This window comes from Octopus bimaculoides, chromosome 25, assembly GCF_046866305.1.
Source record: "Octopus bimaculoides isolate indiv1 chromosome 25, ASM4686630v1, whole genome shotgun sequence".
NCBI classification, from domain to species: Eukaryota; Metazoa; Mollusca; class Cephalopoda; order Octopoda; family Octopodidae; genus Octopus; species Octopus bimaculoides.
Window position 1 is genome coordinate 1,237,467 of NC_142952.1, and position 57,500 is coordinate 1,294,966.

Here is a 57,500-nt window from a genome sequence, read left to right on the forward strand (position 1 = left end):
GATATGGACACACTCACCCGGACACACATACATACATACATATCGTTTATCTTTTAATTGTTTCAGTCATGAGACTGTGGCCATGCTGGGGCACCACCTTGAAGAATTTTTAGTTGAAGGAATCAACCCCAGTATTTTTTTAAAAATCCTGGTACTTATTCTGTTGGTAACTTGTTGAACTGCTAAGTCATGGGGCAGTAAACAAATCAACACTGGTTGGTGGGGGAGAAACACACACACATGATGGGCTTCTTTCAGTTTCCGTCTATCAAATTCACTCACAAGGCTTTGGTCAGCCTGAAGCTATAGAAGACACTTGCCCAAGGATATGGTTGGTTTAAATGCTAAAGGGTTAACGACACTAGAATGATGAAAAGCAAAGTTGAAAAACGGGTCTCCATGGGATTCAGTTTTGTCTTGCATTCTTCTAGGATTGGTGAAATAAAGCATTAAGGTTGACGGTTCCTCTCCTACAAATTTGAGGCCTTGTGCCAATGTCAGAACCAAATACCTCCTCTGGCACTTGTCTGATTATGTTGCTATTTTCGTTCTTACTTTCTTATCAATGACATTGTTGTAGGAAATTCTATTTTCGTTTTGGTACCAGTTCAGGAATTTTCAGACATTACAAAATAAGTAAATGAATAAATAAATAATTGATCTTGTTTTAGGCAGAAGGCCTGAAATTTTGGGGGAGGAAACTAGTTGATTAGACCAACCCCCAATGCGCAACTGGTACTTATTTCATCACTCTGTGAAAAGATGAAAGGTGAAGACGATGTTGGTGTCACGTGATCTTTGAAAACAAACACAAAGACACACACACACACGATGGGCTTCTACCTACCAAATTCACTTAACTCACATTGGTTGACCCAGGGCTATAGTAGAAGATACTTGCCTAAGGTGCCACATAGTGGGACTGAACTCCAAACCATGTGGTTGCAAAGTGAGATTCTTAACCACACAGCCATGCAATGCTTCCAGGACCTACACTTACCAAACAGCCATCCACATTAAATTCTTACTGGACTCCTTGTTGCTTAACTTTGGTGATTGAATGGAAACGGGTGCTTTCAATGTGGTTTATTTACATGTAATCTATACTTCTGCTGTAGGTTCAATTCTTACCAGAGTCAACATATATTTATTATTTCACCTAAACAAGCTGTGTGACCAAAGACCAGGTAAAAGAAATTTGCATATATATTTATGTGTAGCCTGTATCTCTTTGCTGTAGGTTCAGAGTCAACATCCAAATAACCATATTTATTACTCAACCTAAACCGCCAAATGATCAGTCACCAGGTAAAAGAAATTTGCATTAGTCTTTATCCAGGTATTATTTACCTAAACATCTACTTATTTAGCAATTAGTAACCTATTCTAGCCAATCTAGCACTTTATCAGTTTTACCTGCTGAACATAAATAATAATTTCAAACAAACAACTAAAGCAATTCTTTCTGCTCCAATACACACCTTACATTAAATACTGGGATGGGATGGATGGCTTTTTCTTCAAGTAGAACTGGCCTTTTTTTCTTTTTTGTCACCACTCAACCATGAAGTTGAAGTGAAACCTGTTTTGTTAGTGAAACTGGAGCAAAAAGCTACATAAGCTTTGCACATTATCAGGAATTTCTAATTACGAACTGCTTGAATCTTCTCAGTTGATTAGTTTTTCTTCTCAAAGTATTATGCATGTATGAAGCTGCATGGCTTGGTGGATAAGGTGTTTCTCTCATAATCACAAGATTGCGGTTTCAGTTCCCAGACACGACGGTGCATTATGCTCTTGAGCAAACCGCTTCATTTTACATTGCTCTAATCCACTTGGCGGGAAATGAGTTACCCGGCAACTGTCAGTGTATTGTCAGCAAACTGGTTGAGGTTTCAAAGCTACGAAAATATTTGTTATTATCATCATTATTATTCTGATGTTCTGAGTTCAAATTCTGCCAAGGTCGACTTTACCTTTCATGTTTTAGGGGTTGATAAAATCAGTACCAGTTGTGTGCTGAGGTAGATATAATCGACTATCCCCCACCACAAAATTTCAGGCCTTGTGCCTATAGTAGAAAGGGTTATTATTATTATTAGTATTCTGAAATTCTGAGTTCAAATGCTGCTGGGGTTGATGTTGCCTTTCATCCTTTTGGGGTTGGTAAAATAAGCACTAGTTGTACGCTAGGATCAATGTAATTGACTATCCCCTCCCCTAAAGATTTAGACTTTGAGCCTATAATAGCAAGGATTATTATTATTATTACTAGTACTACTATTAATATACTGGGTCAAGTTGCCAGTAAACCAAAACCCAGTTTTGGTGCCTTCATTACCTCCCCCTCCCACCAGTTATCTAAAGCTTCTTGAGAGCGTGAATAATAATTTTTATGATTGAAAGGTAAGCAGAAGAAAGACTACAAAATGTCTAACAAACAGCTTGGTAGTTGTCATTGTTTAGCCTCACATCAGCCCTGATCAAACAGTCAGTGTATTACGTACCTACTCACCTGCCCCTCTCACTACCTTACCTACTTACCTACCCACTGGTTTCTTGTGTATTGATTATGGCTGCCTTCAACACAACAACAGTGTTACAAGAATGTGTGCTGCCTGGGGTAACCCTTGAGTCTGGTGCCCCACCTCCAGCTCCCAACCCTATACAAGCTTATATAGCAGACCCGCTCAACTCCCAAGACTATACAAAAGGCCCAAATGTGCCTACCTCCCTAAGTTATACAGGCTTATACAACAGACCAGAAGTGCCCACCTCCTAAGACAATACGGAAAACACAAGGCTATATAGACTATACAGACGACCCAAAAGTGATCACCCCCACTCATCATAAAAGTGTCACCCAGAGCAGACCTCCCGCCACTATACTTCTGTTCCCACATGACACTAAGAGATTTGTCTTTTTCTCTGATAACCAAAAACTTTCATTTATTTCGAGGTCTCCTGATTCCTGGTTTTGCTTTGACATTTGGAATTTCCTTTCCATTCTAGTCTTTCAGAAACTCATCTGAAAGGACCTAGTCACTGGTGCACAGAGATTTCCGCAGACAAGCAGTCTTCAGGCTTCTGTTACTCTTTATCTGTTCTTGTTTGAGTCATTGAACTGAAGCCATGCTGGAGCACCACTTTGGAAGGTTTTAGTCAAACCAACTGACCACAGTCATCATCATCATCATCATCATCATCGTTTAACGTCCGCTTTCCATGCTAGCATGGGTTGGACGATTTGACTGAGGACTGGTGAAACCGGATGGCAACACCAGGCTCCAGTCTGATTTGGCAGAGTTTCTACAGCTGGATGCCCTTCCTAACGCCAACCACTCAGAGAGTGTAGTGGGTGCTTTTACGTGTCACCCGCACGAAAACGGCCACGCTCGAAATGGTGTCTTTTATGTGCCACCCGCACAAGCCAGTCCAGGGGCACTGGCAACGATCTCGCTCGAAAATCCTACAGGAGCCAGTCAGGCGGTACTGGCAACGGCCACGCTCAAAATGGTGCATCTCATGTGCCACCCGCACAAGAACCAGTCCAGGGGCACTGGCAACGATCTTACTTGGCTTGCCGGGTCTTCTCACGCACAGCCCATTTCCAAAGGTCTCGGTCCGTAGTCATCGCCTCGGTGAGGCCCAATGTACGAAGGTCTTGCCTCACCACCTCAGCCCAGGTCTTCCTGGGCCTACCTCTTCCACGGGTTCCCTCAACTGTTAGGGTGTGGCACTTTTTCACGCAGCTATCCTCCTCCATTCTCACCACATGTCCATACCAGCGCAATCGTCTCTCTTGCACGCCACAACTGATGCTTCTAATGTTCAGCTTTTCTCTCAAGATACTTACACTCTGACGGGTATTCACATTGACATTACACATCCAACGGAGCATACTGGCTTCATTCCTTGCGAGCTTACGTATGTCCTCAGCAGTTACAGCCCATGTTTCACTGCCATGTAGCATGGTTGTTCGTACGCATGCGTCATACAGTCTGCCTTTTACTCTGAGTGAGAGTCCCTTTGTCGCCAGCAGGGGTAAGAGCTCTCTAAACTTTGCCCAGGCTATTCTTATTTTAGCAGCTACACTTTCAGCGCACCCACCCCCACTACTAACTTGGTCGCCCAGATAGCGGAAGCTATCGACTACCTCTAGTTTTTCACCCTGGAATGAGATAGAAGTTGTTTCCTGTTTGTTTGCAGTCTTTATTGCACCTGAACATCTGCCACAAACAAAAACTAACTTGCTAGTTAACCTGCCTTTGATGTTGCTGCACCTCTTATGTGTCCATAGCTTGCACCGGGTACATCTTATAGAGTTACTACCTACTCCTTTTCTACATACTGAGCAGGGCCATCTACCTGAAGGGGTTTGTGTTTTATCTACCTTCCTACTTATTAGGATTTTGGTTTTAGCTAGGTTGACTCTAAGGCCCTTCAATTCTAGACCTTGCTTCCACACCTGAAACTTCTCCTCTAGTTCTGATAGTGACTCCGCAATTAGGGCAAGGTCATCAGCATAGAGGAGCTCCCAGGGGCAACCTGTCTTGAACTCCTCTGTGATTGCCTGGAGGACTATGGTAAATAATAGGGGGCTGAGGACGGAACCTTGGTGGACCCCTACCTCTACCCGGAATTCATTGCTGTACTCATTTCCAACCCTCACCTTACTGGCCGCATCTCTGTACATGGCTCGCACAGCTCTCACTAGCCATTCTTCTATCCCAAGTTTCCTCATTGACCACCAGATAAGGGATCGGGGGACCCTGTCAAAGGCTTTCTCCATGTCAACGAAAGCCAGGTACAGAGGTTTATCCTTGGCTAGGTATTTCTCTTGCAACTGTCTCACTAGAAATAAGGCATCAGTAGTGCTTTTACCTGGCACGAACCCAAACTGCATCTCATCTAAATTGATTCGCTCCCTAATTAGTTGGGCTATGACCCTCTCTGTAACTTTCATAACCTGATCTAACAGCTTGATGCCTCTGTAATTATTTGTATCTAAAGCGTCCCCTTTACCTTTGTAGCAGTTGACTATGATGCTGCTACACCAGTCATAGGGTATGACTCCTTCGTGTATCACCTGGTTCGTAATACGGGTGACTAGGCTATAGCCAACACTGCCAGATATTTTGAGCATCTCTGCAGTGATTCCTGATGGGCCGGGGGCTTTCCCGGTCTTCATACTCTTAATTGCTTTATCTACCCTGGTACTATCAACTCGGATAGCTGGTCCCTCTATTGGGTCGACATAAGGCAGGCTCTCTTTCTCCCATTCATTCTCTTTATTAAGCAATCTATCGTAGTGGCATCTCCAGACCTCTTTCTTTGCATCCTCATTTAATGCAAGCGTACCATCATCCATGCGAACACATTTCTCTCCTACAACATCACTATTCTCTCTCCTACACTGTCTTGCAACCCGAAATACCTCGAGTCTTTGGTCCTCACGGCGCAGAACATTGGCAAATCTTTCCTTATCTGCTTCCCCTCTGGCTAAATAAACCTGTCGCCTAGCCTCCCTTCTGGCACATTGGTACAATTCCCTGCTACCACCGTTCTTCCAGTCCTTCCAAGCTTGTTTCTTTTGTCTAATAGCCCTGTCTACCTCCTTGTTCCACCACCACGTTACTCTGGGTTGGGAGGGGACCTTACACCACCCACAAATCTGGTCGGTGGCTTTCAACAGGTTGTCCCGCAGAAATCTCCAATTGTCTTCCACGTTGTATGATGCTATATCCCCTTCTATTTCGTTAAATGCTTCAAGTAACTTGTCTCTAAGTCTCTGTCCGTTTGCAGGGTCTTTAAGCTTCCACACCCTTCTTCTCCAAGCCTGTCTAATTTTGGGCACCCATTTTGCCTTGATCCCAAAGTCGCTAACTACTAATCTATGTTGTGGGGTACATTCTTCGCCAGGGTAGGTTTTGGCATTTATAAGCCGCCCTCTTTCCCTATTTCTGGCGAGGATGTAGTCGATTTGGCTAGAGTGTCTGCCGGAGCGGTAGGTGACTAGGTGACTGGCAGGTTTCCTGAAGTTGGTATTGCAGACCATAAGATTGGTTGCATCACAGAACTCCAGCAGTCTGGTTCCCTCCTCGTTGCGGGAACCGAAGCCATAGCCTCCATGTATGCCATGGAAGCCCCCAGCACGACGTCCGACATGACCGTTGAAGTCTCCAGCCACAAAGAGAAGGTCCCTGTCACTCGTCGACGAGGTAGTTTGCAAGAGGGTGTCATAGAATTGGTCTTTCAGACCATCTGGTAGCCCAGGTTGAGGTGCATAGGCTGAGATGACAGTAGCTAATCTATGATGAAGCACTAGTCTGATCTTAAGTACTCTGTCACTTACTCTAACGACCTCGATTACCTTATCCACCCATTTCTCCGCTAGAAGTATTCCTACGCCCCCGACCCCGTCAGTGTTCCCTGCCCAGAAAATCTTGTACCTGTGTTCTTTGCCTGTGAGGAACCTTGCAGAACCTCCTCTCCATCTTACTTCCTGGATGCAGCACATATCTACGCATCTCCGTTCAAGCATCTCAACAATTTCACCAGATCTACCTTTCAGCGTGCCGACGTTGAGAGTGCCAATCCTAACAGTATGGGTGTTGGGGGTGTGGGCCTGTAGCCTGGGAAGGGGAAAAGCAGTGTCGTGTACCTGAAAAGAAAACTTGCAATTGGAAGAATTCATAAGCAAAACATTACCTACAACCTGCAAACATTTCTCAACCTTAATGCGCTACCCAAAGGTAGGGGAGAGGATGGCCAAGGCCACTAGATGGGTTCCGGGAGACAGCCGAGGTTGACAGGATGACAAAGGGATGAACTTCCGGTGGAGGGGGCGGGATGACAGAGGAATGAACTTCCGGTGGAGGGATGACAGAGGAATGAACTTCCGGTGGAGGGGGTGGGATGACAGAGGAATGAACTTCCGGTGGAGGGGGTGGGATGACAGAGGAATGAACTTCCGGTGGAGGGGGCGGGATGACAGAGGAATGAACTTCCGGTGGAGGGGGCGGGATGACAGAGAAATGAACTTCCGGTGGAGGGGGTGGGATGGCAGAGGAATGAACTTCCGGTGGAGGGGGTGGGATGACAGAGGAATGAACTTCCGGTGGAGGGGGTGGGATGACAGAGGAATGATTGAAGTTTTTTTTTTTAAGTGTTGTAAATTTAAAACAGACCCTAAATGAATAATTAAAGGAGCTGGTGGATGATTTGCTGACAGGGTGACGACAACATGTCACTGCTTTTCAAAGCACAAATGTAAGCATACAGACACATATATTCGTTTCTATTCTAGGCACAAGGCCTGAAATTTTCAGGGATGGGGCCAGTCAATTAGATCGACCCCAGTACACAACTGGTACTTAATTCATTGACGCCTGAAAGGACAAAAGGCAAAGTTGACTTTGGCGGAATTTGAACTCAGAACGTTAAGACAGTTGAAATACTGCAAAGCATTTCTGCCAGCTCACCACCTAACCCAATATATATAAGGCGGCGATCTAGCAGAACTGTTAGCATGCCGGGTAAAATGGTCAGTGGCATTTCGTCTGTCTTTATGTTCTGAGTTCAAATTCCACCAAGGTCCACTTTGCCTTTCATCCTTTCGGGGTTGATAAATAAAGTATCAGTTGCATACTGGAGTGGATCTAATCGACTGGCCCCTTCCCCCAAAATTTCAGGCCTTGTGCCCAGAGTAGAAAAGAACATTATATATATATATATATATATATATATATATATATATATATATATATAAATATATATAGATGGGTGTGCCTAAGTATGTCAATGTAGCCTTTTATAACAAAACATTTAACAAGTAATGAAATACCAGAGGACTGAAACAAGTGCTGGCATTGATATGATCTGCTAAAGCCTTAAAAAGTGTTGCCCTAGTATGGCCATGCACCAATGATTGCAAAGAGTAAAAGAATACAAGAATGCAAAGCTTCACATTTGATGACAGCTGAATGGTGTGTTAATGATACACCAAAATATTTGACACCAAGTTTACATGTACTTCTCTATATTAGCAGATAATTAGTGCTTTGGTAATTTGGATTAATTGTCTGTGAAGGCAGAAGTGTGGCTGTGCCTTTGAGAAGCTTGCTTCCCAACCATGTGGTTTCAGGTTCAAGCCTACCGTATAGCAGCTTGAGCAAGTGCAATTTTTTTTCTTCTACAGCTGTGGGCTGACCAAAACTTTGTGAGTGGATTTGGTAGATGGAAACTGAGTAGACCATGTCTTGCACACACACACACACACACACACACCTTCAGCATTAGTTACTTCAGAAATAAAACTTTATATATATATATATATAAATAAAACTGTCTGTCGAAGATGAAGACAACTGCAAGATTTTTTTTTATTTACTTTGAAAAAAACCCCCCAAAACCTAGAAAACCCATCGGTATCAACGCTTGGTTTCGTATAATCTCTTTGTGTAATACTAAGAGTTTGTATATAAAATAAGTTTAAAAGATAACTTATAGTAAAAGGAATAAGAATTACAATAATACACAAGAACATACAAAGAACACAGCAGTATATGTGTGTAAGAAATCTTTAATGAAAATGTATTAAAAAAAACAAAAAAAATGAAAACAATCTTTCAAACAAACAAAATGCATCTTGAATAAAAAATATGGTCGACTTCTATAAGTTAAAGGGGAGATAACTGTTCAACCCAGACGTTTCAGTCACAACAAGGCAAGATAGCATTAATTACAGTTAATTATCTCCTAATTAGTTTTTTTCATTTTTATTTAAAAAGAATTTTTTTAATGCTAAACTGGGAGATAAAATACAATTTTAGCGATAGGATCCGGACCCGTGGGTTTCGAGCCAGACGTTTAGCATCGTATTTACTGGCCATGGTGCTTCTCTAACAAGAGGGGTGGGAAGAACATGTTAGTGCGTTTTATTTGGCTTTACACACACATACACACGGATACACATACATGTGTGTATAATCATACATACAATATATGCGTGTATGTATGCATATAGATGTAGGTATGTACATATATGTATGGATATATGCATGTTTATATATTATTTATATTATATATATATATATATATATATATATATATACATACACACATACACACAGTATGCATGCATATACATACACATATACTGATGCATATACACATGTGTATGTGTGTGTGTATATATATATATGCACACACACACACAATATATATATATATATAATGATACACACACACACAATGATTATTTAATATATATTGACTAGAAACATGGTGAATTTTTGTAGACAGGTGATGGTAGTCAATTAAATCGACTCAGGTGAGTTGATGTTCAGACATCCTTTACAGCATTCTTCCTGGAAGTGATAAATGCAAAGTAAAGCCCTGGAGAGATTTTGGACCCCAAAAACATTGAGATTCTCTCCACTGTCTTGGGCCAGGTTTAGAACACACCCACACACACACACACACAAAGTTTATTAGCAACAGTTTATATTTGTCAGTCTGAAGAAGAGAGGAGTGGGGGTCACGCTCTACAATGCTCCTTTTTGGCCTCTCTCCTTAAAAGTTTTTATCAGTCTGTAAAAGAAGGGAGGGGGGGGGGTCAAACTCTATAGCTCCCTTTTTGGCCCCCTCAACTGTTTTTATCAGTCTAAAGAAGAGGAGAGTGTCAAACTCTATATAACCACTTTTTTAGCTCTTCTCCTTAATTACTTTGATCTGTGGGAAAAAGAGATGAGACTGTTAAACTGTAGAGTCCCCGTCTTGGCTCTCCCCCTTAATGGAAGCTAGTGATGATTAGCTAGAATTGTTGCAGGTTATTGGCTGAAGGGAAAATATGGATATGGCAGATTCCAAGGGGGACAATGCAGTTCTGGAAGTGGAAAAAAACTGGGTGAGCATTTAGAATGCTTTTTGGTAAGGTGATGGGAAGACAAAATGAAATTCTATAAGTAGAGGGTATAGAATTGGCAATGTTCAGCGGAGCATAGCATATTGGAGTAGTGATGGTAGAAGAGACAGGAAGGCATACAGCCTGGAAATGGACCAGTGCTGATTGCAAAGTATGGAAGTTTGATGGCCTGTTCTTTGATCTTTGTAAAGTCTAAAAAGTGTGTGTGTGTGTGCGTGTGGTGAATGTACAATAAGTATATAATGTTTGGAGCAATACCCTCTAATCACTACTCAGAGTGTAGGGTATATATGTAAAGCAGTGCACTCTCCTCCATATGCTGTGTATATGGGGTATGTGAAATAACATTTGGAGCAGTGCTCAAAGTGTAGACAGTACGTGTATGTGCAGCGATCTGATAACAACTGTAGCTCTAATATTCTATTGTATGGAAAATTTATTATTTTCAAGTTACAAGTTGAATCCTCTGCTGAGACAGGGAGATAATGTTATCACCTTAGCATACCTGCTCAGGTATTTTTCACTATTTATCTTTCCAAATAGCTGTAGTAGAGTTAAAGGAATGGGGGTGAAAATGTATGAGTTATGAACTGTCAAAATAATTTTCTTTTTTTTTAATGATATAAAAGCTATTATTGCTATTATTCTACCACTCATTTCTGTTTATATGTATATATTATGTTATATTTGTATAATGATAGTTTTTACTAGGTTAATATTTACATGATGACAAATGCCTCAACGAGACAAAGTCCAAGGTATTTGATATGTAGATCCAGATTGAATAAGATTAAGGAGATCAGATTTATCTCCCTTTTGATAGCATGCCAGTCTATTGCAGATGTCCCCAACACGAATAGACAAAAAAAAAAAAAAAAAAAAAAACCACATAGACGAATCCAGTTGACATTTAAACCCAGACACCTTCACCAGACAATACACTATTGTCTTCGGTTTGAACCACGTCCTCAGGTGAAGACCTACATCCAGCAACATCTTTTGACCCAGAGGTGCTTTGACGAGCAAATTGATGTTGCTTCTCCAATAACTTTAAAACAACTGCAAAAATAAAGTTAAAAGAGAAAAAAAAAAAAAAATTGAACAACAAAGAATTAATTAAAACACCAAAAATATAGATGAATCATTAATATAGAATAATTATTTTAATTAGAGCTTGGAAATAACTATATATATATACTTGTATGGTGGCTGTCACTTCTTTACAAAAGAAAGGTGGCTTTCTCTTCAATTACTAAATCCGATCATGAAATCTCATATGACCAGCAAGTCCAGCTTTGGATAAACAGACTCTACAAGAGGTATTAGGAACATTTTCAGGCAGAAAAGTATCTAAGATTGAAGTCAAGCCCTGTTTACAAAGCACTGAGTTCAAGATATATATATATATATATATATATGTAGTGAGATTTCACAAGAAAACAGAAGATGAACATGGGTGTGTAAACAACAAACAGATGTATTAGTTTAATGTTCGGGAAGTGAGAAAGTCCTTTATGTTTCGAGCCTATGCTCTTTGACAGATATTTGTTTTATTAGCATTTTGATAAAATGGGTTATGGAGACATTTTCTGCACCATTTTGCCATCCAATGACCAAACTCTTAGGATTAGGATAATGTTTTCCAGCTGATATATTTTTATCCATTCCCCGTGGATTAGAAACGACAGCACTCAGGTTTCAAGTACTTAATCGACTTGTATATCACTAAATGTCAAAGTATCCAAAATTAATAATTAATCAATTTTTAAATATTCAGATAATTAACTATCATTTGGATTTTTGAATACTTAGAAAGTAGGTTAATAATGTTTTTAATATTTACACGGCTGTAAGGGTAAGACGCTCACTTTGCAACCATGTGGCTTCAGGTTCAGTCTCTAGGTATGGCATCTTGGGCAATAGATAGTTGGCAAAGGTGCCGTGCAGTGGAATTGAACCAGCAACTTGCACTTATGTTAATATTACATCAACCCCAAAGGGATAAACAGCAAAGTCAACCATGGCTGAATTTGAACTCAGAACATAAAGACGGATGAAATGCTGTTAAGCATTTTTCCTGGCATGCTAACGATTCTGCCAGCTCGTCGCCTAATTTTAAATTTAACATTAAGATTATTAACATTAATTTACTATATTTTCATGAGATGATAAAGCCACCTTTCTCATAAATCTGTTTAAGCCATCTACAATAACATGGAAATCAGAAAATACTAGAGTTTTCTAAAGTGGCTAAATGGAATATAAAGAAACATTTAATTTAGCCATTTAAGCTACTGCAATTAAATGAGAAATCATTAAGAATAGAAGAGGTAAAGTAGTTTGATTATAAAAGGAAAAAAAAAAAATGGAATAGAATAAGCAATAGACAGAAAACATAAATATTGATGTATTTTCAGACAAAAATTCTATTGCGTACAAAAATAAATGATAAAATAGAAAAAAGCCATTGTTTGAAGTATAAAAAAATAAAACAGCCAAGAAATAATGAAATTTAGTTAAGACTTAAGCTAAACAACAACAACAACAACAACAATAGCAACAACATCATTTTAGCAGATAATACTAAAAATGTGGACACAACAGGAATGAGATTGTTGTATTTATTAGAATACGTGTCAGTAAAAGTAAGAGACGTATTTCTGTGTAGCAAAAATTTCTGGTATTAATATATTATTAATAATATGGGAATGGCAATGCTAACCACAATAGTAGCAATGTAGCAACACTGACTGGGGGGGAAAAAAAAGGGGGGAAACGACAAGAAGCAAGCTGCACAGCAAAGGCCAAAAGAGAGAGAGAGAGCCAACACACCTGAACCATCTGTGCAGAGGAACTGACTATGGTAGAAGCTAAGTGGGTGGTGAGAATGGTCTTATTTTTTATTTTTTTGGTCAGTCAACTGTGCAGAACCTACCTATTTCCATGGGTAGGACCTGTAGAAAATGAGGTAATCGCATTAGAAAGTGGTCTTTGATACAAACTTGTTGTTTTTCTTTTTCTTTAGTGATCTAAATTCAAACATTCCATGAAAATTGTGGTAATTTATGTTAATTTATGTTTCAAACATCAGATTAATAATTCTTTCTATTAGTACAAGGCCTGAAATTTTTTTTTTTTGGGGGGGGGTGTAAAGTCAATGACATCAACCTCTACTTGACTGGTACTTGATTTTATCAACCCCAAAATGATGAAAGGCTAAGTAGACCTTGGCAGAATTTGAACTCAGAACGTAAAGCCAGAAAACCTGCAGCTAAGCATTTTGTCTGGTGTCCTAATGACTCCACCAGTTTGCTGCCTTCAGAATAACGGTTCAAAGTTTGGCAAACAAATGTTGTTCCTCAAACTTAGAGTTATTAATATCAACATTGTTATATTGCTGAAGACTGAGTCTTTGGGATTGTGTGTACCTTATTCTGATAATAACATGATTTTTGTTACCACTTCAAATCAACTATGGTGAAAACAGAGTGGAAACGGTTCAGATCCAACATCGTCATCACCATCGTTGTTGTCGTCATCACCATTATTCTCACTCTGATCACCACTGTTACCATGACAATCAGATTTGTTTACCAACTGACAACTCTTATTTATAAAATATCTTTCCCTATTGCAATGAGTGATGATGATGACGATGATGATGATGAGAGTGATGATTATGATGGTGATGATTATGATGGTGATAGTGATAATGCTAAGAGAAATGATGATGATGATGATGAGAGCAGAGGTGATGACACTTATGGTGATAATGATAACCCATTCCAGCATGGACAATGGACGTTAAATGATGATGATGATGATGGTGATGGTGATGGTAAAGGTGATAAACGACCATGTACAGAAAAGGTAGAGAAAATAAACCAATGTCTAGCTTACAGCCCTCACCTGTTCCAGTGTTTGCCGTTTTGTTTGTGCTGACAACCGAACTTTTCTCCAGATCGTTCAGGTTCAAATCCTTCACTCGCTCCATCAGTTCATTTTCTTTATGTTCTTTCTCTTTGAATTCCTTCTCAACTTGGTTCACCTGTTCAGTCAACTCATCCAACATTTTCTCCCGTTCCCCATCTTCAGCCGTTTCCTCTTCGATCTTCTTCTGTATCGTATTAATCTCCTCATTGCACTTGTTCACCTCGGATTCCAGTTGTTTGTTTAGATCAGCTATTTTGCTATTAACCTTCTGCAACTGATCCTCCATATTATGAAGTTCCTGTCTGTGGTTGGCCAATTCCGACTTCAACGCTTCCTCATTGCGGAGTTCCTGGTCCACAACACCTTGCCAGTCCTCATTCTCAATCTCACTCAATTCCTCTGTGTAACTGTCGGACAAACTTTCAAAAGCTGCAATTTCTTTTCTGTTTTCAAGTAATTCTTCAGCTGAGACAATTTCTGTGAAATGAAGAGAAATAAAGAAACGCCATATTAGTAAATCGCTTTTTTTGGGGGGGGGGAAATAAATGAATATAAAATAAACTTAGTGTCATTCTAATAAGGTGCCACAACAAATTCTCAAGGTACAAGAAGGTGAGCAAAAGGAGAGAGAGGATAGAGAGAGTGTGAGGGGAGAGTAGCAAATAGGTAAGGATGGGAGTGAGTGACAAACAAGGGTGGGGGCGCTGTTGAAGGAAATGCCAGCAGGAAGAGGGGGTGGGTAGGGTGAGAGGTAGAAGAATGACTCAGGAATGAGAGAACGGATCAGAATGATGAGCAGTGGAGAGGGAGGGATGGGGATATATAAGGGGCCAGAGTAGGTGGGTTATGATGGTAGGGGAGGGGATTGAGAATGATTGATGATAAGAGAAGGGTCAAGAATGGAGTATAGCAGAGGAGGGAGATGATAATGAGAAATGGAAGTGGGTCCAAGGAGAAGGGGAGGAGGGAGGTAACGAGAAGGGGAGGAGATGTAATATGCTCTCAGGTGGTTACAGCAGCCAGGTTGTACCATAGATAGGTGAATGACAGGTGTAAGGGAATGAGAATTGGGGGAAATGTTTAGCAAGAGGGAAAGAGATGAGGGAGAAACAGGGCCCTGCACGTACAAGAATGCCAGGATTTTTCAATTCCCTTTTTCCCTTCTATATATAAATATATATGTCTGTGTGTTTGTCCCCCACCACTGCTTGACAACTGGTGTTGGGGTGTTTACATCCCTGTAACTTAGTGGTCTGGCAAAAGAGCCTGACAGAATAGGTATCAGGTTTAAAAAAAAAAAAATTAAGTCATGGGACCGATTCATTCGACTAAAATTCTTCAAGGTAGTGCCCCAGCAAAGCCGCAGTCTAATGAGTGAAAGAAGATAAACTAATTAATTCGTAATCCCCATTAGATGTCTCTGATGTAGGTATGAGATTTACTCGTTGATAAAAGGTCATTAAAGAGTGAGCTTTAGTGTTTTGGTTTGTCAAACGAACAGAATCAAATGCCTGACATTCCACGACCACAGGTATTCACTGATAGGTGGACTGTCCTGCTGGTCTCAAAGGGTAGAATGATAATGGGTCGTAACCTTTCGTATCTTTTGTAAAAGGGCATCAGAAGACTAAAGTTGGCAAGGAACTAAGCCGGGAGTTTTCGTCAACACCCCCTCCTCTGCTAATGTAGGAACACCCACAAGTGGGATGTATCAGAAACAGGCAGAAGTATAGTTGGTGGACAGCCCAGGTATTTGGTTTTATTTCTGAAACATGCATGCATGTGTGCACCTGTACTGCACGTGTACACACGATTACATAAGCATGTGTGCACATGCACAAATGTACACACACACACACGGTTTTATATGCAAACCAACATAATCACAGATAGTTTTATGTTACTTTATGATTAGAAAAAGTTGGCCAATACATTCATATACACACACATTCCTGACTTACGCAGATCCTCGCCAACACACACATCTCTCACCGACACTCCCTTACAACACATACACACCATCACACACATACTCTCACCAACACACATGCACACACTGAAACACACAAACACACACACACTCACTATAGAGGCTGTATCTCTGAGAGAACTTTTGGGGTTAACTAACAGCTTCATTTAATCGACACGTGCGAACACACACACACACACACACACAGAGAATACTATAACACGCAAGCTTGCATTTTGTGTTGCACCTGCTTCAGTATTAACAATTCACAAACATGAATTAACATTAAAATATAATCACAGAGTATCTACATTTCAATGGCAAGGGTCCACTACTAAACTCCAGAAATCTGAATGAGCTGTCGTGAATTAAGGATTCCGAGACCCTGTTTATGGGAAACAGATTTTGGAATTAAGCTGCAAATCAAGCTTTGCAGGAGGTCACTTGGATTAAATCAGTAATGTCAGTCATTCTTTCCCATAATCTAATATTTCTGTCAAGCTCTCCACACAAGAGCCTGAGAAATTAAGCTAATGAGGCAGGCCTATTAATGAGGTTTCTACAGGTGTGTGCTTGTCTTTCATTCATTCTCAATTCACTCTCTCTCTCTCTCTCCCCCTCTCTCTCATACACACACACACACACACACTGTACTATTGCTGTTGATGTCTGAATTCAGCCTTGACAGAGTAGATCTATAGTCAAAACCATTCCAACTGTGACCATCCCATCATGTTTTCAGGGATAGTATATCTAGGAATCCCCGATGTGCTCATTTAGGGTGGAATTTGAGGGAGATTTGGTTGTTATTTTAAGTAAGCAGAATAAATACATAGATGCAGACACACACATATATATATATATATACAATGGGCTTCTTTCAGTTTCTGTCTACCAAATCCACTCACAAGTCTTTGGTTGGCCCAAGGCTATAGTAGAAGACACTTTCCCCCACTTGTACAGTAGGACTGAACTGAATATCACATGGTTGGGAAGCAAACTACTTAACCACACAGCCATGCCTAAAAATTAAACCAAATATCTAATTACAATAAAAATATAAAACAGAAGCACATACCTTGTTCTAAATCCTTAATTAAGGTCTTTTTTAATTCAATTTCATTATGCTGTTGATCAATCAATTGATACAAAATCTGAGGATCCCGATCTCTGGTCAGTTGGTCAACATAGTTTTGTCCCTGTATCCTGTAATACTCTGCCGTTTTGCTCGGCATTGGAGACACGGCTGAAAAGGGGTAATTTTTCTCAAGATCATATTCTTCGATGTCTGATAGAATCCTGTTATCATGCAAAATAGTTTTGTTGGTGCTAGAATGGAAGGAACTTAACACTTTACTCTTATCCTCGTCAATGTCTGGATTATCCTTAAACTCATTATAAGTTGATTTCTCAGACAAGACTTTGTCAACATCGTTATGAACACTTTTAAACGTCTGTAGATGACTGTGAGAATTACTGTCATTATTATTATTATTATTATTAGGCTTGGTATTTCTGCTGTAATAATTGTTGTTCATAGACGAATCCCCAACATTGCCAGTTCTATTTTGGGAATTTGGTCCCGGAACATTATTGTGCGATATTCTGTTTGGTAAGTCCTGATTTGTAGATAGAGACAAATGGCTGTAACTCTGTATAGGAGACACAGTGCCAATAGTTCGAACTGGTTGTTTCTCATTAATAGGTTTTAGTGGAAGATTTCGAGGTTTTGGTTGAGGTTTAATGGAAGATATGGGTTTCTGTATATATGGATGTTGGTTTTGAAATAATTTTTGTTGTTGTTGTTGTTGTGATTGTTGGTGGTGGTGGTGTTGTTGTTGTCGTGTATAGGGTTGATTTGAATGTGATGGTTCTGGTCGATTCTGCTGATATGGTGATGAAGAATTAACGCGATATTGTGGCTGCTTTGGGACTTGGTTATTATAATGATGATGATGTGATTGGGAAGAAGTTTGTGAAGATGCTATGGAGGACTCATTTGTGGTGCTGAGAGGAAGGCTGCGCCGTGTATGTGAGCGAGAGGGTTTCGGTTTCTCTTGGGAACTGTACATAGCTCCACTGAAAGTTAACGACCTCTTCACACTGTAATCTTGAGCTTGAGATGATATTGGGGACAAATTCTGTGCCCTCACGGCATCATTGGACGAAGCACCAGATTTATCAAGACATTCGTTAGGTTTTTTAGTTGCAGCAGTTGCAGGTACAGTATCCGTTTGCTGCAAGATAAACTGCACGTCTGATGCATACTGGCCCCATTTCTGCAGAACTAGAAATGGTTTCTCCCAAGGTGGTAAAGAACGTTCCTGATTGCGCCATTTCTCCAACAGAGAGAAACGACCTGCCCGGCCGATGGCGCGTGCAAGTGCAATGACGATATCCTGGCATGTTGTTTCCTCGCTCACCCCACATACCACCCGGACGAAACCGTCGACAATTACTTTCAGTTCCATTTCTCGCTTGTGTCACCAAAACGTAGAATCAGAAATCTGTGAGACTTTCACCATATTTCACCTGCAGAAGACCAAAAAAAAAAAAAAAAGAAAAACAAAACAAAAAGGTAAAATCAGTAATTTGTAAAAAAACAAAACAAAAACAAAGGTTAAATCAAATAAAAACAACGTTTATAAATATAATGAAAATACACAAACACATAGAAAACGACCCCTGTTGCAGCTGCAATATTGGAAGCTCTATAAAAAGGGATCCTGGAAAGGGGGGTTGCTCTCTCTCTGATTAAGCCATCTCCTACCATCTAATTGCTAGACAAATACCTTGTCTGTTTAAATCTGTCGTTAATCTTATCACTAAAAAGAAAATATACAAATATACAGAACAACCTCCTGTTGCAGCTGCCCACCACAACAGCATTTCTTGGAGGCCCTAAAAATAAGGGGTCTTTGGTATAGTCCCTATCATTGATTTAAGCCATTGATGTAAAAGAAGGAAAGAGAGAGAGATCCCCCAGCATCCAATTGCCAAACACTCACCTTTGTCTGTGTAAATCAATCCACTACTGTTAATCTCGTCACTGAAACGACTAAATTAACATCAAAAATATACAAAAGAGCTGCTACTTAATTATAAACCAATCAATCAAATTGTTTCAAGCTGAATGAGAAGTAAGGGTCTTATCAGTCCAGGCCAGATATAGTGGTGATGGTGGTGGAGGAGGCTGAGGGTGGAATATTAAAATGAGATGAGATAAGGAGGATGATAGGAAATAAAGCAGGTGAAAGCTGTCATTGTTGATGAGCTCCAGGCTAATTTTTATTGCACGACACAAACCTATCATCAAAAGTATTCCAGTCGTGACCTTCCCATTTTTTTTCTTTTTAAAGGTATATAAGACAGCATTATCAGATGTATCCTTCCTTAGTGAAAAAGATTGGAGAAGGGGGATTTCTGATTTGAGGGAAATTTGACTGTTATTTCTAGCATGCTGACCATCTATGTGAGTCAACTCTCTCATCAGTTCGTGATAACATAATTAACCATTCAGTAACAACACAAGACGGTGAGGCAACTTTTACGTGCTTACCAATTCTGATAGAAATTGCAGCTAAATTGCCTTCAAACCACACCTAACTGTCTTGAGAAAAGGAAGGAAATGTTGGATAATGTGCCTTTCATCCTTTCAGGGTCGATTAAATAAGTACCAGTTACGCACTGGGGTTGATGAAATTGACTTTAATCCCTTTGTCTGTCCTTGTTCGTCCCTTCTACGTTTAGCCCCCTGTGGGCAATAAATAAATAAATATGTGCTGTACTTGAGTGGGGTGGTGTTTCATGCGACTGAGTAAACACCACTAAAAGCACCGAAAGACTTGATGGAATTGGATGAAGTCTATGACCTCAAAATTAGAGGCAATCTACTGACAGGTCTTCTGAGTTTCCAGCAGACAGTTCTTTCATGAATCCAAAGCTATGACAGAAAACAGCTAGCATGCTGTGCAATGGAATTGAACTAGTAACGTTACTATGAAACAAACTTCTTAATCACAAAGCTATCTCTTAACCATATAACCATATCTTAACCACAGCTATGTCTTAACTTTACAATCAAGCCATGTGGTTGCAAAGCTGGCCTCTGCTTATGGTACCTTGTTTCTTTTTTTTTTTTTTTACATCAACCCTGAAAGTATGAAAAGCAAAGAAACCTCACAAGGATTTGAACCCAGAGAAGACAGAGAGTCAGAGCAAATATTGTGAAGCATTTTATCTAGATGCTCTAATGATTTGCTAATTCAAAAAGCCTTTGATATAGCGGCCCAGGGTTTATTTAAGGTTAAATAAACAAACGAACAACAAGAAGACAAATAGATTAATGAGGGCAGCTGTTCGTGTGTGCAACAGATGATGAGTAAGAAGCGAAACCAGGGAAATAAGTTTTAAGTGAGACATGGCTGACTTCTGCTGCTTCTGTAGCTTGACTGAGGAACAAAAGGCGGAGGAAATGATATTCAAGTGTAAGTCCTTTATTAACTGTGAGTGGTTCTTGTTACTTCGGCTCATGTAGCCAGTGGTGCCTTTATTTATGGGATTAGTTTATTTCTACCTTCAGGGCACCACCGAATAAACAAACTGGCTTTTGAAGCAATAGACAACACCACCGTTGCTATTGTTCATATGTTCTCCGATGAACAAACAACCAAGCTTAAAAAAGAGAAAAGAAAAAATATTCCCAGAAAATAATTCAGTTGTTTTAATGTCAACAGATGAAAGATTTAATTGTCAGAGTATTAAGTAACTGTATGAAGCCAATGGGAAAACCACTCTTCAGAAGCTCCCATTGCTATGACCTACTGACCCTTAACTTGGCCTGGGATCCCTTCCTTATACAAATCATTGTCATACGAAGATTTCTCAAGCTGTTGGTTTATTTACTGTTTCTATTGTCAAGCTGCTGCTGCTGTTATATTGTTCATAAAATACTTCTTGGAAGAATTAGGTGACCCTTGCCTTACCAGTCACAATAATGTGGAATAATTCTGTTTCAATACCCACCTGCCTCAGACCACTCCCGGCTCTCCAATACAAGCTTCCTGGTTTAACCCTTTTGCATTTAAACCGGCCATATTCAGCCCAGATATTTTGACTGTTTTACGCTTAAACTGGTTTCCCATGCTGGCATGGATTGGACATTTTGTCAGGAGCTGGCGAACCTGGAAAGCTGCTCTGGCTCCAATTGTCTGTTTTGGCATTGTTTCTGTGGCTGGATGCCCTTCCTAATGTCAACTACATTACAGAGTGTACCAGGTGCTTTTTATGTGGCACCAGCATGGGTGTGGTTTGTGTGCCACTGGCAAGGGATAATACAGAAGCAGATACATAAATAGCTTTCTTTGAGATTTGTCCAAGAGATGTTAGAAACAGTTGGCATTAATATTTCATCAGGAGGCATCAGTAACTTATTAAATGTCTCATTGTGTTCTGTCTCTGATAAGCGAGATAACCAGCAAGAGGTTTATGTAAATTATTAACCCGTGTAACATGCAAAAAAAACAAAAAAAACAAAACTTTGTTCCTCTTGAGCCGATATAAGTGGGCAGTGAGTAGGTTTGATACGAAGAATTAAATTTCACACACACACATGCGCGCGCGTGGTGGAATTTGAACTCAGAACATCAAGATAGCCTGGCATGCTACTGGTTCTGTCAACTCATGGCCTCAGAGAATCAACATAATAATGTTGACTTATAAAGACTCCTCAGAGTTCGTCGAAACTTTCAAGTTTGTTGTTTTCTTTTTAGAAGAGAAACAGTATTTGAAAGAGTTTTTTTTTGTCAAAAGAAAGGCATAAGAAGGTTAATATGTTAAAAAGCAAGGCAGAGTGAGAGTTTATTGTTTTGTGATGTCTCAGATACACTCATATCTAATATGTAAAAATCACACAATATACAGATTTGTATAGTGAAGTCAAGAAGTGTAACCAGACACTATAAAAACACATTTAATACTTTAACAATGGGTAATACCACATTTCGAATTTCAAAGCATATATATACATTACATAGTTATGTATCATTCTACATATATATATGTGTGTGTGTGTTTATTTTTGGCTATAAATAAAGACTTAATACATATAGTAGAGTGCATTTGGAAACTTTGATTCTGCTCAGAGTTCCTCCTCACCTGCAGTCATCCAGGTGGTGACGACTTCAATACAGGTGTGTGTGTGTGTGTGTGTTTGTGTTTATGTACATAGTTTGAACATACAGTTTTCACAAATGAATTGTACTAACCCAGCCCAGTACCCGAGAAGTGATCCTGCAAAAACCCCAAAAAAAATTTTCAGGTTCATTTCTGCTATGTGACACCTTTGACAAGTTTCTTCAACCATGGCCCCAAGCTAATCAATGCCTTGTGAGAAAATTTGGAAGGTGGAAACTGTGAGGAAGTCCTTCATGTATGTATATATATACACACACACACACACACACATAGCTGTCTCACCATATTTTCTTCCATAACTGCCGACTCTGAAAAGGCCATCACCAACTCTCACCTGTTTCCAGATAAGGTAGCATTTCCCAATGGTCAGATTATGTTTTGCACAGAAGACTGGAAACATAACATTGCTTATGTAATAAAGATGCTTATTTATAACCATCCCATGGAGCCAAGACAAAGGCACACAGACACACACCTCATCTTTTGCCTCTTGTTTCAGTCATCAGACTGTGGTCCTATCTGAAGCGGCCATCCTTAGACTTTCTGGCTGGATTCCCAAACATGACCAACAGTTACTATGGATATTAAATCCAACCCTCTCTTTCATTGTCTAACCATAGGTTTCCTGCCAATTGGCTCCGCTTCAAGAATTCGTCTTGTGACATACTAAATCACATGTCTGTTGTACCTCCCAAACAGAGAAAAAAAGAAAAATACTACAATAAAAATTGGGAAGCAATATAGTCTATAGTGTAGGAAGTGGTGGTGGAGATAAATGAAAAGAAAGAAAGAGAGAAAACCACAAACAACAAATCTGTGAAAATGAAGCTAGAGAAAGTGGGAAGCCTGAGATGCCTTACTAATGTATACGGTTCATTGTCTGTGGCTTTGAAACATGGTGGGCGAAGCTAAGACATACAATGGTTGGCGGGGTGGTAGTTATGCTGACTATTGTTTCAAGGTGATTATTCCATTTAAAAGTGCAAAAAGTTACACTAGTGAGGTAAGCTGGTCGTGAAAAATTGTACACGTTTTCACTTTTGTATATAATATATGGATGCGAATCCACTCACAAGGCTTTGGTTGGTCTGGGGCTATAGTAGAAGACACTTGCCCAAGGTGCTACGCAGTGAGACTGAACCCAGAACCATGTGGTTGGTAAGCAAGCTACTTACCACACACACACAAGTATCGTTATCTTTTAATGTCCATGTCCCATGCTGGCACGAATGTGATGGCTTGACAGGATCTGAAAATTGGATCATGCTTCAAGGCCTCCTTTAACAAGGTCCCTATAGTTTGATGCCAACCATTTTATAGAATGTACTTGGCTGCTTTTTTTGTGGTAGTAGAAGTAGTGAGGTTACCATGCAGCCCCACAAGACTGATTCCTCTTCACTGAGAAGGACTCACAGCATTAATAACGATGGCATCTTGCTTTTGACCGTTTACTTCTTTTCAGTCATTGGATTGCAGCCATGCTGGAGCACCAGCTTGAAAGGCTTTCAGTTGAACAAAGTGACATTAGTACTTACTTTTTAGGCATGGCACTTATTCATATCGGTTTCTTGCCAAATTGCTGAGTTACGGGGATGTAAACAAACCAACACTGGTTGTCAAGCAAGAGAGAGGACAGACACTGACACAAAGATTTGAACACCAGTGCCTTGCTTTTGCTTGCCTCTAACAGGAAGAGTCCACTCTAAAATATAAGCATTTAAAAAGGTTGAAAGTCAGATGACATAACCACTGACTCAAGGATTCCTTCCTTTCTTCCCCTCCCACCCACCAATCACAGTGGAACTACAAATATGTCATGGGTACGGCACCGCTACTCTTCCTCTGACTAACCAACAATGATATATATATATATTAGTCAAACCAAATATATATATATATATATATATATAGCCTAATCGAATAATCGAACATTAAAAATAACTATAACAAAACAACAAAAAGACCTGCACATGGAATGTATTAGTTTGACGTCACGCACACACATCTACACATGAAATATAAGGACATTTCCTTCCTTATAACAACTCTGTTTATTTTTCTACATTACCTTTGTGTTATATTATTTACACACACACACAATTATATTGCTTCAGTAACACACATACTAAAACTGGAACAGTACAGAAACAAGCATAGCCCCTGTGCAAGAATCACACACAAACACAGATTCTCCCAGATCTTACCAGTTCAGTTACACCTTTTAACAAACTATATACAAATTATATATTTTATTTTATTTCTCTCCTGACACTATTCTCTTTAACAGATTGTTTTACAAATGTCAACGCCCACAGCCACATACAATCAAGGTGAGTACCCAGGTACATATCTACAAATAATAAATGCATAAAATTGAAATTCATGGCAGCATAATTTAAAGCCTGTTCAGAAACTAACAACAAAAGCCTTTAACAAACAATGACATACATCAACAAACAGTCTTGTCGTTGTTGTTGTTGTCGTTACAAACACATTTAACTGTTGAGGTTTTGTAAACTGACTAAACTGATTGACTAATCAGTAAAACTGTCAACTAGGAGTCATATTTCAACCAGAGGGTCATGGGAAGAATGTGGGAGGAATATGAGGGAAAAGAACGTCCAGTTTTTATTTAGAAAGGTGCAGGTGTGACTGTGTAGTTGAGGAGCTTGCTTAACAACCATGTTGTCTTGGGTTCAGTCCCACTGTGTGGTATTTTGGGAAAATGTTTTTTTACTATAGCCCTGGGCCAACCAGTGCCTTGTGAATGGATTTGGTGGACAGAAACTGAAAGAAGCCCATTGTGTGTGTGTGTGTGCATATACAGTAATCCCTTGACTATTGTGGATGTTATGTTCCAAAAGCCCCTGCGATAGGTGAAAATCCACAAAGTAGAAACATTACTGTATATTTAAAAAAATTATTTTTATAATTTGTATATATTTATTTATTTATTAATAATAGAATATAAGGATAAAAATCATTAATCAAGTGGTGAGCATGTTATCAAAATTTATATCAGCACTTTGAGCTTGCCGGAGACAGGTCATTTTCGCTCTTGCTTCCTGAATATAATTATAATTTGTGTGTGTGTGTGTGTGTGTATATATATATATATATATATAATTGTATATATATATATATATATTTTATTATTTTTATAATTTGTATATATTTATTCTATTATAAATGAACTGTGATATGGCATGGGATTACTGTGTGTGTGTCAAACCATCCAACCCATGCCAGCATGGACAACGGATATCAAATGATGGTGATGGCCTCTCCTGCCAAGGACGGCAGATGAGGGTCCTGCAATTTCTTGCTGAAGCTGCTGCTCAGGTGATTTGTTTCTAGCGATCAAATGCTCGTGCAGTACATAAGCTCACTTCCTCCAAATCAACATTGCTTGTACGAGGGCACAGTGTGCCACACATCAGGTGTCAAAGTGGTCACAGAGCAACATGAAATAAGGTCCTTTGTTCAAGAACACAATGTGCTGCTGGTTCGGGAATCGAAACCACAATCTTGCGATCACAAGACCAACACCCTAACGCTAGGCCACACACCTTCACATAGGGACATGTAAACGAGAAATAACTGACAAACAATTATATAACCCAATTAGGTGATATTTTTAATTATTTGTTGAACCCCACCAACAATGTAATTGCTTTATTATAAAGAAACCACTTTAATAACTGCCTGGGACTGCTATACTAAAACGTCATAAATGAAAACCTCAATCAAAATCTCATGAAAACACAAACGATAACGAGTTTTTAGTTGGTTAACACAATGTATAACATAACATAATATATATGTGTATATGTATATATTTAGGCACTTTACTGATAGTAGCAAAAGACCTGCTGGCGATAACACTGAGAACAATAAACAAACAATTTGGACATAAATCTATTCTTTTCCATATACATAATAATCTTGTTTCAGCAAGACCAGATTCAAAACACTCTCAGCCACATAATTATTACCGTTCTCTCCCCCCCCTCTCTCTCTTCATGTACCATACCTGTTTTACAGGTGTTGGTGGTTATGAACCTGAAAATCAAAGCCCAAAGATTCATGATTTTTCTTGCGAAAGACACAGCAGTGGTTCCTCATTGTCTTTGCTTGACTTATTTATAACCAATGCCTTGTGAGTGAATTTGGTAGATGGAAACTGTGAGGAAGTCTGTCGTATATATACATATATATGTGTGTGTGTCTTTGTGTTTGTCCTCTGCCACTACTCGGCAACCTGTATTGGTTTGTTTATGTTCCTGTACAGTCGGGCAAAAGAGACCAGAGTTGATTTGTTCGACTAAGCCCTTCAAGGCAGTGCCCCAGCATGACAGGTGGATGAAATGAGCCGACAGAAGAGGGAGACCTCCAACTTATATGGGAATCTGAAACTTTATATGATGTTCAAACATTTATGAATAGCCCCAGAGGCATGAACAAAATTGCATGTTCTTTATATGAACAATAGCAGAGAAGGGTAAATGAAATGGTGTGGTGAGCAGTCCTACATAAAACGAAATGTAAATGAGACCGTGCACATACTTATATAAAGAACATCAAAAGTACGAGATTGTGTGGTGCTTTCTAACTGTATAAAGTAAGACTTCTCAACCATTTGTTATCTATGGATCCTCTTAATTCTCATTTTACTCCAGTCATTTGATGCTTAAAAAATCTTATATTTTTATTAGCAAATATTATTTGGAATTGTATTTCAAAAGATTGTTAAAATATTTGGTGTATTGTAAAGTATAAGCCATTTATTTGCTCATAAAGTAAAAAGAAAAAAAAAAGATCGTATAAGGACCCTCCCCAACAGGGGCTGTGTAGACCCTGGTTGAAAATCAATGGTGTAAAGAGTACTAGGGGTTGCAAATGATGTTAAACTTCGTCTCGTCTGTGTTTTATTTCTCAACTTCTCCTCTAATAATTGTTGTTCAATACATCTAGTACACAGTTTATATACAATTCTAACAACAGTAACACTTTCATATGATCTTCAATTCTATACGCAGCCAGTATATAGTTTATAATAGGTGTATATAAAATAAATAAAGCGAAAGAAAGAAAGCACACTATTAGGTTAGCTTCTGTAGTTTTGACAAAGAAATGTTATATTTATTGAAAGCATTGTTCCGCGCAATATGAAAATAACAGCTGGTTTGAAATAAAGACTAGAGAATGAACGACATACAAAGCAGCTGTGAGCGGTACCAGTAATTAATAGGAGCTCTATAACAATGGTAGTAATCAAGTTAGGTTTTTGAAACAGTCCAATTTAAGACATTATTTACACTGGACAACAAAAGCTGTTTTAAATTTTACAAGTTTCTCTGAGTGGTCTTCGACAGCCAAATCACTTGGGTAAGTAAGAGAACATATTTGTGTGTATAATTGTATTGTGTATCAGTCTCTTTGCTGTAGACCATTACGCTCAGAATTCAAATTCCACATTTGTCTGTTTATAAAATAATGTCCTTGCCTTATTTGGAGGAGGATTGACACAATTCTAAGAATGTTACGACAAAATATTTCACTGTATCCATTTCCCATCGCTTTCCGTTTTCAGTTGCTCTGGCAGGTGATGCAAACTTCCTTATATCTTACCAACAAGCTTGATATGTCTTGTACTTTGAATAAACATTCAAACGAAGGCAAACTGGAGACCGCCTTTGGGGGTTTCTAAAGAATAGAAATTATCTAGTGCGCCCAAAACTGTAATTTCTTCAGTTGTCTAGGTTTTAAGCGCCGTAGTTTTACGATAATGCAGCGCGAAACGGAAAAAAAAAAACTTCCGTATTTTTATACGTGTAATTTCCCGAAAAAAAAAAAAAAACTTAATTTTTTTTTTGCCAAAATCATTGTGTCCATCATTGAAAACTTAGAAAAAAATTTTGAGTTCAAGTTATTGTCGAATAGTGGTCAATATTATTTCCACTTTCAGTTTGTGAAAGGAAACCGAAATATTGGCTAATTATGACCTTCCTGGAAAATATGTCTGAGCCGAAATAATTTAACATAAATACATGCATTCATTTCACTTTTATATTCTAAAGTCCTTGTAAATTGAGGGTGATTAAGCTGCTATTTCTAGCAGATCGAGCGACTACGAAGAGGCACCTTGGTCGACTCTTCTTAGAAGCATAGTTTTAAGAAAACAAACCAAATGATGGCATTATTCAAAATCGAGTTGCAACCATTACATACACACACACACAAACACCGGGACCAACTTCGTGCAAGCATGAAGGCACGTTGGCAAAATGCCGCACCTCTATATGGAAAACCTTCCCCATCATTGTGGTTTTTCACTCAAGAAAACACATCGTAAATAATCCACAAGAACTCGAGCAAACTGAGTCTTCGACTTGTTCCATTTGCTCAAAACGTTTGCAAGGCACCAGCAGGCCTCAAGAGACACATTCGTGTCCATAGAACATGATTACCGCTTTATATTACAGAACCCTCATTTGTCGTTCATGACGAGAGAATCTTATATATATATATATATATATATATATATATATATGTAGGTATGACATCATTTCATCTGCCCAATAAGGCTTGTAAAAAGTTGATAGTTGTCATAGAGACTTTAGTCTCTCTCTCTATCACCTTTCAACAGCATTATATATGAAGAGACATTAGAACAATTAACAACATAATAAAAAAGTTTATTTACGATGATGTTTGGTTTCACAATTCCTGTCATTCAGCTTAGCTGCCGCCGACCAAGTTGTAGTTTGGTAATGGAAGGTTAAGGTCTTCCTTGATGCCTGCCAGAGAACAGTGTAAAAGTGCTTCGTGGAGGAGCGAGGTGTTGCTACGTATAAGGTCTCAGATCAACTGACCGAGAAATTGTAACTAACTTCTTAAGTACGAATTTTACTACGCATGCGCAGAATAGTAGTTCCTCAATGGCGGCTATAATTTCGCGCCACTATAATTCCTCGCCAAACTGCTATTAAATACCAATAAGTATTCCTGACAAATTTGTCGCGTGCCTCTTTCTTTCCTTTGTCCACTCATATATAAGCAATTCTTTTACAAAAATAATGTTTTGACAGTGACTCCGAAAGTTCGGCCTATCCGATGAAGGTTAAGCAGCCAGAAACTTCGAAGTCATTTTCAACGCTATTCTTGTAAAAGAATAATAAATTTGGATTCAACAAAATGTATTGAGGGGTCCTCCAGTTCAATGTAAAATTGCTTTTATTATAACTTGACATAAAAACAAACCTTTATATGTACTTATACACAAAAAACCCATACAATTATACTTTCACTTGTTTTGAAGAACATTCCCCACTCCCCTCATATTACTGCATTATTAATTTATGATATTACTGTAATTCAAATACTTTTTGTCTTAGGATGGTTCTTGTTTTACAGCTAAGAAAACACGGAACAAATGCTTGTTGTCAATTTACAGGTAGGTAAACACGGACAAAGGCATTCATATTTCACGCCCAACAAAATACTTCGTCTGTTAAAAAGTGAAACTGTATTCAATGTATTATTCGAGCAAAACTTTTCCAAGCGTGACCACCGTAATGTTTTTTATTCGTTTCTTTTCATTCAGAGTGTCTCGGAGCCTTTGTCTTTCTTTTACTTTTCTTTTTAAGTTATATTTTGTGAATAGAGTGTGATTTGGCTGCTATTTCAGATCAGTTGAGAAGACACATCGAGACTATCACAGTGCTCAATGGATAGCTGCACATTACAGCGCAAAGTTAATGAGTTTTTTTTTCTAACACCTTAACCAACCGTTGCTATACACAAACCGAACATAGAGGGTACATAGGACTATATTAAGGGTCTTTATTACTATTATACCCATCTCATAAGACGGGTCTAATAGTAAAAGTTTCCGGGAAAAGGGCACGGAATTAGAAGACAAAAATGCCCATCCATCTCCTCCGCCCACGATTCCAAGGAAGGCCGTAGGGGTAGAATCCTGAGGTACCTGTTCCGCAGGGTCCTATCAGAAGCAACCACCAACAAGCTTTTCCAGCTGGATTTCCATCCAACCCTCTCGGTCTTGATCTACCCCTGGGTTTCCTGTCATTTGGCGCGGCTAGAAGAATCTGTCTTGCGATATTCTAACCACTTGCCCATAATACCGGAGGCTGTGACTCCTCAAATGCCGAGAAGTTGCGGCTCGACCTGGGTAGATTCTCTGATCTCAGCTACACATCCTGTCGAGAAACATTGCTGCGGATATCCTCCAGGAGGAACACCATTTCGGCCGCTTACATCCGCAATCATACTCTTCCAGTCATTACCAAACATGACGAGAGAGGAGGACAGGCATGCAGGGCAAAAACATATAAAATTAAATTTTGGGAACAAAAAAAAAAAATTCTCTCAAAGACAGAAAGAAACATCCAATTCCTTGCCCTTTTCCATCTGCATGTGGTAGTGGTACCTGTCCCAAAAGTCCGCTAATCTGAGTTTGGAAACGGGTGTAATTATCAAAAATCCAATTTGTCCTTTCTTAATAAAAGAATAAAATAATAATACAATAGAATATGAGGCGAGGAAGATCTGGCTGCTATTTCAAGCACACCATGTGACTACATAGAAGCTTTCTTGTCTCATCCGTTGAAAGTAAATGGAGTGAGACGATGACTAAAACAGGAAAACATTTAATGGGGATCCTAAACCAACCGTTAAGATTCGGTCATAGACTGTCTTCCCTTCTTAATAAATATATCCTGATGACTAAAAGAGGCATTTATATGAAACACAGAAGTGTGCGTGGGAGAGGAAATTAAGAGAATAATAATAATAATAAAAAACCTATTTCGTCGGGTTTAACAAAAAAAGCCCACCTATTTTAAAGAGAAGCAGAGACTAATGTGTGTGTGCGCTCTCATGCGTAACCACCATCATTTCTGACACAAGGTCAAACCGAGGAGAGAAGCCTCTAGCTTGCAACACGTTCGTTCGACATGTTAGAAACAACAGTCAATTCTCTAAAATCATACACTGCTGCCTGACAGAAAGTAAGGCACGTTATATTATATCAGGCATGGGCAACCTCTTTCGAGAAGCGGGCCGCATGAGACATAGCTGGGCCGCACTACTAAAAAAATTCAATGTAATTTTTCGTTTAGGCGCACCATTCAGAAAGTCCCGCGGGCCGCAGGTTTTCCATGACTGGACTAAATGGCTCTTATACAAAACAAAAAAAAAGGGGGGGGGCATAGCCACAGCTGGATTGCTTTTGTTCATAGATTAGCCAAATCAGGGCTCAGCTGGAATTTAAAAGCAGCCCCTACGAAGCGCTAGGCTGCTGCATTCCTGCTGTATAATTATCATATTACAATCCTTTATATTTTTCATGTCTGCCGCATAACGTAGACGTCCAGAAGGACGAAAACCTAAGCCGGATAGAAAGAAAGTAATTGACAACTTTTTAAGCAAATTCAAAAGTCTTCGTTATTTTGCTGTTGTTAAATCGATAATAAAAAACGGTTGTTTTAAATAGGTGCGTTCTTGTAAAATTATTGAAGCTTGCCATCTTGGAATTTTTGCTTATAGACTTCAATTTTTTTTTACTTCTTTCAGTCATTGGACTGCAATCATGCTGGGGCATCACTTTAGAGGGGGAAAAATCGATTCCAGTACTTATTTTTTTTAAAAGCCTGGCAGCTATTCTATCGGTCTTCTTTGCCGGACTGCTATGGTACGAGGATGTAACAAAAAACAATCCTAGTTGAGAAGCAGTAGTGGGGAATACACACAATATATATAAATGTGAGAATTTAAATTAATCACAATGGAATCTGCAAACTAACAGACAAATATTAGTGCAATTGAATTTTGAAAATTTTAAATCGGTTTCAAATGAGGACCGCCTCCTACTCGATGTAATTAACTTCGGTACCATGCAATCTCGTATATAATGCGACCCACCCTATCACGTTCCGTAGTTACAAATTAGTAATAGATTTTATCTTTTTTTTTTTTTCTTACACTAGAATATAATGTCACATCCACCCACAAGTATTTTGTGTTAAATTTCTCAGTTATAAACGAATTACTGTATTTATTCGTGAATAAATCACCCCCACCATCGTAGTTTAGTGTTAAATTTTGGTACAATTATTTTTCCTCTCATAGTTTTAGCTTTGCCCCGCGTATAAGCCGCACCCCAGTTTTTCACTTAAAAAAATTAAGAATAAAATAGTGTTAGCTATACATTAGTAAATACGAAAGGGTAGTGAAAAATCCCATGTTTTATTCAGTAACGGAAAAGGAAATAAATGGGAGGAAAAGAAACCCCCAGCTAAGGTTTAATTCAGTTTCTTAATTGGAATTTAATTGGACAGAATTTAATCTGGAACGAAAATAAGATGAACCATGCTAATTACCCAGCTGTAATATTCAAATTTAATTCATAATATATTTCTGTAATTCCCGACGATTGTATAATAAATAAAAGTTAAGCAAAGAACGATATATCGTTCTTCCAGTAATATTTATCATAAAAACACCATTTACATTCCACAACAGGCTTGCATATCGATAATGTAGAGAGAGAGAAAGCAACCTGTGTTTACATACAAAGTCCGGAGCCAACGGATATCGATGAAGTACTTTAAGTGGGCGTTCGACCTGCAGGAAATAGCAGTTAAAACTATCTCAAGCTTAAACCTATAATGTAATAATTATAATAATAATAATAAAGACGTGTTGAAAATTGTAGTTCGAGATGAACTTATGTCTGAAATGACAGGATGGTCACGGCTTTGATATTTTTGATAATCGATACGAAAATAAAAAGCCTATCAAGACTAAGTATTCTAGACTTGAATATATCTTGTGAACAATATATATATATATATATATGTATATATATATATATATATATATATATGCTGGATTGAAAAGAACTTCCAAGATTCGCCACTATGTGTGTGTATGTGTGAGTTGTTAACCCCAGGTCATAAGCAGAACAGCTTAGGCCACACCGTTTGTTGATTTGTTTTCCAACCAATATATATCTATGATGACATTATCCAATGTGCCCTTCTCTGTTTTTTTTTTTTAGTGGTGTATGATTCGCGGGGGATTTAGCTGTTACTTGTGGTAGATCGAGCGAACACATCGGCTCCTTCGTTGTCTCTTTTTGTGAGTGTGCATGCATGTGGCTTATATATATGTGTGTGTGTGTGGCATACCTTTACAAGTGTGTCTCCCGATTTTGTTCTGTAGATTGTTTTAATATACATTTCGTTTGGAAAAACATTTTCACCACAAATTCCGATATAGTGGGAATCTACACCATCTGAAGAGTATTTGTAGATTTCATTAAGAAAATACTAATTTTTCTGTGAGTTTTGAGGAAACAAAGTACGTAGGGGGGAAGGGCACTAGTGTAGGTATGCCTGTGTGTATTTATAAATTAATAATAATATATATAAGATATACATACACACGCCGCGCGTTACATAGGGCAACCAGAGTTCAGTATTGTATATACAAGATAATAAGGCAATCTGATTTTAAGAATATGCACACAAAGTTTGGAGAGGTCGGAATGTTAAAAATGGTACATACAAGCTATATTGTCACCAGCATATATATAAATATTACGAGTCAGCGTTCACAATTGTGTATGAGTGTGTGTGTGTATATATATATATATATATGTATGTATATATTAGGTTACATTAGTCAGACGATGTATACAAAGGAAGATGAGATGTGAAAAAGAGAAAGTGTATGTTTACAGAAAACACTGTCGGCAAATGTGTATGTTTAGATAAAAGTAATTATATATATATATATATATATATATATATATATATATATATATATATATATATATATATATGATTATTAAACAATAAAGCTTTCGTTATAAAATGCTGGGTTAGATTAAAAGAGACATTAAACTTCGAACGTGACTGGAGGGAGTAAACTAATATGAAATATTTTTAAAGTTGTAAATGCAATCACGTTGGTCGTTCCGTTCTGAGTCACAGATATTTAAATACAGCAAATCGATCATAATTATAACTGGTATGTAATAAATACTTACCTAAATCTGTAATTATATATATGTATATATATTATCTCCATTCATATTTTGTTGTTCACACCAAGGTTATTTATTCTAGGACATGACGACGAAGAGCAGCGACTAAGCCCTTGTAAGAGACAACACTATCAAACCTTGCACCAACACTTGCACTGGTTACACGCAGAACACACACGCACACACTATCACGCTAACAAAACAGTGACGTTTCACACTGCAACAGGTGACGTTATACACCGACAAGTAACAGTTGGCGCCACCTAGCCTGGCGCTTGTTTATAATGTGTATGTGTGACGTCATTGGCAATGTCAGGTCACATTGGAGAGAAGCAATAATAGTGTTCTCGGCTATTATTGTTAGCTGAAGTAAACACAGTCCCTATTTTTTTATTCCTTGTATGCGTATGTCACCACTTTGGCATTAGGAGTATCAAGAAATACTCCGATGTCACGTATGCATATTGACTCTAGTTTTCAACCAGAGGAAGCATTATAAATATACACTCGCAGAAACACACACGTATACATATATATACATATATACAGATAATAATAATAACACCAACATTATTAGCCAAGTTTATGGTTTTGTTGAAACAAGTGTTACGTCAGTGACCAAACACAGAACCAGAACAATATTGCTGCTGTTTAGAGACACATTACCATGTAAACCAATCTTGCTGATATTCACAATCACACCGAACTCCGATTTCGTCTCCTAACTTTCACATTTAAGGTGGCTGCATCTGTCTTTTATACACAAAATGGTAAGAAATCATTTCCTTATTATTTAATATTGTCAAGAAAGTTGTTGTTATTGTTGTTGCTTAGCTCCAGCCCGATCAATCGTCAGCGACCAAACAGCCAAACCAAGGATCGAACACATTTTAATCGTGAAACCGTGGACTTTATTTTATTTTGTTTTATTTGCATATATTTCTGCTATTATATTATCAACTGTGTCCTTTCGTATTTTAATTATTTTTTCTGTAAGATGGTGGAATATCATCTGAGGGAGATTTGGCTGCTATTTCTAGCTGGTCGATTAATTATAATCATGTTGTCATTTGATATTTAACCGTCAAGTTAAAAATATTAATATTAAATGACAAAATGATTTGGTTGTATTTGCTGGTACTTTTTATGTCTTATGGACATAGAGAAAGTTCCAATAAGATCATTCCTGCAACTGCACCATCGTGGACACTACAACAAGAAGGCATCAGTTATGGTCGATTGGACTTTGTGATCAAGGGCGTTCCACTTGTAAACATTCCATCCGTCGGGGTGGGCATTATCTATTAAGACAGCGGGATGTGTTTTTTTTTGGGGGGGGGGGGTAACTTGGCTTCTATTTCCAGCAAGCCTAAGCTCCATCCTTGTTGTTTCTTTTCATACCCCGTAGCCCGCAACATCATCTCAAACAACAGCAACATCAATTATTTTAATGTTTTGGCTGTATGTGTGTGTATATATATATATATATATAGATATATAGATATAGATATTTATGAATCCACTTATAAGTTGTAAGTCTAATTGTTTTGTTACATAGACACACAAAGCAATTACATTGCTCGATCTTCGAGAAAGAGTATACGTAATCAAACCACAGTACCAGTAATTTATTCGTCTGACATAAATAATTGTCTTTATAGTTCTGGCACTCATTTTTCATGCTAAACGGTATGTGTCGATTCCGAAAATGATTCCTTGTATTAATAGCTAATTATTTTTACTCTACTTGTGACTAAAATAACTCGGTGACAAGACATCCAAGGGCAGTCCTGAAATATTCCATCATTCATATTGTACAGAAATATATAACTATTTGGTTGTATTTGCTGGTGCTTTTCTTGTATTATTGACAAACCAAAAGTTCGAATAAGATGGTTTCTGCTGCTGCACCACCGTTGCCATTCTGGCAAGACGACGGTTATGTTAATGTTGCGAAATAGGAGAGAGTCATCGTCCTGCGAGTCCGAGTGGATTCCAAATGGATGTTAGAGTTAAGGAGAGTTATATCGGATCGCATTGTTTGTATGCATGCATGCATGTATGATGGCCTGTAAAAAGCAAACAAATCCGAATAACCTGACATTCACTTTTGGTCCTTGTTTATATATGTGGTGGTGTTAGTTTAGAAATAATATAAATATATATTAATATAATATTTCTCCTGGAGGCAGCAGAAGCTAGCAGAACCATTACCGCACCAGGTAAGATGCTTTGTGACGTTTTGTCTGTCTTTACGTTCTGAGGTCAACTCTGTCTTTCATACATCTAGGGTATCGATAAAATAAGTACCAGTTGTGTACTGGGGAGGTCAATTTAATCAACCAATGCCCTCTCCTGGCATTGCTGGCCTTGTGCCAAAATTTGAAACCAATATTATGTTTCTCCTAAACAAGGAAATGGAAACAGATTCCTGGTTATAATGTTAGTCTTTTATTTTATTATAATCCAGGATGGTTTATTGGAATATTAAATTTACATGTGTACTGTACTGCTACTTCACTTTATTGGTCTTGGTTGGTTGAAAGGTCAACTCAGACCATAATGGACAGTAAATATGAGGTTGACACTAAAAATAATGCAAAAGTCTACAAAACCTATTATTTCTCTTAACTGACATAGGTTGTTCGGATTGCATATGTTGGTAAAGTAATTCTTCCACCATACGAATGTATTGCTCCACATAGTCTCCATCACAAGCAATCCATATGCACCATTGCTGAACCCAACCTTTAACAAAATTGACAACCTTGATAGCCACGTTCAGGACATTTCTCATTTTCAGTAGGTAAGGTTCTGGCAGTGTGTACCTGCAGACCAAGCATGGCTGGAGCTCCATACCAGTGACACGTAAACACACTCGTGCTGGTGCTGCATAAAAGCACCGAGTACACTCTGTAAAGTGGTTGACATTAGGAAGGGCATTCAGCTGTAGAAACCATGCCAAAACAGACATGGAACCTGGGCAGCTCTTCAGCTGGCCAGTTCCAGCCGAACCATCCAACCCATGACAGCCAGCATGGGAAATGGATGTTAAATGATGATGATGTACTTTCCTATTATTGTCAGCCAAATTTTTTATTTACTACCAAATTCTTGCCCAGGTTTTGGCTCTTTTCCTTCTCCATTCTAAAAATCCACCAATCAGGTCTTTCACCCATCATATAAATGTAAGAGTTTATTTACTAATCCTTCAATAAATAATTAACTGTGGCTGTTGATGATAAGAAAATACCATATAAAAAAAGCTATGGCCATTTTCGCCCTACTTTTGGTACAGGCCTCATAAATATCACAGAGTCTAGCACTATAATGAATGGTTCTGCCTGTTCACTGCTTGTGTTCTCTCTCTGATTGTTCAGAAATACTTTACTCTTCTTGTCTAAAAGCAGATTCTATTTTCTGTGTTTGTCAGCTGTTGCATTCTATTCTTAAATATAATGACAACGCTTATCAAAAAATATTACATTGATAAACAACACCGAACACATGGTTTGAAACCCATTGTTTCAGCGTCTCACATTTTTATCATCATCGTCATCATCATCATCATTCAACATTCGTCTTCCATACTGGCATGGGTGGATGGTTTGACAGGAGTAGGCAAGTTAGAGGACTGTACCAAGTTCCATTGTCTGTTTTAGGATAGTTTTTTTTATGGCTAGATGCCCTTCCTAATGCAAAGCACTTCACAGAATGGATTGAGTGCTTTTTACATTGCACAAACACTGGTAAGGTCTGTTTTGGCTATATATATATATATATATATATATATATATATATATATATACAGTGTGAACTGGCCTTCACGTTCCCCAGACTTGACTAGCCCGGATTTTTTCTTGTGAGGATACCTGAAAGAGTTCAAATGCCACCAAGGTCGACTTTGCCTTTTTTGCCCTTTCTGGGTCAATGTCATAAGTACCGTTTGAGCACTGGCGTTTGATGCGATCAGCTTGTCTTCCTCCCCGACCCAAATTTCAGCACTTGTGCCTATTATAAAAAGGACGGATATTTCATCTTTAAAACGGAGATTGTTAATTATAGGAAATATTCTAATTTTAGTAGAGGAATACAATGGAAAAGTTTCCCTTAAATACAAAAGCGTAAAAAACAAAAACAAAGCAAAACAATAAATAAAAATAAATAAATGAAATTTAAATTTCACCGAATTGGAAATGAAAACAAACAAGAAGTTTTATCTTAAAACTAAACAATGAGATAAAATATCAATTGTTGGTTTCCTTCATTTTGCTGATTAAATTCCGTTATCTCGAGTTTCCTTGTCACACGAGACCAATGTCTTCTACTTCATGCTGTGTTCTGTTCTCCTATTTCTAAGACTTTAGTTTGCATCAATTTTAATAGTCTGCATAGGTGTAGGCTTGGCTGTGTGTTTAACAAGTGCACTTTCAGCCATGTCGTTTTGGGTTCAGTCCCACCGTGCTGCATCTGGGACGAGTATCTTCTGTTGTAGCCCTGGGCTGACCAAAGCCTTGTGAATAGAAAATTAATGCACTGGCCCTCAAGTATTTATTAACAGCAAGCCACAGCGTAGGTAGATTAGAAATGAGCCCTTAGTCTTGTGAGACCCTAGGCAAATCAGTGCGCTGGGTCCTATAATATTTATATATTGACAGCAAGCCACAACATACAGAGATTAGAAATGGGCTCTGGACTCATGAGTACTCTGAGCCCCATGGTATTTATTAACAACAAGCCCCGTGAGCAACTGCTCGATGTGTCCTTGCCTGAAGATGGCGCTGCTTACTTCACAACTCCATTATCTCTACTCTGGCCTTGCTTATGACTTCCTGTTCCTTAGATGTCATGTGACATGCAACATAAAGTGTCAAATGCAAAAATTCCACTTCATGTTTTAGAACAATGCTATTTTAATGAAACATGTCATCCTTATCTCAGTTTGACAATTGTCTTCCTTCATACTTAACAAAAGGGGAAGATAAACTTATCATGTGGTATTATGAGTACTTGTGGTATCTTTTATCTCTTGTTTATTTCAAGTTGTTGGAATGTGGCCATGCTGGAGCACCACGTGGATGGGTTTACTCGAACAAGTTGACTTCAGTACTTCATTTTACACTTTCTGACAAGATTCCCAAGTGTGACTCACTGAGGCTGTGAATATTATCCGACCATCTCATTCTTGGTCAACCCCTACATCTCCTGCCAGTTGGCTTGTCTTCAAGAACCCATCTTGTGACCCCCCCACCTTTCCCTCTGTCGTAGACACCAGGAATTGTCACCAGAACCTACTCTCGTCACTCAGAACAGCTCCCCAGGTTTTATACACACACAGACATCTCTCCTCAATACATCAGCTGAGGCCTTTATCACTCAGTATTCTGCTTCCCATTGTGCCTCTGCTTCCCATTGTGCCTCTGTTTCCCATTGTGCCTCTGCTTCCCATTGTGCCTCTGTTTCCCATTGTGCCTCTGCTTCCCATTGTGCCTCTGCTTCCCATTGTGCCTCTGTTTCCCATTGTGCCTCTGCTTTCCATTGTGCCTCTGCTTCTCAACGTGCTACTGTCATAAATGATCATCATCATCTTGCCAGCTGTGGTCAAACTGTCCAACCCATGACAGTATGAACAACAAACGTTAAATGATGATGATGGTGATGATTAATCATCATCATCATCATCATCGTTTAACGTCCGCTTTCCATGCTAGCATGGGTTGGACGATTTGACTGAGGACTGGTGAAACCGGATGGCAACACCAGGCTCCAATCTAATTTGGCAGAGTTTCTACAGCTGGATGCCCTTCCTAACGCCGACCACTCAGAGATTAATATGGATTTTATTTCAGTGATGTTTGTTCATGGTGTTAACTGTTTGTTGCTCATTTAATTTTAGGGGTTACAGCACCTTACTAATTGATTACAAGATGGGCCAGAATCAGAGCATTCCAGAAGCTGTCAGTTACCTTGGTATTGTCCAAGGCAAACTGACCAAGCATCTTGATATTATAAAGAAAACTGCTATCCTTACATATGAAGAATTTTTAGATTCTGTTAATGAGCTCAATAGAACGTAAGTATATATATTTCGTTGGTGTGTTTATTTCTTTTATTGATGTAGTCTTTATAGGATATTTTTGTGCAACAGGTGATCAGTATGCAGTCTATGATGATGCAAAGTGCCGAGGCCTAGGAAGAACTGGTATATTTATAGGTTGAATGCTTTCTTTTTCTTTTCTGTTGGCCAAAGGTGGTACTTGTGGGTACCCTAATCAAATACTGTTTGAATTTGTTTTGATACATCCACACTTCAATTTGCATCTCCAGTCTGCAACCTCCATCTAGTCCAGAATATTGACCTGTAGGAAGTGGTCCAGAGACGTGCAACCAAACAACTGCCCTCTCTCAGTAACTTACCATATCTGGAATGGATTGCTTCTCTGGGCAATCCATTCACCATCTTGCAACTGACTTGCTAAAAGTCTACAAGATTATCCACTGTCTTTGGTTACCATTTTGGAATTCAATACAGTTTATAAATCTTCTTGATGAGGCCTAACATGGGTGGATCTAAATAACAACAGCCACACAAGCCAAAGAGGGAAGCTTTTATACAGCCTGTTGATTTAGCTAGAAACAACAACCAAATCACACTCAAATCACATCCTGACATCCTAAAGAACACAATGGTTAGATATGGAAGTATTTTGGATAGTCATGTCCGGAATGGCTTTGAATTCATTGGTCTGCCTCATGAGGATTGATCTAGAGCTAACAATAATAACCAAATCAATGATTTTCATCTGAAGTTTTTTCTGTTTGCAGTACAGCTGGGTTTGCTGATCGCAAAGGCAAACAGTTGCGTTTTTCTGTCTGCATCGGAACTGATGACACACTTTTATGGAAGGGCACAGTGCGCATTCGATGTCAGAAGGTAAGACAGCAAACATAATTTCTAATTCAGTGTGTGTGTGTGTGTGTGTGCTTATCTTACAAGGGTCTCCTGGAAAATTCATCGGCCAACTGAGATACTCCCATGGAATGTGGCAAAATGAGGTTTAGTTTTCAGCATAGTTCCCCATTTGCGGTCCACACGCTTCCACCATTGGCTATGCAATGCTAGTGTGCATGACCGAAAGAGCTGATGGGTGGGGTGGGGGTGGGGGGAAGCTATGTATAAGGTGTAGGAGTAGCTGTGTGGTAAGATGCTTGTTTTCCAAGCACATGGTTTTGGGTTCAGTCCCACTGCATGGCACCTCGGGTTTGGTAGACACAAACTGAAAGAAGCCCATTGGCAAGAGGCCGATAGAATAAGTACGTGGTTTAAAAAATAAGTACTGGAGTCATTTCTTTCAACTAAAAATTGATGCGGTGCTCCCGCATGGCCACAGTCTAATGGCTGAAGCAAGTCAAAAAAAAAAAAGAAGATTTATGCTCTCTCATCCATTATGTTTATTAAGTCCCCATCTCCTGCACCCGTATTTCTTTGGAAACCTCTCATCCCTTTATCATTTACTCACTCCCTTAGTCACTGCATCTGTTGCCTGGGTAACAAGAGATGGAATTGGATCCATCTATATTTAGCCTCCCACAACTATCATCTTTATTACTCTGTCTCTCTCTGTGGCTCTCTCTCTCTCTCTCCCTGTGTGGCTCTCTCTCTCTGTGGCTCTCTGGCTCTCTCTCTCTATCACTGTGCCTGTGTAATGAGGGATTGCAACAAATTCATGTATGTTCAGTGCCCCCCCCCCCCCCCCACCATCTTTGTTATTACTCTCTCTCTCATTCTTTCCCTCTTCTCTCTCTCTCTCTCTCTCTCTCATTCTTTCCCTCTTCTCTCTCTCTCTCTCTCTCTCTCTCTCTCTCTCTCTCTCTTTCTCCTGTACAATGAGGGATTACACCAGGTAATGGATGGCCACTGCTGCTCTCCTTTCTCTGATTAAATATTACAAAAAAAAGGGTCCAAAATCTGTTCTCCCCTTTCTATTTGCAGATTAACACCCGTACAATGAAAGTGGAATCTTCCCGTCTTCTGAACCTGAGGGAGTATGTGTTGCTCTACAAAGAAATCACGGAGCAAATCGCTAGCATGAACCTGAATGATCAGAGTGGGGACTCGGCATCGAGTGGGACATGCTCAGCCTCCCTACTTTTTAAAGAGTAAGTATTAACTTAAGGGTCGTCACTTTTGATGTTGTTTAGTAATCTCAAAATAGGGGTTTCCTTCTATAAGACACTGAAATCACTCGATTGTAATTATGAACCAAAAGAGAGATGTCTTAGTTGCTAATTACTGATTACTATGTTGTCTTTTAGTCCCAGTTTGGATGAAGCAATCTTCCATTGAAGTTCCAACCATGGCCATCCCATTTACCGAGACATCTAGTGTATCCAGGAAAGTTCATAAAAGTGTTTAATAAGTTCAACTGCCCCAAGGATGGGAGAGAGTCTGACACTTTCAGTTTGTGTCCATCGCATGATAGTGTAAAAGAGTGAGCAGATGGTGTTGTCATTTGGGTTGTGACCAGTCTACCTTGGACTACATTATCTAATGTGTTTATTCCTGTTTAAAGACAACAGGTTGTTATTTCATGGAGATTTGGCTGCTATTGTTAGCATGCCTTGTAAAGATATCTGCATTGGCTCATAGTTTCATTGCTGTTATTCAGCTCCAAGGTCAACTATGATGAAAGGTGTTCCAGCTGTGGCCATCCTGTCTTTTTAAGGACAATATTTAAATAATAAAATGCATTATTTCCTTAATTAAGATGATAAGCTATAGTTTGAAGGCAATTTGTTCCCTGCACCAATTTTTCACTGTTCATACTGAGGGTGAGAAGGATCAGCTTACAACAATGGACCTAAATTGAGGTCAAAATATGTGTCTGTAGCTGTCTCTGGGCTCCAAAACAACAGGTGGTCCTTTTCTCCTTAATATGTAAATTCAATAAATTTCTTCAAATTATCTCCCCCCCCCCCCCTCATTAGGTTTATATTTTTGTTTCAGGGTTGAACAGATTGGGACTTCATCCGATAAAGAAGATGAAGAATGTTGCATTTGCATGGAAAGGAAGTCTGAAATAATCCTCCCTTGTATGCATTGCTTTTGTGAAATTTGCATTGACTCCTGGTAAGTTCCAAGACTTTCCTACATTACTGTTAAGTAGAATTGGTAGAGCATCAGGAGCATGGCCTAGTGGTTAGGGTGTTGGACGCATGGTCATAAGATTGTGGTTTCAGTTCCTGGACCAGGCGATGTGTTGTGTCCTTGGTCAAAACACTTCATTTCACATTGCTCCAGTTCACTCAGCTGGCCGAAATGAGTAAGCCTACAATGGACTGGCAGCCCATCCAGGGGAGAAAAGAATATATGCACCAGAGATACCAGGAAACTGGCCCTGTGCTCCTTACAGAGTGATGTGGACTGACCACGCAGTGTACAAAATGCCACTGAGGTATTTAGTGATCACTTTTTACTGTTTGTGTTGATGTTGTTGTTGTTGTTACTGCATTGAAGGCTGTAGAATGGTTTTCAATATCAATTGATGTGATAAGAAAACTCTGGAAAAGACTTGGCCATGTGGGTTGCACCACATGAGAGTTTAGTGTAGCAGAGCAATTTGCATTCCAAATGATGATTTTGTGTGTGTGTGTGTGTGAGAGAGAGAGAGAGAGTGGGGGAGATATGTGCTTCTGCTGTTAGTCACAAGACAAATTAACCCAAGCTGGAAGCAATCATATGACGTGCTTCATACAAAATAAATTCTCCTTCTGTCATCATTCTGTCATTTTTAACTTCACAGATTGAGACATAAATTTGTTTGTATTCTTTCTTTTTCCAGGAATATTTTGCACAGAACTTGTCCAGTATGTCGTGCCAATGTCCAAGGCGCTGATGACACATGGGTTCTTACCGAAAAGCCAGACAGCACTGAATACGACTCCCAGTTAAAGGGTTATCTAGTAGGACTGGCAGATACTGTGGGAGACCCACAATAGCTCACTTCCATCTTAACTTTAAATCATTAATATCTTTTTCCAATTTATTCCCTCCGTTTAGACAAATCACCTGTGTTCCTGTTTTTTTTTTCTTTTTATATAAAATTATATTTATTCACAAAGAATGTCATGAGTATATGTATAAGTCTGTGTGTGTTTGTGTATATCTGTGTGTGTGTGTGAACGTGTGTGTGTGTCTGTGTGAACATTGTGTGTGTGTATGTATATATATATGATATGTGTAGGTATATATAAACTAATAAAAGATATATCTATGAATGTATATGTATATGTGTATGCACACTTAGAAACATATATGTATATATATTATATCGATATATCTATATCTATACATACAAGTACATCTATATATATATATATATATATATATATATATGGAGATGTATAAATGCTTGTGTTTGTATAAATTATTTTTTTTCCTTTTTCTTATAAAAACTCGCCCTACCCCTCTTATCAGATTCTCAACATTTTATAAGCTTAGAAGGTGAATATTCGAAAGAGTCAACAATTGACTTCTTCTTTGGTGTTGGTGGAAGATTTTATTTTCATACAATGTTGACTGACGAAACACTTCTGTTTGACATGCTGCAGCAAACTCAACTTGTTTTCAACTTTACACAAATTTCGTTGCACCAACTGTTATTATTGCAAAATTTTATAGAAATTCATTGAATCTTCGTTTAACAGCAGCATTTGGGGAATGACAGAACGAGATGATTTTGGCGCAGGTGTTTTGGATGCTGAAAATTTGGCATCACTGGCTGGATCTTTAGTATGTTTTGGTGGTAGTACTTTTTGGCACTAGAAGTGAACACACATGCACACACACACACATGCCCACACATGTGCGCAGATAGAAAAATAATGATAGAAAGAGAGAGAGAGAGAGAGAGAGAGACATTACAATTTATTGATTGAAGATGATTGATATAAACACTTTATTTCTCTTCATGTGGAGGCACAATGGCCCAGTGGTTAGGGCAGTGGACTCGTGGTCTTAGGATCACGGTTTTGATTCCCAGACCGGGCGTTGTGAGTGTTTATTGAGCGAAAACACCTAAAGCTCCACGAGGCTCCGGCAGGGGATGGTGGTGAACCCTTCTGTACTCTTTCACCACAACTTTCTCTCTTTCTTCCTGTTTCTGTTGTACCTGTATTTCAAAGGGCCAGCCTTGTCACACTGTGTCACGCTGAATCTCCCTGAGAACTATGTTAAGGGTACACGTATCTGTGGAGTGCTCAGCCACTTGCACATTAATTTCAGAGATTGAATCAACTGGAACACTCGTGGTCGTTACCGATGGAGTGCCAACAATTTCTCTTCATACATGTGTAGAGAAATGTGCTCACATACACATAAACACAGGTAGAGGTATGTGGCCTGGTGGTTACAATGTTGCAACCATAGGCCTAACTGGTGTTGGATGTTACCTTTTATATAAGCATAGAGATGGAGAAAGGGAAGGAGAGAAATATTAGAACAAGAAACATTAAAGTGCCAGATTTCTAGTCAGCATCATATCAGCCATGCCGAGTAAGCAGCACCAAGATGGCTGTGCCAAAATGTCTCATACCTTTGGAATGGCTAGGGATAATAACAATGAAAATGCTGAAATAATTTTTTTTTTAAATGTTTCTTTTGCTATTGTTTTATTTTTAAAACCCATCTCATATCTGTGTGGGAGTTAGAAAATTATCTCTTGATCTGATTCTGTTCATTGATCTGATGACTATTTCAAAAAAAATTATTTAAATATATCAAATCTTTAAATAAAATCTAACAACTTGGAAATAAATATGCAATGCAAAATTTATTTTTGAATCATATCGGTAAATCAACAAAGACATAGCTGTGCGGCCTAGAAGTCTGTCTGCCAAGCATACAGTTTCTGGGTTTGATGCATGGCACCTTGAGCAAGTATCTTTTACCACAGCATTGAGTTGACTGATGCCGTTGAGAGTGGAATTTGGTTGATGGAAACAGTGTGTGGATATCTACTTGAATGGCTAATCCATAATCATTAGGTTGCTTATAATTACTTTGACACATTTTTTATGTCCATGCTATTAAGTTTCAGCAATGAAAACTTTACCATTTTACTAAATTTCATGTTAGTATGAAACTGCTCAGAAATTGATGATTCAGTCAAAAAAAAATACTCCATGGTATTTGTTCCACCCAAGTTTCTCAGGCTCTCCCTTGTCATTCTTGTCTTTGTAAATGCAGTGAAACAATGATTGGCTCATTAGAAACCTTATAGACATCAGTGCTATTGTTCACTTTGCAAAATGCGTGATTTATAAAATAATAGGTAAAAAAAAAAATATCTAAAATAGTTATTTATGAAATTATTCCATTTTCAATCTAAGCTTGTGTTTCTCCTTTTGTTTATTCCTCTTTAGAGCTTCAGTTTTCTCTATTGCTCGCTGCATCACATGGGCTAAGTAAGCATTTGCAATTATCAAGAAATAAATACTGTTGGATCCATTCAAATTCACGACAATCCTAAACATTTAATCCGTTTGATAAGCCATCACATCTTTTTAACAGATTAGGATAGAAAACCAATAATTCATTCTTGATTCATTCCTTGTACTTCTTTAAAAGTGGGCAACAGAATGTTTTGAAGATTTTCTTGGGGACAATTTTGATCCAGGGAGATCAGCCTTCACAATCAATAACTTTTCTTCTAGAAAAAGCATTTAAAATTAATTAATCTGTTTCACTGTATTTTTTAAAACTCTTCTTTTGTTTTATAACAATTTATGTTGTTAAAAATAACGATATTTTGTATCATTAAACTCTTTCGTTACCACATTTCTGTTGAAATTTCCTTTCTCTTTTTCAATTATATTTTAAAATAATTTAATAAAACTTTATCATTATCAAATTAGTATTTGGAACATAAATAAGAAAGTTTTAATTTAGATTTCCTTAAGACAGGAAATTTGTATCATAAAGCCAGGAACAGTCTCAGGTGGATTAGTAGGAAAATAGTTAAAACTCTTAATCCCACGAGAAGCATACCTTTTATATCTGAAAGTTATTGACTGAATTGATCTATGATTTTGTATCAGAAACAGTTGTGCAGTTGTAAGTGTAATTCTTTGCTCTGAACTCAAACTTATATTTGATATAAAATGTAATCAAAGCTTATACTTAATATTTCTTAGTCCTCGTATTTCAGTATTTCTAAAATCTGTAGGGAAAATCTGATTTAGCTATTCTAAAGCAAAACTGGAGCTGCTAGAATTATACCTGCCGTGTCATTGGATTACAGGTTTTTGCTGCCCATCAATGGTATAGAAAAAATAAATTGTGTTTACATTCTTATTTAACTCATTTGGAGGATTTATAGTGTTTTAATTTTATTTGAATTCTGCTAGAAATTAGACATTGGCTGTTATTTGTGGAGGGTATAAGAAAGATATCATATTAAAGTATTCACAAAGAACTTAAGATTCTTGAAATGATTTCAGCATGGAAAACACACAGAAAAACACACATTTTGTGAGTATTTTCCATAATTTTGTTTTCTGAATAAAGATTAGTTTAATGGTCATAAGTTACCATTTCTGCTCATGTGCTGCTGTTAAACCTACTGTTTTTGATATTATTTATTATTGTTGAAGTTGTTGTTGTTATTGTTGTTGCTGTTGTTAGTCTGGTGAAATGGCAGAATCATTAGGGTATCAAGCAAAATGCCTTGTATTATTTCATTTCATTTCCTTATGTTCCGTGTTCAAATCCTGCCATGGCGAATTTTGATTAAAGAAAGGACCAGCCAAGCACTGGATTCGATTTAACCTTCTAGCATTTAAACCAGCCACAACTGACCCAAATATTCTGTTTTATGTTCAAACCAGCCAGATCTGACCTCTCATACCTACCCTACAACAGCATTCTTATATATGTAAATGTATTATTTAGAGCAGTTTGATTCGGTTCCAAGCGACTTAAAGTTTCGCAGGCCTCTAACAGTCAAATGGAACTTTAAGTTGAATGCAACTGAATCAAACTGTTCTAAATAATACGTGTAACTCCTGCTAAATGTGTTGAGTACCTTTTTCTTTGTTCACTCTCATAGATATATATATACACACACACGACCCCCTCTCTCTCTCTGTATATATATATATATATATATATGTGTGTGTGTGTGTATGTATGTATAAATGTATGCATGTACAAATATGTATGTACATATGTGTGTGTGTTGTTTTTTTTTATATATTGATCCATTTTTTTTTTCTTTTTGTCCTAAACACCCAAATATGAAGCAATGAAGTTGTTTAGCCCCAGGTCAACCCTTCTCAAGCAGACTTATTCTCAAAAGCTTTCCACTTATGACCATCCTATCCTTTTTCTTCAGTTTTATTGTCCCCTCTCCCTGTTTGAGCTACATTATCCAATGTATCCTTTTCTTAAGATGGTTGGGTATGATTTGCAACAGATCTGGCTGCTATTGCTTGCAGGTCAGGTGACCGCATAATGGCTCCCTTGCTGGTTTGTGAAACGATGGAGTTGTCACGTTGTGCTTGTTTCTTTTGTCTTGTTTTCATTGATTTGTTAATGTTGTTACAAAGTGCAATGGAAAAAAAAAACGCTGAAAAATGCCATATTTATGACTTTGTTGTAAAGAACTAATCTCACTGTCAGATTGTCTCCCTTCACAGTGACAGCATTGTCAAACTGTCGTTGTGTGCAATCACAATGCTGTGATATTGTCTCCCTTCATATTGAGATCACTATTGCAGACTGTTTTCTAGGCAGTCGTATCACTGTTGTACCAGGACACATTATGCTTCTGCAAACATACTGCACTCAAACACACACACACACACACACACACACACACAGAGTTCTTGCTGTGGCAGCCTTTAAATTCATCTTCACACAATGAAAGTGCTGCTCACCTCTCTACAGAACAACTCTGCTCTTACCTCTCTTTGCTGTGCTTACAATGATGGCCTTTTAACTGATCTTCATACAATCAAAACAGCTGTCCATCACTACACAGAACAGGTCTTCCTCTTTCCACCTTTTACTCTTCTTGTTACTATGACAGCCTTTATTCTTTTCAAATTAAACTACACACAAACATCCATCTCTCTGCTATTTCTTGAGTTACTGAGTGAATATTCGTGCATGTATGTATATTATCACTTTTTTTCAAAAAATTCTTTGAATTCTTCTTATAAAGAAGGAGATGATTTCTAACACAGAAATAGAAATCTTCATCGCTGAAATTTCCATAACATCAATAGTAAAGCATTTAATATTAAATTTCGGGAAAGTCTTGCATATTTTCACTGTTCCACCTACAGATTATTTTACAGCATGTGTATGTGTTTGTGGTGCATGTGTGTGCTTGTGCATGTGTGTGAGTGTGTATGTGTATGTCTGCGTGTGCGTGTATTTATGTATTTAGGTATGATTTTATTTATTTTAATTATTCAAATTCTTCTCGTAAAGAAGGAACCAATTTCCTGGTTTCTAACGAAGAAATAATTCTTCATTGCTGGAATTTCCATAATAACAACAGTAATGAATTAAATGTTGAATTAAAGAAAAAAAAAATCCTTGCATAGTTTTGCTGTTCTGCTTACGCATTGAGTATAGAGTATGCATGTATGGATTTATATATTTGTGTGTGTGTGTGTGTGTTTCTTGGAAGATATTTTTTGGTATCAGTTTGGAAATTCTGCCAATGAATTAAGCTTGACCTTCAGCTATACCGATCTCACTCCCCATCACCTTCGAGAACCATTCCTTTTCAAAGCCTGGACATTATTTCTGACCAATGTCCTCATTCTCTAACATTAAAATTTAAAAAATTTTTAATATTAGCAATTTTATTCTGAAAATCAAATTAACAAACAAAGTTCCTTTTTTTTATTGTTTTATTTTTGTTTTCAATTAAAAAAAATTGTTTCTTTGTTTCTTTTTTTTTTTACTTCTTATGGAATAAACAAAGATGATCTTCATTTTATTCTTTGAGAAATTTTACAAAAAATACAAAGAAAAAAACACCACAAAAATAACAAACAAATAATCACTTTAAAAAAAGTTTCCTTCTGAATATTTCTACCAAAGTCTTTTTCTTTATTTTTTTTAACAAAATAACACCTACACAATTTGGATTCTGGTAAATGTCTGGTGGTTTGGTTTTACAGCATTTAAAATGCTATACATTCATAATAATTCATGAAATTGTCAAATTTTATATATATATATATATATATATATATATATATATATATATATATATATATATATATATATATATATATATATATATGTATGTATGTATGTATGTATGTGTATATATATATATATATATATATATATGCATATGTATATATAGACACACATACACATATGTGTGTGTGTGTGTATATATGTATGTATGTATACGTATATATGTCTAAAAATTTGGAAACAAGGTTTGTACTGTTTGGATTTTTTTTATTCATATTAATTTGGGTTTTATAGATTTTGTTAAAGTTCTTTAAATTACCAAGAAACAGTGGCTCAATATTATATATATATATAGATGAGGAATTACGTACATTATTTACAATTGACGGATATTTGTCCTCATCTTGTTTGTTGTTAATGTTTCGGCTGATATACTCTCCAGCCTTCATCAGGTGTCTCGGGGAAATTTCGAACTTGGGTTCTCATACCTTAGGAATGAGAACCCAGGTTCAAAATTTCCCCAAGACCTCTGATGAAGGCTGGAGAGTATATCAGCCGAAACATTAACAACAAACAAGATGAGGACAAATATCTGTCAAATGTAAATAATGTGTATACATATATATATATAAATGTGTATATATTTATTAAATATATAAAATAAATATAAATATCTGTATATTCATACATATATATGCATACATACATATATATATATATATATATGCATCTAGGAATATATGTGTTAATACATATATGGATGTACATGTAATGTTAGTGTACACACAAAAAAAGAAAAAATCCATAGCATAATCAATGTTTTCTGTAATAGAGTTTATATTATTTATTGGTACAATAAAGTCAAAGGTTTCCCTCTCGTTGATTGAAATTTTCTTTTCCACAAATGATCTTATGGTTTGCAATACTAAGTTCAGGAAACTTGCCAGTCACCTACCGATCTGGAAGACACACCAGCCAAATTGACTGCATCCTCGTCAGGAAAAGGGAAAGATGGGATATAGCTTCACATGATGTGGAAGACAACTGGAGGTTTCTACGAGACAACCTGCTGAGGGCCACTGACCAGATCTGTGGATGGTGCTAAGTTCCTTCTCGACCCAAGGTAACGTGGTGGTGGAACAATGTTGTTGACAACGACGGTCAAATAAAGAGACTACATTTATTGAAAAATATCAACCGAGCCTTAATATGAACATATAATCAACTTTTAACGATGTAAACGTTTTAGTTCATAAATATATATGATTTTAATTTACATATAATCAGTTTGCTTTCCAACAATAGGTAATTACCTCCCTTATTTCTTATAATAACAATCACTGATTACTTCCCCTAAAATTTATTTACTCCCGAATTTATTTACAAAATATCCTTCCTCCTTCTAACATGAAATGAAAACTTATTATGTTAGCATGAAATTATAAAATTAACACTAACCACTTTGTCATGATCAGCATAAGCGAAACCGGTCGACTATGTAAATATATTTCATATATATATATGTTTTCCACCGTAAATTTTCTCTGCATTTTCCTTCTTTATATATTTTACTTTATCTATCTACATACACGAAGGGGTGCTGAAAAGTTTCTGGCTTTAAGGGCATCGCGAAAGTTCTAGCTGGATGCCCAACCTTCCGAATTCTTTTTCAGGACCTAGAAAAACTGAAGGACTGCTGCAATAAGTGTGTGAATCTGAGAAGGGATATGTTGAATAAAATCATAATTAACCGATCCTCCTGTATTTTCTTTTAACTAAAACCAAGAGCTTTTCGATACCCCCTCATGTGTACACACACAGGTGGTATATGTTAATGGATTCGAAGAGAAGGGAATGGAATGCCTTTAAGCAGTATTAAAGGTGTAAGCCGATGGTTTTTATTTGTCGTGCCTCAGCCGGTTTTACTTCAAATTCCCGTGGCAGGATTGCTGTATCTGTCCGCTTGTCGAAATTTGACCACTCTATATATAAAGATTGCGGTAGGTTGGTGAATGATGTGAAGTTTCTTTATAAGACATAAGTTGCAGCATTTTCGTCCGTTCTTAAATGCTTGCGTTTTATTTTACACACTATATAAGTCATTGGTAGTCTCCTGTGAAAATTGTTCCGTTAACCTTACAAAACTTGTTAATGTGTTGTTATTGGTGGAGTTGCCAGTACTGTAGACAATGTTTTTCTCTAAGCACTTTCCTTTGGGAGGAAAAGTTTCGTATTTCGACAATTGAATGCCGAATCACTTCTCTCTACATTTATTTGTACTGGTGACCCTTAAAAACACTATACATACTTTCTATGCAATTGTAGATTACCTTGATGTTGTTTTAGTTGAACAGCTGGTGCTATCTATGGTCGTTCGCAACATGATTTCCGATTACGAAGATAAAATGCTTTGCACCTCTGGTTTTCATAACAATGTTGTATGATGGATTGTACCACATAATAAGAATTCTGGTATTCTTATGGAGATTGTTAGATGATATGATTCTAATTTATTCTCTCCTGGTTACGTAAAAGTGTAACACTCTTGTATTTTACTATTGAAGGTAGTTTTATTGGAAGATATGCAATTATATTCTTGCTGATGCGTGTTAGTATTTACTTGAGGGAATCTGATGGGTAGCAGGGTTTTGTGTAAAGGTAAAATGGAATGCTATTTGGGTTCTTGGAAAGTTGATACGATTTCAAATTTCGTTTTAACTTGACTTTAGAAGTTTACTGTTGCAAAGTTTGATTCAACCTTCTGGATGCCATTGCTGGTAGGTAGCGCTATCTCGTAGAAGCTCCTTCATTGTATCTACAACTATATAATCCAATGCGTGCCTTCTTTCTTAAACATTACATTATGATTTGAAAGACTTTTGACTTATTTCTAACAGGCTAAGTCACAGCATAGGCTTATTTGTTACTGTTACTACCATCCTGTACAACCTTGCTTCCAATACATTACCAGCAATTACTGCAAAATTCCATGCATAATACGCAGTTTTTTAACTCAAAATCAGAGATTAGGAATATTTGTAATATATGCCATTATACAGCGAAATTTTTCCTCACCAAATTTTATTCGACAAAAACACAATGATGTGGTAAAGTTTTATTCCTTAGAATAATTTCTTTTATTGTATATTTTAGAGATTATGGTAGATTATCTATTCATGTAGCAGTTGTGCAATACTGCAAGTTATATATGGCCTTATAAGATTTTCAGATAATTTAGTCCTTAAAAATCGGGATGCGTCTTATACAGGATCGTGTATTATCCTTAAAAGCATATTATGCATGAACTTTCACAGTATTACTTTATACAAAGTTTTGGTTTCCTGCCATCTTTCACCATAGATTTTGTTTATTCAGAAACAACTGGCACAAAGATTTTTTTTTTATTAAATATAAAAATAACAATTGATTTAAAAATTCCTGTAACACATTTTAGACGTGACTGGAATTATAAGAGACAAAGAATATATTTCACTGATATTCATTTTTATTTTTGCGTTTTTCCTTTTATTCGTTTTTCTCATTTTTCAGAAATTTTATAAACCTGCACAGGTATCGTCTTCTTTCAGTATTCACAACTGGCACCGTTTCTCAATCTGTAACAGATGTTTCCAAGTCTTCAATTTCTGAATAATAACAATAATAATAATGACAATAATAATAATAATGATGATGATGATGATGATGATGATGATGATGATAATAAAAGTAATAACGTTTTCAAATATTGGCACGCGACCAGTAATTTTAAGGGGAGCATTTTGTTTGGAGCGGTAGCGATTCAGACGGCTTGCCGCCTTATAATAATAATAATAATAATAATAATAATTCATTTATTTCACTTGCCACAGAGGCGAGGGATGAGAGAACATTGGAAATGTTAAAGGAGTGGGAAACTTAAACAGAACCGTTTGTAAAATGAAGAATAGGTTTAAAAACATAAAAACGCTTAATATCGGCCGGCAAGAGGGTCACCCAAGGAATGTCCGTGAAATATTTCACTCACCTTGCAGTAAATTCCCTTGGGAGCAACACCTCCGATTCCACTCTGATGTCAGTTTTTAATACGGTCATATTGGGAGGAGAAAATGTAAGAAAGGCTACTTACCTCTGTTTTAAAGAATGGGTAATCTGGTCTTGTTGGTAGGGCGGATTTCCTTAAAATGCCCATCCAAAAGGCTGTCCATTCTACCAAAAGACATTCCCACCTCACATGGGAAATCTCTGCACAGAATCATATACACTTCTGATACTCTTTTCTATAGGAGATCTCCGTTGTCTTAGGTAGGCATGGGGAAGAGTGCGAACTCGTTCGATGTGCATGCGGATTTAGAAATTTTTTTATCTCTTCTTCACTGTAGAGGAGGAGCTCCACTATTCCCTGGTGTTTTCCCTTTTCCATGTACTGTGCAAGGTTCCTTACCTCATGATGCAGTTTTCGTCCTGCTCCGAAGTCTTTTCAATATCTTGGAGATGCATTTGTAAGTGATCTTTTGTACTTTTCTCCTTCAACAGCGTTTCTCCTAGAAGGGTCATCATTCCTGGACCCTCAATATTCACGCTGTAGTTCTCCAGACTCTGAAGTAAGATGTGGCTTCATCTACATAGGGGTGGGGGTGAGCAGAATCACTGACGTAAAAAAAAAGTAAGCCATACGAAAACCTTCCATCAAAACAACGTTACAACAGAAGACAGCAACATCAGGACATATATGTTACGCATGCGCACACACACACACACACACACACACACACACACACGCACACACACTGTCTGTCTGAGGTCCGTGTTGTAACTTGACAAACAGCACAAACCCCCGGTAGACACAAGATCTTCAATCAACAACCTCACGATATTGTATACTGTGCGACGTCAATAATAATAATAATAATAATAATAATAATAATAATGATGATGATAATAATAATAATTTGAGGCGCGATTTGCACTGGTCTTCACCTACTTACCTACGAAGAACATCGTCTGCATGGAAAAAGATCTGCTACGATATTTTTTCACAGGCTCACAAAACCCGAGTGTAGCGATGTTTGCTCAATAGACTAGAAAATAGCAAAATATTTAGAAATGAATATTGATAAAAAGAAGAAAAATTGTTGATGTCCCTCCTGAATCCTACAAATTCAGTTTTTACCAGCGTGGGAAAATGGCGGTGAGTCTGCCGAGAAATATTAATCACTCTTTGTGTCTTCATTCTGAGACGTATTTCATGAAAAATTAACCAATTGGTCAATATTTTTCTATGGAAAAAATAAAAGGATTATGAAAGATACATATTCGAAGCCAGTTGTTTTGTTTTTGCAATACTATTTAACGTGATTTTACAAATGCGATACAATTTCACAAAGATATTTATTGATGACACGAAAAAAAAAAAGTAGAAAAAAAAATTCAAATAGAGTCACCTCCCTTGAATAGACCAAATTTTTTTTACCCTAGTTGTCTCCCTTGGAAAACTGCAGCATAGAATGCCCATGCATAGTCACTGTCACACGCACAAGAATCCATGAGTTTCCTAGTAACGTGCGACAGCGACGAACATACGACATCGAGTGTTTTGTTCTACATCTAACATGTGGCATTCTAGTTAAACATTTAAGTCTTTATTGCCTACAACAATCAAAACAATATTAAACAGGCAATAAACAGTACATTTTTCATTTGGAAGACGACACATTCAACTGTCGACCCTATACAAACATATCACGGATTTGCCGACGAGACCGATAAATGCTGACTGTATCAAGTCAAGCGAGCTAGAAAGAGATTCTAGATATACAGAATATTCTAGAATTATCGATTGTACAGAAAAAAATAACTATATATGCAGTCTTAAGCACAGAATATTGTTTATATTTCATTATCGTTACGCATACTTCCATATGTGTATATGTATATATATATATATATATATATATATATATATATATATATATATATATATATATATATATATATATATGCATATATATGGACTCAACAGGCTGAAACTTCGATATCCCTATCGATACTATTCTTGTAAAAGAATATTAAATATGTAATCTGCAAAAAATATTGCATAATCCTCCAGTTTAATGTAAAATGACATAAAAGCAAACACACACACACACACACACGCACAGAGACACACACACACACATTTTTATATATATATACACGCACTTATGCGTGCGCGCGCGTGCGTGTGTATGTTTGTGTTTGTCTCCCATCCTCGCTTGATAACTGGTATTAGTTTGTTTACGTTCCCGTAACTTCGTGGTTCGGCAAAAGGAACCGATAGAATACGTACCAGACTAAAAAAAAAAAAAAAAAAGAGAAGTACTGGAGTCGATTCCTTCGACTAAAAATTATTCAAGGGCGGTGCTTCAGCATGGCCGCAATCTAATGACTGAAACAAGTAAAAAAGAAGATATACATGTATGTACATACACACACACACACACACACATGTATATATATATATATATATATATTGATCCTTTTATTTGACTGATTTTCCTAATGGCCTAAAACATCAAGCGTGAAGTCATAAAGCTGCTGTTGTCTAGCTCCAGGTGAACTCTGATTGTGCAGGGCAATGATCAAAGGCGTTCCAGCCATGACCATCCGATAATTCCTAAAGAAAATCCACGATTATGTTATCTAATGCATCTTTTCTCTTCCAAAGACACCAGTGTATAATTCAAAGGCAACTTGACCCTTTATTTTTCGTAAATCGAGCGACTGACTCAGAGACACCAACTTTGCCTGAAGAAAATGACATGAAAAATAGAAAAATGAAACAAGCAAACAAACAGAAAAAAAAACAAAAAATGGTACAGTCGGTGGACCAGGGTAAAAAGCTCCGAATATCAGACTTTGGAAAAGTCGGAACTTTTCCCTTTGGCAAGTTAGTGTCTCCTGATGTATTTTCTATAGCAACAGTGGAACTGATATTTGAGACAATGATGGAAATTTTATTTATATTTTCCCAAGAACCATCCTAATTCTAAATGGCGATGCCAACATTGGTAAAAATCAAAAAATCTAACTGGATGGGTAATTTCGAAGAGACTCTGAGTGTTGTTCATATGAAATTCTCTCCATCTCCTCCTCTCTCTCTTTGTACACCCCCCCACATAGTCTAATAGATACCATGATATAT

At 37.7% G+C, this 57,500-nt stretch overlaps 2 protein-coding genes across 9 annotated transcripts; one reads left to right on the top strand and one right to left on the bottom strand.

Annotated features, from left to right (window-relative positions):
* Positions 1–8,566: 8,566 nt before the first annotated feature.
* On the bottom strand, positions 8,567–34,302 carry LOC106870767 (uncharacterized). 8 transcript variants are annotated; one of them, XR_016238383.1, is made up of 5 exons: positions 34,102–34,302; positions 16,909–18,362; positions 13,838–14,338; positions 12,761–12,882; positions 8,567–10,987 (listed from the first exon to the last, which is right to left on the bottom strand). XR_016238383.1 is itself a non-coding variant. In XM_014916964.3 (5 exons), the coding sequence occupies exons 2-5, from the start codon at positions 18,299–18,301 to the stop codon at positions 10,909–10,911; spliced, it is 1,992 nt and encodes a 663-aa protein (XP_014772450.2). In that variant the 5' UTR covers positions 18,302–18,362; positions 34,102–34,302; the 3' UTR covers positions 8,567–10,908. The 8 variants fall into 8 exon arrangements, 6 of the variants coding, with proteins under 6 accessions (XP_014772450.2, XP_052832494.2, XP_089198143.1 ...); XM_014916964.3 differs by having other exon boundaries at positions 12,864–12,882; XM_052976534.2 differs by having other exon boundaries at positions 12,864–12,882; positions 13,829–14,338; positions 34,102–34,299.
* Positions 34,303–34,401: 99 nt separating this feature from the next.
* LOC106870768 (RING finger protein 141) lies at positions 34,402–50,106 on the top strand. Its single transcript, XM_014916966.3, has 6 exons — positions 34,402–34,868; positions 39,995–40,171; positions 40,924–41,032; positions 42,092–42,258; positions 43,106–43,228; positions 43,941–50,106. Exons 2-6 carry the CDS (start codon positions 40,026–40,028, stop codon positions 44,095–44,097), a joined length of 702 nt encoding a protein of 233 aa, XP_014772452.1. The 5' UTR covers positions 34,402–34,868; positions 39,995–40,025; the 3' UTR covers positions 44,098–50,106.
* Positions 50,107–57,500: the final 7,394 nt, after the last annotated feature.

Excerpts from the sequence above, each read along its gene's own strand:
- LOC106870767 (XM_014916961.3), bottom strand. The coding sequence starts at position 18,301 with ATGGAACTGAAAGTAATTGTCGACGGTTTCGTCCGGGTGGTATGTGGG. Across the intron at positions 14,339-16,908 it reads AATTAAGGATTTAGAACAAG|AAATTGTCTCAGCTGAAGAA; the intron begins GTATGTGCTTCT and ends TTCATTTCACAG. Across the intron at positions 10,988-13,828 it reads CACTGGAACAGGTGAGGGCT|TTGTTTTAAAGTTATTGGAG; the intron begins GTAAGCTAGACA and ends TTATTTTTGCAG.
- LOC106870768 (XM_014916966.3), top strand. The coding sequence starts at position 40,026 with ATGGGCCAGAATCAGAGCATTCCAGAAGCTGTCAGTTACCTTGGTATT. Across the intron at positions 41,033-42,091 it reads TGCGCATTCGATGTCAGAAG|ATTAACACCCGTACAATGAA; the intron begins GTAAGACAGCAA and ends TTCTATTTGCAG. Across the intron at positions 43,229-43,940 it reads GAAATTTGCATTGACTCCTG|GAATATTTTGCACAGAACTT; the intron begins GTAAGTTCCAAG and ends TTCTTTTTCCAG.